Source organism: Ornithorhynchus anatinus, chromosome X2 (assembly GCF_004115215.2).
Source record: "Ornithorhynchus anatinus isolate Pmale09 chromosome X2, mOrnAna1.pri.v4, whole genome shotgun sequence".
NCBI lineage: Eukaryota > Metazoa > Chordata > Mammalia > Monotremata > Ornithorhynchidae > Ornithorhynchus > Ornithorhynchus anatinus.
In genome coordinates this window covers 1,126,878-1,185,356 of record NC_041750.1, presented here as the reverse complement: position 1 = coordinate 1,185,356, position 58,479 = coordinate 1,126,878, and the positions used below count along the sequence as shown (strand labels likewise).

Below are 58,479 nucleotides of genomic sequence, written 5' to 3'. Positions count from 1 at the left end.
ATTTTTGGATGCTTTTCAGCCTGGATTTTCTGCACTGATCCCCCTCACGACGACCTCAGCATCGATGCTACCTATGAGCCTCACCTCCTTCCCCGTCCCATCCCTCTCCCCAAAAAAGCATCCTTTCTCCCTGCGTCTCTGGGACCTGCGAGAGATTCTGGTCTAATAAGCAAGAGCACAAGTTTGGGCGTCAGAGGACGTGCGTTCTAACTCCGGCTCTGTCACTTCTCAGCTGTGTGACTTTGGACAAGTCACTTAACTTCTCTGTGCCTCAGTAACCTCATCTATAAAATGGGGATTAAGACTGTGAGCCCCACGTGGGCCAACCTGACTACTTTGTATCTACCCTCGGTGCTTAGAACAGTGCTTGGCACATAGTAAGCGCTTAACAAATACCGTCATCGTTATTATTATTCTTCTGGGTTCTTTGTTTTTCACAGATAGAAATCATACTGTTTCGAACAAAGACAGGGGCTGGACCACTGGAAGATGTGCGGGGGGGTTAGGGGGAGCTGGAACAGAGGGTCTGTCATCCACAGGGGTCGACATAATAATAATAATGGTATTTGTTAAGCACTTACTATATGCCAAGCACTGTTCTAAAGCTGGGGTAGATACAAGATAATGTCATGATTGCCCATATGAGGCTCACAGTCTGAATCCCCATTTTACAGAGGAGGTCACTGAGGCACAGAGAAGTTAAGTGGCTTGTCCAAGGTCACATAGCAGACAAGTTGCGGAGGCGGCGGGATTAGAACCCATGTCCTCTGACTCCAAGCCACTAGGCTACGCTGCTTCCCTAATAATAAGTACAGTGTGGGGCAAATAATAAGCACTTAACAAATACCGTTGTTATTATCTCAATTGTAATAATAAATGTGGTGTTGATTAAGCACTTACTATATGCCAAGGACTATGAGTCCCGTGTGAGAAAGTACTGGGTCCAACCTGATAAATTTGTATCTACTCCAGCGTTTAGCACAGTGCTTGACGCATAGAAAGCACTTAACTACCATCAAAAGATACAACTAAGCGCTTTAGGGGGGAATTACAATACAGTCAGATCAGACCCAATCATCTATACCACCGGGGATTCTCATTCCAAAGGGGAGATGAGATATTAAATCCTCCGTTTTATAGCTGAGGAAACTGAGGCCCAGAGAGATTTAATCGATTTGCTCTACGACACACAGCAGATAACTGGAGTTGGGATTAGAGCTCAGATCCTCTGACTCCCAGGCCCGGGCTCTTTCCGTTAGGCCACGCTGCTTCTCCACGGGAAGGGCCTGGGGGGAAGGGGAGGAAAGGAAGAGTGTCCAAGCCCTAAAAAATTCCCAGATCTCTGAACCGGACCGAGGATGGACCATCATCCGCGGGCCCTGGGGATGGACCGGACCCGGGGGTGGAGGGTGGGAGGCCTGGGGTCTGAGGCGGAATTCTGGGGAAGGGGTTTCCACCCAGCCTCCCCACGCCGGTGCCAGCCGGCCGCAGGGCCGTTCCCGAGGAAGGGGGCGGGGGGCTCTGGGCGTCACTTCCCCAGAGCGGGGAGAGAGATAACAGCCGCATTGTGCGGGGCCGAACAAGGAGCGTTTTACACGGCCCCGCAGCGAGGAGAGAAAATATGGGCGGGGGGGGCGGGGGGCGGGGAACGGGGAGGGGCCGAGAGCCCGGATACCTTCTGGGAGCCGGCTCGGGTCCAGCGTGAGATGTGGCATTGGAGGTCCAAAGGAGACGAGCCCTTCGGGTCCCCGAGGTGCCTTTGTGGGGATAAAGAGAAGCGGTGTGGCCTCATAGTTTGCGCTCTGGGCTGGGAGTCTGGACGCCCGGGTTCCGATCCCAGCTCTGCCCCTGACCCGCTATGTGATCTCAGGCAAGTCACTTCACCTCTCCAGGCGCCAATTCCTCAGCTGTAAACTGCAGATAAACTATACTGTGAGGTCCATGTTGGGCGAGGACTGTGTTCGATCTGATTACCTCGTCCCGACCAACCAATCAATAGCGGATATTGAGCCTACTGTAGGTCCTTATTTCTCTACATCCTTCCCCCTGTGAACTAGTAACAGTTCCCTTTAAGCATTTACTATTCACCCCACTCTCAGACCCACAACTCTTATGTTCATATCCGTACACTTTCCCATTTCCCCTGATTTATATTTCATTTTAATGTCTGCCTTTCCTTCTAGACTGTAAAACCTTTGTGGGCAGGGATCCTGCCTACTATTACTAATCCTGACGATTATTCTCCCCCACTTTCAAAGCCTTATTGAAGGCACGTCTCCTCCAAGAGGCCTTCCCTGACTAGCCCCTCCTTTCCTCTTCTCCCACTCCTTTCTGCATTGCCCTGACTTGCTCCCTTTATTCTTCCCCCCTCCCAGCCCCACAGCAATTATGTATATATCTGTAATTTGAGCTCATTGTGGGCAGTGAATGCATCTGTTTATTGTAACATTGTACTCTCCCGTGTGTTTAGTGTTCTGCACACAGTAAGCGCTCAATAAATGCAATTGAATGGATACTACTACTACTACTATTTATTAAGAGGTTACTATTTGTCAAGTACTTTACTAAGCATTGTGGTAGAATACGAAATAATCAGGTTGGACATAATCCCTTCCCCTCACGAAGAAATAGGATCCCCCCCCCATTTTACAGATGAAGAAACTGAGGCAAAGAGAAGTTAAATGACTTGCCCAAAGTCACACAGCAGAAATAAGGCTGAACTGGGATTAGAACCCAGGTCTCTTGATTCCCAGGCCAGATTACCCTGCCTTTATTGTACTGTGCTATCCTAAATTCTTAGTACTGTTTTCTGTACACGGTAAGTGCTCAATAAATATCATCAATTGACTGATTGTAGTCTCTTCGAGGTCAGCGATTTGTCTATTAATCCTATTTTGCTCTCCTAATTACTTAATACGGGGTTCTGACTAGAGTAAGTGCTCAATAACCATCATTGATTGATTGTCTACTTGGTGCAGAGCACTGTGCTGGGTGCATCCTGTGTGTGGAGTACTGTGCTGAGCTCCTACTGGGCATACAGTACTGCTCTGAAAGTCTACTGAATGTAGAGTGCAGTGTTGGGTGCCTAGCACTGTCCTGGGTGTAAAGTACTGTGCTACGTGTCTTCTGAGAAGCAGCACGGCCTAGTGGCAAGAGGGCTTGGGAGTCAGAGGACATGGGTTCAAATCCTGGTGCACATTTGTCTGCTGTGTGACCTTGAGCAAGCCACTTCACTTCTCTGTGCCTCAGTTACCTCATCTGTAAAATGGGGATGAAGACTGTGAGCCCCACGTGGGGCAACCTGATTGCCTTGTGTCATCTCCAGCGCTTAGAACAGTTCTTGGCACATAGTTCGCGCTTGGCAAATGCCATCATTATTATTACCAAGTTCTATGAGGTGCTACGTAGTTCTTGGCCTGGAAGAGTTGCCGTGCAAAAGGGGTGAATAGATGGGTGGGGGTGGCGGTATGGGGGAAGCAACTGTGGGACTCAAGGTCCTGCGGTAGGACCTGCCCATTCTGGCCATACAGTAGCCACCATTTAATAATAACGATGGTATTTGTTCAGCGTTTACTATGTGCCAAACCCTGTTCCAAGCGCTGGGGTAGATACAAGGTAATCGGGTTGCCCCACGTGGGGGTCACAGCCTTAATCCTTCTTTTATAAAGGAGGTAACTGAAGCACGCAGAAGTTACGTGCCTTGCCCTAAATCACACAGCTGATCAGTGGCGGAGCGGGGATTAAAACCCACGACCTCTGGCTCCCAAACCCGTGCTCTTTCCATTAAGACAAGCTGCTTCTCATTTGTCCTTTAAGCTCCTAGGTCTCGGGGGGCTTGGAGGAGCCCGGGGTCCCACAGACCCTTCGGTTTCACCCGCGATCTTTCCTTTCGGTCACTTCTAGCCAACCCACGGTCCCGTGTGGTGGGGGGGTCGGAGATGCGGGACCCTTCCCCCCATTTTACAGACGAAGGGGCCGAGGCCCGGAGGGGTTCCGGGGCTGGGCCTAGACCCCCCCCCAGACGACCGTCGGATGAGGTGGGGCTAGAGCCCGGGTCCCCCGGCTCCCAGCCCGCTGGGGGGAGGAGGCGGGGGCGGGGGCGCGGGCGCTAAGACCCGGCTTCAGCCGGTCCGGAGGAAGCGACGAGGAAGTTACGCCCGGGAGCCTCGCTGCAAGGTGGAAGGAGCCCAGCGGCCGGACACCCTCGCCCCCCGCGACCCCCGACCATGGACAGGTCGAGCGGTGAGTCCTGGACCCGGGGACCCCGGGGGGAGGGTCCCCCGCCACCCCGGTCTTCTCCACCTCCCTCTCCAAACAAGCCCTTGCCATCTCAGGGGGTCTCCTCCTCCCCACGGCCTCTCGCTGGGCAGGAGGCGTCTCCCCCCGCAGCCCCCCAAAGTGTCAGCCGGGCCGGAACCCTGGAAAGGGCTGTTTAGGGGGTCCCACTCCGAGGGAGGGTGGGGGGGGGTCTTTGAACCGCGGGAGGTTGTGGCTTCCCTCGAGGTCCCCAGAACTGGACGTCGGGGTCCGCGAAGTGTCCCGGAGCTCGGACCCCCCCTCCCCACTTTCCCCACCGAAGCGGATGGCAACCCCGCCCCCCTACGAGCTGGGGGCGAGGACGCCAGAGTCCCGGACCAGGTCCAGCTGTAATCCTTTGAGTGTGGAGGGGTCACAGCCTTGTGACTTTCTCCGTGGAAGTTTCCCGCACGGAGCCGGGCTCCGCTAGCTCTCCGTGACCCCCAGGAGCAAGGGGGGAGGGGTCCCCCCACCCCCCGGACACGGTTTCTGCAGGGGTCTATGAGGCGTTCGGGTCGGGGGGGGGGGTCTCCGCCTGGATGGAGGGGGGACGGGACCCAGAAAAGAAGGGCAGGCGGGAGTGGGGGTCAGAAGTCAGAGCTGGGGCTCTTTGAGGAGAAATCTGGGCTGGGAGGAAGGTTGGGATTCGCGTGTTTAGGGGGGTGGGATGGGAGAGGCATGGAAGAGAGAGTGAATAAGTGAGGTGTTTGGATAGCAAAGGTCATTATCTATGCAGGTATCTCTGCCCTTACACCTTTCCCTCTCCATCAGGTCTCTTCCCACCCACACCTAGTCTCTCGTCCCCCTCCCATCCTCACCCTCCCTTCTGCCGCCTCCAACTTCTGCCTGGAACTCCCTCCCCCTTCATGTCCGATAGGCCAACGCTCTCCCCAGTTTCAAAGTCTTTGGAAAAGCCCATCTCCCCCAGGAAGCCTTCCAAGACTGATCTTTCATCGCCCCATCTTATCTCCCCCCAACTGCCACTTCAGTACTTTGGCTTTAAGCCCTTGGATACTCATTCCACCAACCCTGTAGCACTCCTCTCCATATCTTTCAGCGTGGCTTAGTGGAAAGAGCACCGGTTTGGGAGTCAGAGGATGTGGGTTGTAATCCCAACTCTGCCACTTGTCTGCTGTGTGACCTTGGGCAAACCACCTAACTTCTCTGTGCCTCAGTGACCTCACCTGTAAAATGGGGATTAAGACTGTGAGCCCCATGAGGGACCACCTGATTACCTTGTATCAACCCCAGTGCTTAGAACAGTGTCTGGCACACAGTAAATACTTAACAAATATCATCATTATCATTATTATTAATTTCCATGTCTGCCCCACTGGACTGGAAGCTCTCTGGGGGCAGGGGTCATGTCCAAATCTATAACAGTGGTAATAATAATAACCATTTATTAAGTGCTTACTAAGTGTCAAGTGCAGCTCTAAGTGTTAGGAAGATACAAGTTATTAGTATTATTACATTTATTAAGTGCTTACTATCTGTCAAGCCCTGTTCTAAGGGCTATGGTAGATACAAATTAATCAGGTTGGTCACAATCCCTGTCCCACATGGGGTTCACAGTGTATTATGCTCTTCCAAGCTTTTAGTGGAGTGTTCTACACTCAATAGTTACTCAGTACCGTTAATTGATCTAATGTAAGTTCCTCGAGGTCAGGAATCATATGTACTTGCTCTAGTCAATGCTCAGTACAGTGCTCTGTACACAGTTGATGCTCAGTAGATATGGTTGGTTGATGGGTCTGCCTGGACTGTGGCTTGAGAGAGCCAGGGCTGGCTCTCTCAAGCTGTCCTGGGGCCTCCTGGTCTCCCTGCCTCCCTCCTAATCCTGTCCTTCTCCACTTCCCTTCCATCAATCTTTCCAGCCAGTTCCCACCCTGGAGCTCTCTTTGAGCCAGTCAGAATGTGTGGTTGGGGGGGGACAGTTGACCTAGTCAGAGATGGCTGGCTTAGCATAGGGCATCTCTGGCCACGAAGGCAGGGTCTTGACCCAGCCACTTGGTCTGGGGCTGCCCGGACACCAGTCTGGCCGGAAGCTCATGGTTGGGGGGCCGCAGTGTCCCCTCCTCCCCCCTGCCTCCGTCCGGACTCCGGGAATTCCCGGAAGGGGCGGCGCTTCCTCTGTCCTCCGCAGCCCGGTTAGGGGCCAGCATCTGCTCCTCCCGGGAGAGGCCTGGCTCCCAGCCATCAAAGGCCTTGTTCTCAGTAGGAGCGGAGAGGGGGTTTCCCAGGAAACCCCCCCACCCCACCCCAGAGAGGCAGCAGCCCACTGAGAGTCCGAGGGGATGTGGCTTGACTTGCGGAGTGACCGGGGCAGACACAACCGATTCCCATCTCTCTGGCCAAGCTCAGATGTTCTCAGATCTGGATGGATTCCTGGTGGGAGCAAGGATGGGATCAGTCAATCGTTAGTCACAGCTGTGGGGAAGTCACTGGCCCCTTCGTCCCTAGAACTGGGATCCGGGGACACCGTCGCCCCCACAACCAGAACCTCGGGCCACTGGCCTCATCACCCCCACAGCAGGGCCTCAGTGACACTTCTCCCCCCCCCCACGCACTTGTTCTTCTGCAGGGAGACTGAGCGAAAGCCCAGTTCCCTGTTGCTGGCATCAATGAAGACTTCTTGAGTTGCATGATTAAGAGGGCAAAGTGGTGATCACTTTTAGACTATAAACTCACTGTGGGCAGGGAATGTGTCCGCCAGCTCTATTGCATTTGTACTCTCCCAAGTGATTATAACAGTGCTAAGCTCTTAGGACAGTTCTCTACACACACTAAGTGCTCAGTAAATATGATTAAATGAATGATTCCAGTCATCGCGAGACAGGCCTTCAACATTCCCAGTGTTTTCTGCAATCGAGCCAGCTGTGGTGTTTACTGAGAGTTGACTTTTTGCATAGCACTGTAAAATTAGTAGATATGATCCCTGCTCTCGAGGAGTTTATAATGATAATGATGGCATTTGTTAAGCACTTGCTATGTATCAAGCACTGTTCTAAGCGTTGGGGTAGATACAAGGTAATCAGGTTGTCCCACGTGGGGCTCACAGTCTCCATCTCCATTTTACAGATGGAGTCACAGAGAAGTGAAGTGACTTTCATTCATTCATTCAATAGTATTTATTGAGCACTTACTATGTGCAGAGCACTGTACTAAGCGTTGGAATGAACCAGTCGGCAACAGAGACGGTCCCTGCCGTTTGACGGGCTTACAGTCTAATCGGGGGAGACGGACAGACAAGAACGATGGCGATAAATAGAGACAAGGGGAAGAACATCTCGTAAAAACAATGGCAACTAAATAGAATCAAGGCAATGTACAATTCATTAACAAAATAAATAGGGTAATGGAAATATATACAGTTGAGCGGACGAGTACAGTGCTGAGGGGATGGGAAGGGAGAGGGGGAGGAGCAGAGGGAAAGGGGGAAAAGCGGGTTTAGCTGCGGAGAGGTGAAGGGGAGTGGTAGAGGGAGTAGAGCTCAGTCTGGGAAGGCCTCTTGGAGGAGGTGAGTTTTAAGTAGGGTTGCCCAAAGTCATACAGTAGCAGAGTGGGGATTAGAACCTGCGACCTCTGACTTCCAAGCCCGGGCTCTTTCCACTAAACTATGCTGCTTCTCTAGATGGGGTGAGATAGATGCTCAAAAACATCATGGATAGCGGGGATGAGGGGCTTTTCCCCTCTCTCGGTCGTCCCCTCCTGAACCCCTCTGCTTCCTGTCCTGCAACTAGAAGAGTTTTGGGGGCACAGGGGAGGGAGGGGTCACCTCCACGTCACTTCCATTTCCACCCAAGCAGTCACGGTGCCCCCTCACCAGTGGGCTACGGTGGGGTCTGGGATTGAGTCAGCGGGTGGGCTTCCCCCCACCCACCCTAGCCAAGCAGAGGAGGCTTTGAGCCCGGGCCTGGGAGTCAGAAGGTCGTGGGTTCTAACCCCCACTCCGCCGCTTGTCCGCTGTGTGACCGTGGGCAAGTCGCTTCACTTCTCTTCAGTTACCTCGTCTATAAAAGGGGGATTGAGACTGTGACGTGGGACAGGGACTGCGTCCAACCCGATTTGCTGGTGCCCCCCCCAGCGCTTAGTGCAGTGCATACGCATAGCAAGCGCTTAACAAATGCCAGAATTATTCTCAAAGCCCCGGTGAGGCGAGGGAGCGATCGAGGGCCTGCCTGGCCGGGGCTGACACGGTTAACCCTTGCTGCACCCACCCACCCGGCCCCGCCTCGCCCCCGCCGCGCCCCGACCGCATCGTGCTGGGACCTGCCGCCAGGCGTGCGGCTGCTGGGAAAACGGCCTGGTCTGGACGCCAGCCATTTCCTTCTCGGAGAGGCGCGCCCCCGGCCCACCCCCAACCCTCCCCCAGCCCCTCAGCGAGAGCATACGAGGGCACTGAGGGGCTGATGATGACAATAATAATAAAGGTACATATTAAGCGCTTCTGAGGTGCCAGGCACTGTACCAAGCGCTGGGGTGGTTACAAGCAAATCGGGTTAGACACAGTCCCCATCCCCAGTTTACAGATGAGGGAACTGAGGCCCAGAGAGGTAAAATGATTTGCCCAAGGCCACATAGCAGACAAGCGATGGAGTCGGGATTAGAGCCCAGGACCTTCGGACTCCCAGGCCCGGGCTCTCTGCTGTTGCCGGTCCCAGCCCCACTCCGTGGGGTGAGGGGGCAGGGGGAGAGAGGGGAGCGCCCCGTCCCCTCCCTGCTCCGCCCCCCCAAAGGAATGTCAGGTCCTTCCTGCCTCCTGGGGCGTCGAGGGCGAGGTGTCAAAGCGCGGACCGCGGGGGCGGGAGGGCGATGGTTAGGGGGTTCGGAAAGATGTTTGGGGATCCTGACCGGACTCCCCGCCCAGACCGTACACCCCTCAGCCGCCTCTTCCTAGCCAGGGCCAGCGGGAGTTTGGCGCAGTGTCCGGCGCAGGGTAAACCCTTCCTAAATCCCAGGAAGGATTGTTGTTTGAGAGGTTTTCTCGGCTCCCTTCGCCCCCGCAGGGGCCGAGGTCGCTGCCGCCTCGCATTCCCGGCCCCTCCCCAGGGCGGTGGCGACGGGCGGGGGTGGGGAAGGGAGGGGAGGGGGCTCAGCTGTCGGACCCCTGCCCGGACCGGCCGGTTGGGCGGGTGGGACAAAGCATGACAAGCATTCCTGCTGGAATGGATAGTCGCTCGGGGCTTTTTATAGCCCAGGCTGGGCTGGACAGGGAGCTGGTCTTGGAGGCCGGCTGGGGGGCGAGGGGGGAAGACAGGAGGGGGAGGTTCCACCCCTTTGACCACACCTCGATGTGCAGCTGAAGACAGCCCCTCAGACCCAGCAGGATCGGGGGGCGAGGCTGTGGGGGTCCAGCAGGGAGGGGCCAGTCCAGCTGCAGAGAGCCCGGTAAGGCCGGAGACCCTCAGGACGAAACCCCAGCTGGGCGACTTTAGCTCCCTCCCCTCCAGCTCCCCGCAACCAAAGTAACAATAACAATGTTGGTATTTGTTGAATCTTTTATTAAATGCTAAGCACTGTACTAAGAGCTTAGTCAGATGCAATATCAGCAATATCATCATCATCCCTGAGCCACCTGGAGCTCACTAAGTGAGAAGAACAGGTATTCAATCTCCATTTTACAGACAAGGAAACTGAGGCCCAGAGAATAATAATAATAATAATAATGGGATTTAAGCGTTTCCTACGTGCCAACCATTGTTCTAAGCGCTGGGGTACATAAAAGGCAATCAGGTTGTCCCACGTGGGGCTCACAGTCTTAATCCCCATTTTACAGAGAGGCAGCTGAGACACAGAGAAGTTAAGTGACTTACCCAAGGTCACACAGAAGACAAATGGCAGAGTCGGGATTGGAACCCGTGTCCTCTGCCCCCCAAGCCCGTGATTTTGCCACTAGGCCATGCTGCTTCCACTGACTGGACCAAGGTCACACAGCAGTCATGTGACAGAGCCAGGATTAGAACCCAGGTCCTCTGACTCCCAGTCCCGTGCTCTTTCCACTAGACAACGCTGTAAAGTTTTCCCTCTGAGCCTTCCCTCACTCACAGGGTTCAATTAATCAATCAATCAATGGTATTTATTGCGTACTTACTGTGTGTAGTACACTGTACCAAAAGCTTGGGAGAATACAATAAATCAATCAGAAGTATTTATCAATCACTTACTATGTGTAGAGCACTGTACTAAGTGCTTGGGAGAGTAGAATGCATCAGAGATAGCAGACACATTCCCTGCCCACAATGAATTTACAGTCTAGAGGGGGAGACATGTTCATATAAATAATTTATAATATATAATTTAAAGATATGTACCTAAGTGTTGTGGGATTGAGGTTGGGGCGAATATCAAATACCCAAAAGTCACAGATCCAAGTGCATAGAAGATGGAGAAGGGAGAGGGAGCCAGGGAAAGGACCCCAGTACTTAGAACAGTGGTTGGCACATAGTAAGCCCTTTATAAATACCGTTATTATTATTAGTATTAGTAGTAATAATATTAATAAAAGAGGGCTTATTCCGGGAAGGCCTCTTGGAGGAGATGTGGCCCTCAGGATCCCTACCTTTAAAGAGTTTATAATCTAGGTGGAGGTTGTGCGGGAAAGTGGCAAGACAGACACAAAAATAAACTACATATGGGGGAAGTAATAGTGTATAGATGGGCATAAGAGCTTGTCCGAGTTGAAGACTCACCTGCTTAGGTGGTGTGGAACCTGGGGTGCTGGTTGGAGGACTCAAATAAGGAAGGGGAGATAAAAGGTTAATCAGGGAAGGCTTCCCGGAAAAGGTATAATTCCAGAAAGGATTTGAGGATGGGGAAGGTAGTGGTCCTCTGGTTGTGAAAGGGGAGGGAGTTCCAGGGAAGAAGGAGGGTTGGCCACAGAAACCCGGATCTTATAGAACAGTGCTTGGCATATGTCATCACTTAATATATGCTATCATAATAATAAATCTCTTCTTCATATCCCACTGACCACCACCCTTCTCCCCTTCAAAGCCCTACTAAAATCACATCTCCTCACAGAAGCCTTCCCTGACTAACCCCTCATTTCCCCACCCTATTCACCCTCCCTTATCCACTCCCCTGCTTTCTCTCCCCCTTCTCTTCCTCTCACGCCCCTTCCGCTCTTCACCCCATCACTCTGCTCCCCCCCTCCCAGGCTGCCTAATTGGACAAGCGGGTCGGGCTAGTCTGCCCCGGAACTTGGGGGGTTGCGGGGAGGTCCTCGACGGGGAGGGTGATGGAGCTGCAGCTGTGCTATCCTGGGCAGGGTGGGGTCTGGAACTGTCCCCGATACTGGGACCTTATGTGCCTCGGGTAAAGGGGGTAGGACTGGGCATAATGGAGAGGCAGTAAGGGGGGAAGGGCAATAGGGATCACCCCCTTCCTTATCCTGTAAACTCTAGCACTGCCTCATCCTGGCAGCAAGGCCCTGAGCCTTCCCGTCTCCCCCTGACCGAAAGCTGCTCCCTCCTTTGAGCTTCCTGGTGCCCTCCCCACTCTGCCCTGTCCTACCCTGCTCAGCTAGGCCCGCTGGAGGCAGCAAGGGCAGTTCTAGGAGGACCCAAACCTCCCCCCGGGCCCTGTGGGTGGGGTCAGTACCACCTGTGCCCTGGGCCCACAGTATCCACACCACCCCATTTCTACTCCCCCCACAGTCAACTTCTCCCTTCCCAACTGCTTCCTTCCCACGGCTGCTTCTCCACAGCTGGTCTCCCTCCCCCCCCGGCTGGCTCCTCTGCTCCCCTTTCTGGTTCCTCTCCCTCCACAACTCTCCCTCCCTGCCCTCAGCTCCCTCGCCTGTGCCCACGTCTTCTAGCCCTCGGTGTGCCAGCCCCCAAGAAGCCACCAGGACTAAAAATATTTTTGTTTACGGCCCCCTCCCCCCACCTTTCCCATTCTTCCGTGTCCCTAGCCACTGTGGCAGGAAGAGGCTATTTTGGCCATAAACAATGACCTCCATCTCCCCCGACCCCCACGCCCACCAGGCTTCCATCTTCTACCCCAGAGACAGGCTGGGGAAGGAAGTGGAGGGGGGAGTTGCTCCGGGGGCTGCAGGTGGTAGTCTTGTGGTGGAAGGGGATGCGGGCGATGGTGGCTTTGCATTTGGAGAGCTTGGGGTAGGAAGAGGTTAGTAATCACAACCCTGTCTGGGGTCCCACCCATCGCTGATTGGGAGATGAGGATCCCAGGGAGTCTGGAATGTAATTATCAGGGATAAAGCAATAATGTCAAGTGACCACTAAAATGCCTGTTGGCTCGGGCCTGGAGGTGCTGGCAGACTGGACAGGACAGAGGGGAAAAAGGGGGACATAAGTGCTGGAGTGACTGGCCTTAATACACTGGAGATAAGATGCACAGTTACTGCAGCAGTCCTACCAAAACCAACGGTCAGTCAGTCGTATTTATTGAGCACTTACTGTGTGCAGAACACTGCACTAAACACTTGGGAGAGTACAGACACATTCCCTGCCCACAATGAGCTTGCAGTCTACGGTCTATAAATTTAAGGTCCCTGAATGAAGCAGTGTTTCCATTTGAGTTTAGCTTAATAAGCTAGAATGTTGTCATTTTTATCACCTCTGACAACTTTGAACTGGGTATCTTCAGAGCAAGAAGTTGTTACCCAGACCAATCAGACAACACTTTCAGGGGCCTACCTTAAAATAGGAATTGTACACATACTCATATTTGCTGGCAGATAGAGCAATCAATAAGCATACAGCCCTCTAGACGGTAAGCTTGTTGTGGGCAGGGAATGTGTCTGCCGAGTCTGCTGTATTGTACTCTCCCAAGCACGAAGTACAGTGCTCTTCACACAGTAAACACTCAGTAAAGACCACTGACTGATTGATTAAACACTAGAGGGGCAGGATGGTGTGAGTGAGAAAGGGAGGGTCAGTCAGGGAAGATCTTCTGGGGAAGATGGCTCTTAGGAGGCTTTGGTTTGGGGAACTGTGAGTGTCCTGAGATGGGGGCCCCCAGGAAGAGTTTCAAGAAAATCTCCTGTCCAGCGGGGGTCAGGTGCCTACGTGCAGAGCGCTGTGCTGGGGACCTGGTGTGTGCAGTGCACCGTACTGAGCCCTTCCGCATGCAGAGTGTTGTAGGGAAATAGCACGGCCTAGTGGATAGAGCACAGTGCTGGGAGTCGGAAGGACCTGGGTTCTAAACCTGGCTCTGACACTTGTTTGCTGTGTTACCTTGGGCAAGCCATTTAACTTTTCTGTGCTTCAGTGACTTCAACTGTAAAATGGGGATTAAGACTGTGAGCCCCTTGTGGGTCATGGACTGTGTCCAACCCAGTTTCCTTACATTTGCTCCAGTGCTCAGTACAGTGCCTGGAACCTAGTAAGAGTTTAACGAATACTATAATTATTATTATTATTGTTGTTGGGCTCCTGACAGGTGCAGGGCATGGTGCTTGTCACCTGGTGTCTGCAGAGTTCTGTGGTCGGCATCCGGTGCCTGCAGGGAAGTGTACTGGATACCTGGTACACGCAAGGTGCTGTGTTGGGTACCCAGTGTGTGCAAGACACTCTGCAGGGTGCTTGGGAGAGCCTCATGGGAGGTGGGGAGCTGTCTTCACTCACTAGTCCAGCCTGCATTGTCCCCCCATCCTTGTACCCTATGGCAGAGATCACCCTTGCTCCCCTGGGGCAGGTGAACTCCCACCTTGGGTACCCAAAGGCCCCCTCGGTCCTGTCCCCTGCACTGGGCCTTAGGCCCTGCCTTGGGTCAGTCCATGGGGATCTTGTCTCCCCCGAGGGACACTTGGGGCTTCCATCCGGGGTCAGAAAAGTTCAGCCTCCTCCCCTCCTTCCTCTCCCGTTCCCCTCTGTTCACACACAACACTGGCTTTGTGGCTCCGAGCCCCTCCCCAGCTGCCTGTGCCCGCTGGGCATCAAGGCGGAAGTGGGAGGGAGTGTCCTACACACCAGAAGGTCCACTGCCCTGAGTCCAGACCTCCAGCCTCAGCCTGTGCCCGGGTGGCCGTGCCCCGACCATGGGGCCAGGCAGTCAGGGAGGGAGAAGACCCTATCTCTCCCCCGGCCCCCAGCCCTGCCCTATCATAGTGGGGGAATCATCATCTACTGGGGGAGGACTGGACCGGACAGTATTAGCAGTATTGGTATGTACCGAGTACCTACAGAGCACTGTACTAAGCAAATTAGAGACTTAGAAGAGCTTGCCCTCTAATAGGGAAGACAGAGAGGGGAGTGGGAGGAAGCAGGGAGTGAGGGGGTAAGGGTCACAGCAAAGAGGTTGAGGGAGCACAATAGTCTCTCCCGCCAAATTAAAAGATCCTCAAGGCCAGGGGTCGGGTCGTCTCTCTCTGTTGCTCTCTCCTCAGCGTTCCGTGCAGTGCTCTGCACAAGGCAGACATTCCATCGGTAAGAGTGACTGATAGGAGGCCCCGGTCCCGGCCTGCCGGGTGGCCCTGGGCAAGTCACTCAACTCCCCCGGACCTCATTCGCTTCATCTGTACGATGGAGAGAATGCACCCCAGAGATGTGGGTAAGACCCCTGGACCTCCCCCCCGATCCGTGAGTACTTGAGTAAGCTTGCCCCCCCCCCATCCCAAAAGCCCGAACGTGATTTGTTCCTCGGTAGCCAACGAGCCTGCTGCTGGGAAGGCATTCCCCCAGTGGTCGAATTCTGTTTCTGGTGTCCTCTGCTAGGCAGACGAGGCACGGTGTAGATGCTGAGGCCTCTGACCAAAGTCTCAACCGAGGTGTGCTGGCGCCCCCTGTGAGCCCAGAGAGGCCATGGCGACATATTCTATTTATCGCGATTATGTTGTCTTGTTTTAGTCTGTCTCCCCCGATTCGACTGTGAGCCCCTCATTGGGCAGGGGATGTCTCTATCTGTTGCCGAATTGTATACTCCAAGCGCTTAGTACAGTGCTCTGCACCTAGTAAGCGCTCAATAAATACTATTGAACGAATATCCCTTTCCCGCCTCTGCAGCTGATGTCGTCGCCCCCGCGTGGCGCAGAGGTGGCTCCGGGTTCTTCCCTGCTGCCTTTTCCGCGGGGAAAAGAGCCTTCGCTGGGGAGACGGGGGCGAGGTAGGTCCCCGGGACCCCTATGAGACCCTCCCCCTTCGTGGGGGTCCTCCATTCATTCATTCAATAGTATTTATTGAGCGCTTACTGTGTGCAGAGCACTGTACTGAGCGCTTGGAATGGACAATTCGGCAGCAGATAGAGACAATCCCTGCCCAGTGACGGGGCTCACAGTCTATTCGGGGGAGACGGACAAAAAGGAGACATAATCAGGATAAACCCCCCGCACCCGGGAAAAAAGAATCAGGAGGCTCAGTGGGAGGAAGTTCGGCTTCCCGGCGAGGAGAGGCTGCAGGCCGGACAGACACAGGCTGAGAGGGGGCAGGGCTGGAGTTGGCAGAACCAGCAAGGGGGTGGACCGGACCGACCTGGAATTGTTGTTCCCCAAATCCCACCCCACCAGGCCGAGGGACCCCACCGGGGCGGGTTTAGAGCAAACAAAAGGAAACTTCAATCACCTAGTCAAAGATGTTTCTTGAGTGCTGTCTGCAAAGCACTAAACTAAGCGCTAACGGGGGTGGGGAGGGTGGAACGGTAGGATAGAATACATCACTTCTTCCTCTGGCCCGAGGTGAGCACAGGGAATCCGTTCCTAAAGAGAACTGTGCAGCGGGGAATCCCAGCAGGTCCAGAGGAGTTTGGACAGATCCATGGACGAGCGTCTAAGCTGGATCACCGGAGGAGGGTCAGGGATGGAGAGGGGAGAGTTAGGGGTGTTGATGGTCCGTGCTGGGTCACTGGCGAAGAGTCAGGAGTGTTGACGGCCTATCTTGAGTCATGAAGGTTGATGTCCAGGAGGGTGACCAGCAAGAGATCCTCCAAACGCCACTTTGGGAGTCCAAGTCTTGGTCTAGAGTGGACAAGGGCCGCCCCGAGGTGACCAAGGCCCCGGGCCGAGTGGAGGGCTGACCAGCACAGTGGGGGTTAACAGTGGCCGGGGAGGAGGACGAGGAGGAAGAGGGGAGGAGGAGGAGGAGGAAACAGGAGGTCCCACCGATAGCGGGACGTCCGCTGGGAAGCAGGGCCGGCTCACATCCTGTCCGCGTCCCGGAGTCCGGGCTGGGCGGCGCCTGCTGCCGCAGCGGGAGGAAGGAAGAAGCAGCGTCGGGGGGTGCGGAGCGGGGGGCCCGGTTCTACCCCAGGATGGGGGTCTTTCCCCCAGGGTCACACGTCCCCGGTCGTTCCCCGTCTCCGGCTGCTTCTCACGGCTCTGCAAATCTTTGGTGTCCAAGGATCCCTCGGACGGTCTTGCTTCTTCCTCCTCCTCCTCCCCAGCCCAGGCCCCTCCACCTCCCTCCCACCCCATACCCATCCCTTCTCAGCTTTTCCAGACCCTATCCCCTCCCTTCTTCAAAGCCTCCCGAAGGGATTCCTTCACTCGATTCTAAGCACTTATCTATTCAGCAACTCATTCACGTGATCGTTGTTATTGAGCGCTTACTGTGTGCAGAGCACTGTGCTAAGCGCTTGGAAAGTACAGTTCGGCAGTAGACACTCGGCACAGCGCTGTGCCCGCATCAGGCACCTAGTATAGCGCTCTGCGCACAGCAGGCTCTCAACACAGGGCTCTGTCCACAGTGGGTACCCAGCACAATGCTTTGCTCGCCACAAGCACCCAGTACAGATCCCTGCACGTAGTAGGCGCTCAGAGAGGCGCTGGAGGGGCTGCTTCTCCAGCCAGAATAGTAATAACAATTGTAATTATAGTTCTTGTTAAATGCTTACAGTGTCCCAGACACTGTACTAAGCGCTGGGGTGAATACAAGCAAATCGGGTTGGACAGAGTCCCTGTCCCACGTGGGGCACAGAGTTTCAATCCCCATTTTACAGATGAGATGACTGAGGCCTAGAGAAGCGACGTGACTCACCCAGGGTAACACGGCAGACAGGCGATAGAGCCGGGATTAGAACCCAGGACCTTTTGACTCCCAGGCCCGCACTCTATCCACTACGCCATGCTGGGCATGGTTTTCAGGGGGGAGGTCCAGGTGAAAGGGTCCCCGTGCAGTTGGGGGTGAGGGACGGTGACCCCGGCGGTGACCCCACCGCTCTGCCATCTCCCTTGCAGTGCTGGAGCACCTCCTCCCGGAACTCGGACTACTGCTCAAGCTGCTGGACGGCGAGGACCTGAGCCCTGCGGCCCTGGAGAAGAAGGCCGCGGTGTCCGCCATTCTGCAGAGGGCACAGCCTCTACCTGGTTGGTGCTCCCTCCCCTAGATTCCCCTTTCCCTGTGGGAAGCCCCCCACCCTTCCCACACCGATCTGGAGCAACCTGAGGGTGGGGTCCACTGGTCCTGGGGAATCTGTCGCTCCATAGCTACCCCCTCCTCCCTCTTCCCTTCCCTCCCACCCTTCCACTGGCCAGGAAATAGCGGCCCTGGGCCCAGGATGGACGAGCAGAATCCAGGAGGAGAGACCGGATTTCCTTAGAGGAACTGGGCTCACACCTGTTCAAGCCCTCGGGAAACTGAGTCTCCCCGGGGATCCGCCGAGACCTCTGTACTCCCACATCTCTGGCCTCACTTGCCCTTGCCCCCCAACCCTTCCATGGGCAGCAGGCTAGCCTGGCCCTCTCCCTCTTCACCCCCAAGGACGCCGAACCCAGAGAGGCTCCGCGACTGGCCCAAGGTCACACAGCGGACCTGGCACTGGAGCCCTGGTGTCTGGCGGCTCTGCGCCCTGTCTCCCCAGTCCCCCAGGGCCAATGGGGATAGTGTGGTCACTGGGGGCTAGAGCTGGCCCAGCGTCTGACCAACAATAATCATGATGATATTTGCCGAGGGCTTACTCTGTGCCAAGCACTGTTCTAAGCACTGGGGTAGATACAAGGTAATCAAGTTGTCCCCCGTGAGGCTCACAGTCTTAATCTTCATTTTCCAGATGAGGTAATTGAGGCCTAGAGAAATTAAGTGGCCCAAGGTCACGCAGGAGACCAAGTGGTGGAGCAGGGATTAGAACCCACGTCCTCTGCCTCCCAAGCCCGTGCTGTTTCCATTAAGCCACGCTGCTTCTCGAGGGGGGTGTCTTGAGAAGGGGGTACCTTCCCGAGGGGGGAAGCCCTCCCCGCTGTGGCCCGGGGTCGCCTCTGTGGCCAGCGTCCTCTGCCCTTTCCCAGGACTTGCCTGTGCAGACAGCTGCTTCCGCTCCCCTGGGGCCTGGATTGGGCTAATGGGGGGAGGGAGGGTCGGGGGGGAGCGGGCCCCTCTCCTCTTCCTGCCTTCCTCTGGCCTCCCGCCCTCTCCCTCGGCCTCTACTTCCCCTGCCGGCCACCCTCCCCGGCTGCCCAGCTCCCGGGGGTCAACAGTCCTCCAGCCACCGACCCCGGGGAGAGGAAGCCAAAGCGAGGGTCAGCCAGGGTGAGGGGCCATGGGGCCTGGGGGAGGATGGGAGGATGCACCAGCTCGGCAGTGACGACGCCCCTCTCCCCCCGCCTGGTCTCAGGAAAGGAGAGCACTCATCTGTACCTGAACACTGCAGACCTGCACAACGGCCCCAGCTTCGTGGAATCCCTGTTCGACGAGTTTGGTAATGGACCCCCGAGAACAGCGTCGAGCATTAAACCACCGATCAGAGCTATGGCGACCATAGTGCTTGACCGTGATAAACTATTAATAGCCCCCCACATGCACGTTGGGACTCTGTGGGAAGACCAGGGCTACGTCCCTGGCCGGTTGCCCCATCTCAACTCGCACATCCTAGAGGATGCTGGGACATTTCACTGCCCGGCCCACCCAGCTCCTACAACAGGTGGGCACGCCCCTGACATGCCCAGTTGAAGCCCTGGCTTGTCAACCTTACAGAACCTGAGACCCGAGACTTAGAGCGAGAGCCGGTCACCCCTGTTTGGCTCTAACCTCCTTGAGGGCAGAGTCTTCTACATCGACTGTACTCTCCCAAGTGCTTAGTATAGCACTCACACGCAGCAAGCGTCCAGTACAGCACTCTGCCCACAGTGCTGCTTCTGTGATTTATTCGATCTCAGGAGCAGGGGTGAGGAAGTGAAGAAGGGAGAGAAGGGAGGTGGGAAATAGGGGGCCCTTTCCTCGTCCCCAGCATCATCATTAGAGATACTTACTGAGCGCCTGTTGAGTGCAGGGCACTGTACTGAGTGCTTGGGAGTGTACAGTATGAGAGAGGTGGTAGACATGTTCCAAGTACTCTGGGAGCTGAATCCACTTTGATCCACTGGAGACAGGTGATAGTAGCAGTGACCCGGGTGGGAAAGAGGCAGGAGAAGGATCTGGGCCTTGCATGTGTGAAGTCTCGACTCCTTCCAGACTGTGACCTGGGAGATCTCCGAGACACGCCCGAGGATGACAGCGAGGAAACGAACTCCGAGTCAGCGAAGAGCCACGAGCTCAGAAATGTAAGTTTGACGCTGGACTGGCTACCACTACCCGTCGGCCCACCTCCCTGTCCTCCTAGGCTGACTGTCCCCAGGTAGGGTTAGCTGGAAGACAGCCCGTGCTGAATAACGTTCCAGGAATGCCCCTGGCCTGGAAGTGCCCCGTGTCCATAATTCCAAGTCCACAGAGGCATCACGATTATGGGTGATCATTACCAGGCAACCTCATGGTGGTCACCAATGGGGGGTTGAGCTTGGTCTGGAAGGGGACTTGGGGTGGGCTTTGGAATGCACTTTACAGTGATAATGATAACTGCTCTGTCCATCAGACCACACTGCTTAACCCCAAACTACTGCCTAGAGCTCTACCCTGGTGCAGGCTTTGTAATGGGGTAATAATGATGATGATGATGATGATGGTATTTGTTAAGTACTTTCTATGTGCAAAGCACTGTTCTAAGCGCTGGGGGGGATACAAGGTGATCAGGTTGTCCCACGTGGGACTCACAGCTTTAATCCCCATTTACAGATGAGGTAACTGAGGCACTGAGAAGTGAAGTGACTTGCCCAGAGTCACACAGCAGGCAAGTGGCGGAGCCGGGATTAGAACCCACGACCTCTGACTCCCAAACCCGGGCTCTTTCCACTGAGCCACTCCCTGCTTTTCTGATCTTATCATTATGAGCTGAGCCGTCTCCTCCTCCGCAAATCCCTTCGGAGAGGCTACTCGGGGTCCCTGAGTGGAGACTGTGGGTGCTGGATCTCAAGCCCCGACCCATGTGAGGAGCTGGGCTTGTCGACCCCACTGCCCCCCATGTCCCTTGGGTCAGCCGGGGACCTCTGACTTGCCTCGGGAGACTTCCAAACCCCTCTCCTTCCTCGTAGGTGTCCCGGGAGCCCCCACCACCCCTCCCCACAACGCCCCCGCCTGAAGACTACTACGAGGAAGCCCTCCCCCTGGGCCCTGGCAAAGCTCCCGAATACATCACTGCCCAGAGTAAGTGGGGAGCCCCATCCCCATTTTACAAAGCGGGTCGACTGGGGCCCAGAGATGGAGAGCCTCGGTGGCAGAGAACATGTCTACCAACTCTGTTGTATTATACTCTCCCAAGCCCTTAGCACAGTCCTCTGCACGCAGTAAGTGCTCAGTAAATACCACTGATTGATTGACTTGTCCCAGGCTGCCCAGCATGCTGGGAGTGGAGGTGAAGATGAGAATCGCAGCCTCCTTCCTAAGTCCCACTCTGTTTCCCAGCTCTGTTTCCCTCTGTGTCCCCGCTCTGGGACCCCACTCTGCATCCCTTTCTGGGTCCCACTCTGAATCCCCCCGCTGTGTCCCCAATCTGGGGTCCCCCCACCACCACCCCGTGTCCCTCTCTGGGTTCTTGCCCTGCATCCCCTCTGGGTTTTGCTGACTTAGGACTTCTCTGCAGATGGCATGAGCCCCCCCAACTCGCTCGAGGATGGATACTACGAAGATGCAGACAGCAATTACCCGGGGACCCAGATGAATGGGGAGCCGAAAAGCTCGTGTAAGTTCCGGGAGAGACAACAACGAGGAGGAGGACAATAATAATTGTGCTGTTTATTAAGTGCTTACTGTGTGCCTAGCACTGTACTAAGCCCTGGGGTTGATACACAATAATCAGGTTAGACACAATCCCTGTCCAACATGAGGCTCACAGTCGAAAGGGGAGGGAAAGCAGGTTTAGAATTCCCATTTTGCCGATGAGGAAACTGAGGCCCAGAGATGTTAAGTGACTTGTCCAAAGGCACACACAGCAGGCAAGTGGCAGAGCTGGGTTAAGAAGTCAGGTCCTCTGATTCCCAGATCCGGGCTCTTTCCACTAGGCCATGCTGCTTTTCTAGTAGAGAGAGCACTGGACTGGGAGGCTAGAGATGAGGGTTCTAGACCCAGCTCTGCCCCTCACCTGCTGGGAGATGAGGAGTGGGGGATTTAACCTCTCTGGGCCTCAGCTTCCTTATCTGTACAAAGGACAGAAGGCCAGAGATGATTGAGACCAGGGTCTGGGGGGTTAGAACGATTGGAAACACCAGACAGACAAAGCGCCTGTCACTGAGTGTCTGTCCCCTGCAGACAATGACTCGGACGCTATGAGCAGCTCCTACGAATCGTACGACGATGAGGAGGAGGAGGACAAGGGTCGGCAGCCAGCCCACCAGTGGCCGTCAGAGGAGGCCTCCCTGCACCTGGTGAAGGATAGCAGGATATGTGCCTTCCTGCTGCGGAAAAAGCGCTTTGGGCAGTGGGCCAGGCAGCTGGCCGTCATCAGGGAAGACAAGCTGATGGTAAGCGGGGAGGAGGGAGGAGCCCTGGGGTGGGGGTCTAGGATGGAGAGACGGGGGGAGTCAGGAATGGAGAAGGGAGAGTCAGGGGTGTTGGCTGGTCCATGCTGGGTCACTGGGGAAGAGTTAGGGGTGTGGGATGGTCCGTGCTGGGTCACTGGGGGAGTCAGCTGTGTTATATGGTCCATGCTAAGTCACTGGGGGAGAGTCAGGGATGGAGAGGTGAAAGTTAGGGGTGTTTGGGGGGGGGGTCTGTTTAGAGGGAATCAGGGCTGTGGGATGGTCCAGTCCTAACCCCGAAGGCAGGTGTCCAAGAGGACAACCAGCACACAATTCCTCCCAGTCTGCTGGTCCCACTGAATCAGAATCTGGCAGGCGTCCTGTTCTGATCTTCTCACTGGGAAGCCTTTGCCCCTCTGAGACCACCTGACCGGCCCTGTTGGGCGCTTTTTCTCTCCACCCAGTGTTACAAGAGCTCCAAGGACCGCCGGCCACACCTGGAGCTGGCCCTAGGCACCTGCAATGTCCTCTATGTCCCCAAGGACGGGCGCCGCAAAAAGCATGAACTTCGCTTTTCCCCGCCGGGCGCTGAGGCCCTGGTCCTCGCTGTGCAGAGCAAGGAGCAGGCCGACGAGTGGCTCAAGGTACCATCTGCTCCGGAGCCTCGGGCCTGGGTGTCCATGGCCGTAGCGGAGCCACCAAAGATGGTCTTGATTGGCAGCTCCTTGAGGCTGCGGGTGACATCTTTGAAATCCAGTGTTTGTTCCCAAATGCCCAATCCAGCACTCTGTGCACGGTGGGCACCCACTCTAGTGATCTTCCCATGCTGGGTACCCAGTCCAGTGCTCCTCCACCCATGGTGGGCGCTCAGTCCAGCACTCTGTCCACATTGGATGCCCACTCCAGCTCTCTGCCCATGGTGGGTCCTTGCTCCAGTGCTCTGCCCAAGGCGGATGCCCAATCCAGTGCTCTGGGCCTGTGATGGGCACCCAGTCTAGTGATCTGCCCATGGTGGGTGCCCACTCTAGCACTCTGCCAACAGCGGGCATCCAGAACAGTATTAGTGATGCGATCTGATCTTCCCACTTCACCTTTCCACCCCCAGATCTTTCTGGGGAAGGCAAATCCCGGGGCAGTCTCTGTCCCCGACTTGAGCAAAGGAGGATGAGGAGGAGAAATACTGCCACGGACTGAACGGGAAAGATAGAACATCTTGCCCCCCAGCATGGCTGCTCCCCAAACTCCTTTCTGCCCTGTGCCCCCATCCAGCTCCTGGGAAAGAGGTGGGGGCATCTCTTCTCTGACCCAAAGCCCCCTGCCCTGTTCCCTGCAGGTGATCAGGGAGGTAAGCAGCCCTGGAGGAGCGGGAGTGTCCGAGTCGCCCTCGTCCCCGCTGCTGCCCTGTAGGCTGGACGTAGACAAGGTACAACTGTGCCCCCCTCCAGGCCCTACCAGCCACCACCACCCCCAGCCCCCAAATGCGGGATCCCCAAGTCAATCACAGCTGATCGGGAGTACGGGGTGGCTTTGGGAAGCAGGAGGGGCGGGAACTGCAGCCTAGCAGTGTGGGGAGGGTCGGGAACAGCAAAGCTCCTGGTCTGGTCAGTTCTACTCTAATTTCGTCCAGCTGGGCACCGTGGCGTTGACCAGGAGAAGGGTATGCACCGGTCCCTGAGCCAGGCATGAAGCCAGAGAGGGCAGGGAGGGTCAGGGGGTGTGGGAGAGGGAAGGTAAGGGCAGGGTGGTCAAGGGGATGGGAGGTGTGGACTCATGGGGGTGGAGGATTCATTCATTCAATCAATAGTATTTATTGAGCGCTTACTATGTGCAGAGCACTGTACTAAGCGCTTGGAATGAACAAGTCGGCAACAGATACAGACAGTCCCTGCCGTTTGACGGGCTTACAGTCTAATCGGGGGAGACAGACCAGAACAATGGCAATAAATAAATTGGAGTGGAGTGAGGAGTGGTCAAGAGTGTTTGGGTCAGAGGTGGTGGGGGCAGAATGGTCGAGAATGAGGGGGTGGGAGGTGTGGGGGTCAGAGGCCATGGGGATGGGGTGGTCAAAGGTGTGGGGGTCAGGTCGTGCGTTGGGGTCATTGGGTTCAGAGGGAAGGAGGAGGGAGGGGAGATGGGCTGGATCTGTGTCTCCCTCATGGCAGCGGCTCTCCCAGGAGAGACAGACCTCGGATTCGGACAGTGTCGGTGTAGGGGACGGCTGTTCCCCGGTCAGCTGGAAAGAGGCGGGGGAGCACGGTGAGACCCCAGATCACCCAGGGCCCTCTAGGGACCCTATGGGAGTTTAGGCTCTTCAGCCGCCGCGGGGCTGCTCCTACAACCCAGGAGTCCAGAGAGCCTGGTGTGAAGTTGCCAGGACGGTCCTGGTCCCCCACCCCCACTTCCCCAGGTCCAGCTCCCATCTGGTCCAGATGTACTGGGCGCCTCTGTGTCCAGAGTCCGGCTTCCCTCCACTGCCTAGGCCCGAAGCTTGGACGCAGCACCAGTGTGGGATGGGGGTGTCGTGGGGGGGGACACAAAGGCTCTGGAGCGAGGGAGTGACACTGGGGGCCCCCGGAGACACACTGTGTGGCTTACTGGAAAGAGCACGGGCTTGGGAGTCAGAGGTCGTGGCTTCTAATTCCGACTCCACCACTTGTCAGCTGGGCAGGTCATTTAACTTCTCTAAGCCTCAATTACCTCATTTGTAAAATGGGGATTAAGAGTGTGACAACCAGATTACCTTATACCTACCCCAGGCTTGGAACAGTGCTTGGCACACAGAAAGCACTTAAATACCATAATTATTATTATTGCATCAGGTGGGCTCGGTCCGACCTGTCAATTTTTAAAACTGTTGGGGGCGGCTCCTGGCCGGGAGGGGTAATGGGGCGGGGGGGGGGGTCCTTCATCCTCTCTCCCTGCCCCCCGCACCGACCCTCCTCTCACTCTCGTGTCCCCCTCCCGGCCCATTCCCGCAGCCAGAGGGAAGAAGAGCGGTCTGGCGGAGCTGAAGGGGTCGGTGAGTCGAGCTGCCGGAAGGAAGATCAACCGCATCATCAGTTTCTCCAAGAAGAAGTCGCCGGCGGAAGGCGCGCACCCCTCGGAGGAGGACCTGCTGGGCTGCGGTGCGTCCGGGGGACCCGGCTGCGGGGAAGGGGAATTGGGGAAGGGGGCTGGGGGAGGGGGAGTCGGGAAAGCACGGGGAAAATCTAGGAAGGGGAGTCTGGAGGGCTAGAAAAGACAAGGGGGAGACCCTGGTGGGGCAAGGAACTGGGCAAGAGGATGCCCGGGGGAAGGGTGACTGGACCAGACCGGAGGAAGGTGGAGGGAGACCGAGAGCGAGGATGGAGTTACCCTCTCTGCGTCTCTGTTTCCCCCTCAGCGGCTCAATCTCCCCTTCAGTGCCTCAGTTTCTCTCTCTGGTCCTCAGGCTTCAGCACTTCAGGCTCTCCTTTAGCGCCCCAATCTCCCTCTCTGCGCCTCGGCCTCCCCCTCTGCGCCTCTGTGTCCCCCTGTGGCCCTCAGTTCTCCCATCTGCGCCTCTTTCCCCTCTATGCCTCTGTGTCCCCTTCCGTGCCTCAGTTTCCCCTCTGTACAAGGAGGACCAGATCCTTAGCCCGCCTCCCTCTTAGCCTGTGAGCCCGGCGTGGGCCAGGACCCGATGATCCAGCCTGTCCCCCAGCTCCGAGCGCAGCGCTTGGCGCAGCGTGGGCGGGCGGGGGCTGACCGGGCGGCGGCCCCTCCCCGCAGGCTCCCTGCGTGTGCTGTCCCGTCAGTGCTGGCGGGAGCGCTGGTGCCGTGTGCAAGCTCACACCCTCTTCGTGCACAAGGACCGGGCGGACCTGAGGAACCCTCTGGACGCCGTGGAGCTGCGGGGCTGCCGGCTCGTCCCCGGCTTCGGTCACCAGCATCCGTTGGCTTTCCGCATCCTCCGCGGCCAGCGGGAGCTCGCCGTGCTGGAGGTGGGAGGACCGGGGCTGGGGTCGGGACGAGCTGGGCCCTGGCAGCCGGTGGGAGGGGGTGGAGATGGCCGTGGGTTGGGAGGACCCTCGGGTGGGGGCTGTTGGGGGGACGGGACGGCTGGGAAGGGTTACCCTAGCCCTAGGAGCCTGTGGAGCCGCAGCAGCGGTGATGGGTGTCATCGCATCATCCACACCCCCTCCCTCGCCACCCCCCAAATCCGCTGGCCATCAACCTATGTGGTTGACTGTTTGAGAAAGGGTCTCCTCCCCCTCTTTCAATTTACTGAGCCCTTCCGGGTGTGGAAAACACTGCGTGCGAGATCACCACTTCTCTGGGCCTCAGTTCCCTCATTTGTAAAATGGGGATTAAGAATGTGAGCCCTACGTATCCAAACCGATTATCTTGTACCTACCCCAGTGCTTAGAACAGTGCCTGGCACATAGTAAGCGCCGAACGAATGCCACGATGATCATGTTGATGATTATTCTGAACCAGGCAAGCAGCTCGGAGGACATGGGCCGCTGGCTGGGGCTGCTGCTGGTAGAGACGGGCTCCCCGGAGACACCCGAGGCCCTGCACTACGACTACGTGGATGTGGAGACCCTAGCCAGCATCGTCACCGCCGGCCGCCAGTCCTTCCTGTGAGGACCCCTCCCCTGGGGATCCGGGGTGGGAAGAAGGGGGGTGGTGTCCCGTTCGGGCCAAGTTTGGAGGGGTGGGAGAATGTGAGAGGCTCATGTGATGGGATGCCCTAAGCATAGAAGCCCCCAAAGGGGCCTGGCCAGAGGCGTGCTTAGAAGCAGGATGGGGACAGATGGGTGAGGAGGAGGAGGAAATGGGGTCTCTACAGGTTACTGATAATCGTGATAATTAAGTGCTTACTATGTGCCTGGCACTGTACTTAGCACTGGAGAAGATACAAGATAATCGGGTTGGACATATAATGATAATTGACTAATTTGGTCAATTGTATTTGAGTGCTTACTGTGTACAATTGTATTTATTGTACTAAGTGCTTGGGAGAGTACAATATGACAACAAACAGACACATTCCTGCCCTCAACATAATCATGGTATTTGTTAAGGGCTTACAATGCGTCAGGCAGTGTACTAAGCGCAGAGGCAGATACAAACAAATTGGGTTGGACACAGTCCCTGTCCCACATGAAGCTCACAGCCTCGATCCCCATTCTACAGATGAGGGAACTGAGGCCCAGAGAAGTTAAGTGACTTGCCCAGGGTCATACAGCAGACAAATGGTGGAGTCAGAATTAGAAGCCATGACCTTCTGACACCCGGGCCTTTGCTCTCTCTACTATGCCATGATATGGGGCACCCAATCTAAGAAGGAGGGAGAAGAGTCATTGAGTCCCCATTTTACACATCAGGAAACTGAGGCCCAGAGAAGTTAAGTGACTTGCCCATGCTCACACGATGTGCCCTTCATCCTCGTACATTCTCTCCCCCAGGTTTGCCAGCTCCTGCCCGGACAGGTGGACTGAACCCCGAGTCTATGATGAAGTTCCCTATGAGAAGCTGCAGGTTTGTGGCCAGCCCGCACCTCTTCCTCCTGAGCCCCTTCCTTGTCCCCCTCCTCCCCACTCCTCCACCCGGAGATTCCCTCCCCAGAGGATGTCCCCAACGCTGCATCTTGGTCCCTAGCTCGGCTCTCCCAGCAACTAGAGGTCCTGTTGCCGAGCGATGGGCTCCATCCTCAAGGCCCCGGGCCCGTTCTGGAGGGAAGAGAACCCCCGTTGAGGGGCGGGGGGATTCAGTGTCTGCCCAGGGGCTGAATGGCTGTCCCTCCCGTCCTCGGCACCCCTCCCCCAGCCGGAGGACCCGCAACGCCCGGCAGGGGCCCAGGTGAAGAGACACGCCTCCTCCTGCAGTGAGAAGTCGCGCCGGGTGGATCCCCAGGTCAAGGTCAAACGTCACGCTTCCAGTACGTTGCCGGGACCCGGCCGGGTGGCCCCCTCACACCAAGAAACCCTCAAGCCCTTCCCAGCCCAGTGGCCCCAAAGTTCTCCGCCCCAACCCGAGGGGATGGCTGGGCCATATATACCACCTGTGAGTGACCCAGCCCAGACCATCAACACCCCTGACTCGCCTCTCTCCATCCCTGACTCTCCCCCTCCCCCTTTCTGACTCTCCCCTCTCCACTCCATCTCTCCCCTCTCCATTCCTTTCCCCCACTGACCCAGCACAGACCAACCCACAACCCCAACTGTTCCCTCTCCATTCCTCACTCTCCCTGGTGACTAAGCACAGGCCATCCTACACCCTTGACTCTCTTCTTTCCATCTCTGACTCCCCCAGTAACCCAACATGGATGCTCATCCCTGCATCTATTTTACCTTAGATTTATCTGGTGCTGTTATTTTCCCAAAGAGGCTTCGTTCATTTCTCATGATCTCATTTTTGTCCTCCCATCATCCCTGTGAACTAGGGAGGCCTGGGGACTGTTATCCCTATTTTACAGAGGAGTAAACAGAAGCCAGAGAGGCTTTGTGATTCCCCCAAGGCCTCTCAGCAGGCCGGGGGCAGAGGAAAGACCTGAACCCTGGTCTTCTGAGTCCAGGCCCTGACTGTCTCCCCCGGGCATGCCAGTTTTGATCTTGGCCCCGTGCCATCCTGTGACGTTTCCGGGCCCTTGTGTCAGGCGCTCAGCAGTATCGCTACGGCAAGAACCGGGCCGAGGAGGACGCTCGCCGCTTCCTGGTGGAGAAGGAGAAGCTGGAGGGGGAGAAGCAGTCGATCCGGGATGAACTGGGGTCGCTGCGGAGGGAGAAGCGGGAGGTGAAGGAAGCCATGAAGACCAGCTCAGGTACCCCCTCCCATCCTGATTTCTGGTGCTGAGCTCCCGGTAATTGCCTGCAGTCCCATCCCCTTGCTCGGTGACCTCGCCGAGGTGGACTGAGCGCATTCAGGGTGATGAGCTTTGTAGCGCAGTCCTGCTTGGTGCAGAGTGCTGCACTGGGTGCCTCCCGTGGGCAGAATGTTGTCCTGGAGACCTGCTCGGTGCAGAGAACTGTAGTCTGTATAAAGCACTGTACTCCGGATCTGGAGGGTGCAGAGATCTATATGCGCTCATATAATTGTATTCACTGAGTGCTTACTGTGTGCAGAGCACTGTACTAAGCACTTGGAAAATACAATTCAGGTGCCACCTGGGTGCAGAGCACCATACTGGGCCCGTTGGGTACAGAGCACTGCACTGGACATCCCTTGGGTGCAGAGGGCTATATTGTGTGGCCCCTGTGTGCAGAACATTGTGTTGGGCGCCCCTGTGTACAGAGCGCTGTACTGGGAACCTGCTGGGTGCTGAGCACTGTGCTGGGCTGCTCAGAGGCCACCCCCGCCCCCTACCACCGGTTGGGACACTGAGCTCACCCCCCACCCTACAGGGAAGCGGCTGGAGACGTTGGAACAGCGGGCAGCGGCGCTGGAGGCCGAATGTCGGGAGCGGGAGGAGAGGCGCATCGACCTGGAACTGCGGCTGACCGCCGTCAAGGAAAGCCTCAAGCAGAGCCTGGCCGGGGGCCCCGCCCTGGGCCTGGCAGTGACTGGGCAGGCCAAGAATTCGGTATGAGACCCCCCCCCACCCTGCAGTCCCTCCCCAACCCCTCTCTGCACTCTACAGTGGCAGAGTAGACAGCGCGTGCCCCTGCATTTATTAATGTTTTAATGGTATTTGGTAAACACTATGTGCCAGGCACTGTACTATGCCCCGGGTGGTAGATACAAGATAATCGAGTTAAGCACAGGTCTGTTCTACCTAGGGCTCACAACCTTTAATCCCATTTTACAGATGAGGTAATTGAGGCACAGAGAAACCAAGAGACTTGCCCAAGGTCACACAGCTGGACAAGGGGAGGACCCGGGATTAGAAGCCAGGTCCTCTGACTCCCAGGCCTGGACTTTTTCCACTAGGCCACTCTGCTTCTCATCTGAGCTGACTCAGTTCTCAGGGGTCCATGTTGAGGGACAGGGGATTGAGGTCTCCCAGATAACTGGTAGCAGGATGCCGGTTGGCTTCCCTTGATGTTTGAGTAGGGCGGCACTAATCTATGTCCCCTAATGGTCTGACACTGGGCTAATAATAATGATAATTTTGGTATTTGTTAAGCACTTACTATGTGTCAGGCACTATACTGAGCACTGAGGTGGATACAAGCAAATCAGGTCGGACATAGTCCCTGTCCCACATGGGGCTCACATTCTTAATCCCCATTTTCCAGATGAGGGAACTGAGGCACAGAGAAGTTAGTGACCTAGCACACATTGCTTTGCACGCAGTAAACGCTCAATAAATACGATTGAAAGAATGACTTGCCCAAGGTCACACAGCAGGTGCGTGGCGGACCCGGGATTAGAACCCTGATTGTGTCCAGTCAGATTTGCTTGTATCCATCCCAGTGCTTAGTACTTTGTCTGGCGCATAGTAAGCACTTAATAAATACCACAATTATTATTATTGTTATTAACACCCACTGATAGTGGAGAAGAGCAACACTTATCAGAGTCTTCCCGTGTACTGGCCCAGGGGCCCTGGTTAGCAACTCGCAGTGGACTGACAGAGGTCAGGGGTTCCGTGGCCCGGCTCTGGATCTCATGAGGGTTCTGAAGCCGGGAGAGGCAGAGTCGCCGGCTGAGTGAGTTTTCCCTCCCCAGGACGCCGGGAGCAAGCCCAGCGGCGGTTCCGCAGTCCCGGTCAACTGTGCCTCCGAGCTGAGGAAGAGGAGGCCATCCGTCGCAGCCACCAGCAAAGGGAAAGTCTTGCAGAGGGCAAAGGTACTTCCCGCTCAGTCCCCCAACATGGGGCTCCATCGCTCTTCTATCATGGCTGGGTTTGGGATGGTTAGCCGGGATCGTTCACGAGCATAGCGGTCAATCCATCAACAGTATTTTGTGAGCACTTACTGTGTGTGGAGCACTGTACTGAGCACTTGGGTGAGTGCAATACAAGAGAGTTAGTAGACATTTTACCCTCCTTCAAAGTGTATTAAAGGCACATTTCCTCCAAGACGCCTTCCCTGATTAGTCCCTCTTTTCCTTTTCTTCCACTCCCTTCTGTGTCTTGCTTCCTTTATTCACGCCCCTCCCTGGGCCCAGCCCCACAGTACTTACGCACATATTTGTAATTTATTCATTTATATTAATGTCTGTCTCCCCTCTAGTCTGTAAGGTTGTTGTGGGCAGGGAATGTCTATTGTACTGTTATATCGTACTCTTCCAGACACTTAGTACAGTGTTCTGCACACAGTAGGCACTCAGAGAATGCATTTGATTGATTAAATGATTGATGATCTCCGCCCTTAAGGGGTTTAGTCTGTGTGGAAAGCACTGTACTAAACACTTGGAAAAGTGCAGTGCCATATAGTTAATAGGCATGTTCTCTGCCCTCTCGTTGGTTAGACTACTGTATGTAGACCACTATACTGAGTGCTTGGGTGAGTATAATAGTTAGTAGAAACGGTCCCTAACCTCAAGGAGTTTACAGTCTACCTTGTGCAGAGCGCTTTTCTGAGCACTTGTGGGAGTATTCATTCATTCGATCATATTTACTGAGAGCTTACTGTGGGCAGAGCACTGTACTAAGCGCTTGGGACAGTACAATATAACAAACAGACACATTCCCTGCCCACACCAAGTTTACAGTCTAGAGGGGGAGACAGACATGAATATAAATTACAGTTTTATGGGATTATGAGAGTGCCATAGAGTGTTCATAACAATTAACTGTTGAGCTCGCCATTCGTCACCATTAATAATTCAGCTAGCAATCGCCGACCGTCTTGATCAGTAAGATGAATCCATCATAATTGTGTTTGACCACGACACCGATGACTCGGGATGGTGACAGCAGTGACTGCTACTCATAGACCCTCTCTTTCTGTCCCACAGGAGTGGGAGATGAAGAAAACCTAATTCAATGCTTACCAGCACTTGCCCTCCGAAGAGACCCCACTCCATCGCCTCCCCCCCCCGCTCGGAGATGTTGGAGGGACTGGACTCCCCCTGGAGATGGGGCAGAGCACAGACCTCAACTCCACTCACATGCATACATACACACACGCACACACACACATGCACACGTGCTCCTCCAACACCCCCTCTCAGGGACTACGAGGGCCTATCCAGGGGCTGTCGGGGTGTGGTCTGGGGGAGACAGGCTTGGGGAAGGAGGGAGCTTACAGTGGGGGATCCAGGAGGAGACTCAGAGCTCTGGGGAGGTGGGGGTCGAGGGGGACGGGGGAGGGGAAAAAGGGCGGACTCTAGGGTTCTTCTCATCTTCTGTCTGGACCTCCACCTCCAAGTGGGATTTGGAGAGGAGAGAAATAGGGGCATGGGGGTAGTTGAGGTAGAATGTCACTGGAGAAATAAGGCTGTGCTGTGGTTTGTGCATCATCTCACGTGGGGATACAAGGATGCAGGGTGCTCCGTGCAATTTTTCACAAGGAGCTATAAGGCAGAGGGATGGTTTGAGCAGCACTTCACTTGGAGACATAAGGCAGCAGGGTGGTTTGAAAATCTTTTCACTTGGAGCTATAAGGAAGCGGAGTGGTCTGTTCATCCTTTCAGCTGGGGAAAGATGACGGCAGAGTGGTTTGTACATTTCAACTGGAGAATGAAGGGCTGGGGGAAGAGTGGTGATTTTTCCACGGGAGAAACCGGGACACGGGATGGTTTGTCGGTGCTAAACCTGCTGAAAAGTATTGTTGGGGAAGGGGGGGAGGGCAACCCACTTACTGGGCGTGGATGGGCTGTTGGGCCTCTTGACCGGTCTTTGCCATTTCCCCTCCAATAAAGATAAAACTGTCATCCCTCCGAGGGCTGTGATTTCTCCCCCTACCCCCACCCCCCAACCCGTGGTGGTGGCAACAGGGTGGGGAAACAGGCATCAGACACAAGGCTTACACAGGATCCCCACCCTGCCCACCCTCTCGGAGAGCCCAGGCCTCCAAGGACCTGTGCCTGAAATGGGTGCCCTATCCCCTGGTCAAGGGGCGGGAGGGCATACGACCCCTTCTCCCCCAGGCTCGCTTGTCTGGGGATTTTGACCAGACCTAGAAGTTTCCATTCAGAGTTGCAGAGATCCAAGATGACGGCTTCCGGGGCTCTTCAGAATAACTGCGGCCTCTGTTGAGCACTTACTATATGCCAATCATGAGGTAGGTACAGAATTAGCTCCTTGAAGCCTTTTGACTCCTGCCCTGACAGTGAGAAGCTGGCGCCTGTGTACGCAGAGACCCCGTTTATAGCCATGACCGCGGCCTCCTCGATGTTGGCTGGAGGCAGTGAGGGTCGTTGGATGGGGCTTAACCAGTGGCCTCCGGTACTCAGGGAGAAGGCCTGTCTTTTCTGCTCCCCTGGTCCTGACGGCCCCGCAGAGGGGACTCATGTGGGGGGGGGGGTGGTCTCCTGATCACATAATTCACTCCAAAGTGGGGAAGATGGATCATGTGGGGGCAAGGAAATGTACCCTTCAGAGGTTAGCCTTCTGCTTTGTTAGATGTCGTTGCAGTGTGTGATGAGTGCTGTATCGGGCACCTATTGTGTGCAGAACAATGTTCTGGGAATCTGTTGGTTCAGAATGCTAATTTACATGCCCTACTGTGTGCAGGGCACTGTACTGGACACCCGTCTGTGTGCGGAGTGCTGGATTAAGTTTAAACTATGTGTAGAGCGCTATGCTGGGCATCCTACTCTGAGCAGAACACTGTACTGAAATCTCTACTATGGGCAGAGCCCTGTATGAGGCATGTAATGGGTGCAGAGTGCTGGAGTGGGCACCATATTGTGTGCAGGGCACTGTAATGAATACCCCACTGCATACAGGGTGTTGAACCAAGAGTCTATTGTGTGCAGAACACTTTACTGAGCAACTACTGTTGCAGAGTACTGTAATGAATACCCCACTGTGTACAGAATGCTGAACTAAGCACCTACCTTATGCAGAGCGCTGTACTGAGCAACTACTGTGTGCAGTCTACTGTACTGGGCACCAAAGCCCTGAATGTCCAGTTTTCCTAGAATGTAGCTTGTGTAATTTCAATTTCAGGAAAACCTGTGCTCCCACACACACACTTTCCCATACACACGTGATATCTTAGACACTACAGCAGTCCGAGCCTAGAGCAGCTTCACGCGGTCGTACTAAAGCTCCTTCCACTGCACCGGCACGCTAAGTGGAACCTATGGAGCCGACCTGTGCTTGTCTAGGGAAACATGACTTCCTTGTCCTGCAACAAGGAGGACTCAGGTTCTGGCTCCTGTCTTGGCCCCATGGCCTCATGTCAAACTCCCAGGGTCGGGGTGGTCTAGGATGGAGACACGCCCAGATGCAGTAATACACACACAAGCACGGATCTGATGCAATTCTGTATTTGAGTCAGAGACACAATTGCGGAGGGTCAAGGATAAGGAGCAAGGTGGAGTTTTCAGAGGGGATGGGAACTCAGAGAGACGCCTCATGAGGTCCTTTAGCAGCAAAGCTTGTAGGTGCGGTTTGATAAACGGCAAGTCCCGGAACTCTTCTCCCAAAGGTAGCAAGATAATCTGCAGTAACAGGTGATGGTGCCTCGCTTGGGATCTGTGGAAAAAGGAAACACTCTGATTATCTGTTTTTGTCCCTGCTCTTTTAGTAGGGAAGGGTTTGTCTTCTATTTGCTCTCATGTGGTTTTGCCTGCTGTCACCTCTTCCCTCCAGGGGCCCAGGGCTGGCCGTCTCTGACTGGGCAAGGGGTGAATTGGGCAGCCGTCCCATGGGCAATCCTGACTCTTCTAAACCTGCCCCCTCCGCTGTTCTCCACTCTCTTGGTTTTCCTCCAAGAGCTCTGACTGCTTCAGGGGATTGAGCACCTCCATGCCTTCTGATCTCCCACCTCCCCCACCTTTGCACCTTTCCCTTTCTGGACCCTTGCCCCCTGCCTCTCCCACGGCTGTTCCCTTTACATGGCTCATTCTGGCCACCCCCAACCTTCCTGCCCCCATTGCCCTCTCCCTCCTGTCTCTGTCCAGGTCCCAAGCCCTGGGTGGACTGGTTCCCTGTCTCCCTGTCCAGGCTCCAGCCTCAGCAGTCAGGGCTGGATCATCTCCGGGCATTGGATGCCAGCTTTCAGACCTCAGGGTTTCCCCCCCCCCCAACCCCTACCTGTAGAGTCACCATCTATGCCTCTCTCAATCAACATGATGGTGGTTGGATCCTGGGTCTCTGTGATCTCTGGTTCCTCGGTTATGACCTCTTCTGCCCCCTCGTCTATGGGCTGGGCCAGGGTCTGGGCAGCCAGGAAGAGGAGGGCCAGGAGCAGGCTGAGGGTCCGCATGGTGGCTGTTGAGCAGTGATCTCAGGTTCCTGAGAGAGGCAAGGGGGAGTTGGATGCTCTGGAGGAGAGGACGGGGAGACTCAGAATTTATGCTAGGGTAGAGGGGTGGGGCTGGAGGGGGCGGGGAGAGGTGGTGACTGCCACAGTCGGGGGCCACTCTGAGGACGTCCCAAAGGCCCCCGCCCTCTTTGATGTCCCATTTGATGTCTCTCACTGGGTCAGCACCCCCTCCAGCAGTGGGCCCTCCTTATTTACCCTGGGTTATCTAGTTCAGTAGCAATAACCCTCCCTGACTCCCAGCTGCCGGCCAGCCAATCTAACGTGGGGATGGCTGAGGGACCGGAAACCCCATTCAGAGAAGCAGTGTGGCCTAGGAGATAGAGCCAGGGCTTGAGAGTCTGAAGGTCATGAGTTCTAATGCCAGGTCTGCCACTTCTCTGCTGTGTGACTTTGGGCAAATCACTTCACTTCTCAGTGTCTTGGTTACCTCATCTGGAAAGTGGGGATTAAGACTGTGAGCCCCATGTGGAACAGGGACTGAGACCAACCCACTTGACTTGAATCCACTCAAGCGCCTAGAACAGTGCCTGGCACATAGTATCATTATTTTCAAGTGCCGTCGACTCGTTTTCTATTCATAGCAACTCTATGGATATATTTTCTACAGAAAGTGCGGTCTTTGCCATAATCTGTAAACTTTCTAACGGTTCTTCCATTATAGTTGCTATGGTCTCTATCCATCTAGCTTCTGGTCTGCTTCTTCCATGTTTTCCCTAGACTTTTCCTAGTGTCTTCTCCAGAGAGCTAGTCCTCCTGATTGTGTGTCCAAAATATGCTAATCTAAATCGAGTCATGTGAACTTCCAAAGATCACTTCAGCTTAATTTGCTCCAAAATCCGTTGTTTTTCGGGCAGTCCATGGTATTCACAAAAGCCTTCTCCAGCCCCACATTTTTAAAGAATTGAAGCTCTTTCTCTCCTGCTTTTTCACTATCCAGCTTTCAGATCCATACACTGTTACTGGAAACACCATAGAATTGAAAATTTGTATTTTTGTGGCAATTGTTACATCAGCGTATTTCATGACTTTTTCTAGGTTCTTCAAAGCAAGTCTTCCTAGTATTAATCTTTGGCTAATTTCTTGACTACTAATTCCTTTATTATTGATGATTGATCCCAGAAGAGAAAAATCGTTGTAGCGGTAATTGTAACAAAGGAAATTAAGACAGTTACTGGATATAATGCCGCCAGTGACCAATTGATATCTGTTAGATTCAGAGGAAAACCATTTAGTACGACAATACTTTAGGTATACACCCCAGCAACAGTTGCAGAGCCAGAAGAAATAGGTTTTATAATGAAGTGCAGAGAGATTGATAAAAACTGCAAGAAAGATAGGTTGTTTATCACTGGAGATTGGAATGCAAAAGTTGGTAATGGAATGGAAATGAATGTTGTTGGAAATTATGGCCTTGGAAATTGGAATCAAGCTGAAGACCGACTTATTGGTTGACTCAAATGACTTTTATTGCCAACACCTTCTTTACCTAACCTTAACAGTGACTGTACACATGGACTTCACCAGATGGACAATATAGAAATCAAATAGATTGTTATTTGTAGAAAGAGATGGAGAAGTTATATTCTGGCAGCAAAAACATGGCCCAGAGCTAATTGGGAAGCAGATCATGAGCTGTTAATGTGCAAATCAGGCTAAAACTTAGAAAGATCAATTATGCCTTACAGCAGCCCAAATATGACCTGATGAATATTCCCCCTGTATTTAAGGATCATGTAAAATATAGATTTGAGGTGCTCAATCTCACAGGCAAGGGAGCGGAGAAAATGTGGATGGAGATTACAAATGTCATCAAGGAAGAAAATGACCCAGTATTGCCAAAGGCCAGGGACATAGTAAGCCCTTAGCCAATACCACAGGTATTATTATAATTATTATTATTATTACTATTAGTCTACCTATCATGCCAGGACTAACTCAAACAATAAGCCCTGCTGGATCAGGCAGTGAAAGCTCCCTCCTCCTCATTCTCTAAGCCGGGATCTCTCTCCCACAACCCAGTATACACATTAAACTGCTCCAGTGGAACAGGGGTGGGGGGGTAGCAGTGGGGGGGAGGGAGGAGAGATCCTACCCCCTTCTCCCTCACCCTCCCTAGCCTGGGCCCCACCCAGAGAGATCCCCGCACCTTTGAATGGGGGAGACCCCTGCTCACCTCCCACTCTTCTGTCACCCCACTGCTTGGCCAGGAGGCCCAAATGTGTGCATACACAGAACACCCTACAAGTCAGAACCACCAGACCCAAGGCCCAACGGGCCTTGTGGGGGTCAAGAAGCCCCAGCCCCTGCAGCCGGTCAAGCCTGTTTCCAAATGTCCTGAGAACCCAGCCCGTCAACCGAGATCAGACAGGAACGGGTTGGGCCAGGACTCCTTGGGTAACCCGAGGTCAACAACGAGTGACCCACACCACCTTCTCTTGGAGCAGATGGCAGCCGTACGATCATCTGCAGTTGCCGCTATCAGCCCTCTTGCTGGCCGGGCTGGGCGAGCAGGGGCTGGTGCAGTGGGAACCAAGTTTGCCACAACTGCTGAGACAGACCTACAGCGACAAAGTCCCCTCTACCCTCCCTCCATTAAAACCTCTCCCAGCACCAAGGCCCAGTATCCTGTTTTCCTTTCCCCAAAAGTGAGCGGACCTCGGGCCCCTAAGCCCGGTCAGATAGTCCCACGACAATCCAGACCCAGATAGCCTAAAGTTCCAGAAGATGCCCTTCCCCTCCCCGCCCCCCACCCCCAGAACCTGGCCCTCTTAACAGAAACCTAATTCTGACCTCTATCCCCTCCCACCTTGGGCCGACAAATTGACTGAGCTCCTGTCCTGAGCGCTTGGGAGGTCCTGCCCTCGGGGGAGTGCTGACACTCTAAAGGGGACAGACCAAAAGAGGGACCAGTCATTGACAAAAAGGAAAGGTAAAGGAAAGAGGAAGGCTAAGCCTAGATGTTGTCCCGATAGGTTAGGATTAGAAATGGCTGAACAGAGACCTGAATGGACAAATTGATGTGCAAATCAACAGATGAATAAATAAGAAAATGCCTCCATTCAGAAGTCCCAAGGAGAGAGAGGAAATTGGTAGGATTTTGAGGTGGTGCTTGGGATGATGTGGTGGAGTTGGGATTAGAACACAGATCCTTCTGACTCCCAAGCCCGTGCTTTATCCACTAGACCACACTGCTTGACTCTTATACGTCGATGTGTTTATGTGTGTGTACTTATAAACAGATAATGCTTGGCATGTCAGGTTGGCCTGGGTATATGAAGATATAAGAGATCAGCAGGCTTCAGGCAGGAGAGGGTGTCACTGACCTGTCCAGATCACATACGGTGCCGCCCCAGCAGGCGGATCACAGCGGCATCAGAGGGAAGTCGGGGCTGCTTCCATCACCAGACCTGGCTCTGCTTCCATGCCCCTCCACTCTGCACCAGGAATCATCAAGACCCCCTCTGTCCTCCTGGTCCATAGATCATCAGCCTCCTGCCACCTCTCTGATGTCCGAGAGAACCCTGCCCAGGTGCCAACCTGAGGACCCTCTGCCTTTTCTTCGTCGTCCTCTACCTCCAGACCCAGGCCCAGGGGACTGAGGTCAAGTAAGAGCTTCCGGCCCAAGATAGGTGGACACGGCCAGGCCCATGGACCTGACCAGCTGATGCTCAGTGCTGATGCCCTCCAGAGCCTCATGCTCAAGACAATTTCTCTAGGTAAGAATGGGCCAAGTCCTGGGGGAAGGGAAGCTGGGCGCCAGGGGAATGTGAACCTGAGTGATTGGGGGCAGAGGTTCTGGGAAGCCCCTTGTGAGTCCTGGGGAAGGGCGGAATGCAGTCATTCTGCAGTTGCTAGTGACCCTCTCCTGTCTCTTGAGACCCTGCTTCCCGGTTCCCCCTTCCTATATCCAAGACCCTTCCCCACCTTCTTTGGCTACTGCTGAAAAGGCAGATTTCTCTCTGGGGCTGACCAGGCCTCAGAGAGAAGCAGCATTGCCTAGTGGATAGAGCACGGACCTGGAAGTCAGAAGAAATTGGGTTCTAATCCTGGCTCCACCATGCTGTTTGGAGAAGCAGATGGCTTCTCTGGGGTCTGGCCCCACGGGATAGTCAGACCTCTAAACAGGTCATCTAATCCATCCCCCTGCTTTTTGAGGGCATCAACCTTGTTCTTCAAAATCTTCTAGGAAGGAGGTAGCACGGTTTTCCACTGTAAGGAATGGGAAGAGTAGGCACAGTAATGGTATTTACTGAGCACTCACTGGGGCAGGGCACTGTACCGAGTGCTAGAGAATGCACAACTGAAGATGGAAATACGTTCCCTGCCTACCCAGATTGGGACACAGGTAGGACCTTTTTGGATTGACCTTCCTGTGACCCCTCAATGGATAATTTAGAGCCTTCAAGAAAGTGTTCGCAAACATCTTCTCTCATGCAGTTTGAGCCAGGAAATGCCAATGTGTTTTGTAAAGGAGACTGTGCAAGTCCAGGGAAAGGGTGGCCGGAATGTGGGCTGGAGGACTCATCTGCTGTGGATGCTGAGGGTCGGGAAGAGACAAAGTGGAAATCTGGTCCTTGACAACTGTGTCTTCGTGACCTAGTGCCTTGTTTCCAATACAACCCGGGTGTCGAGATACCTGTGTCCTTATTCACGTCGCTTCCAGGATGTACCTGCCTCCTCTTAGACATATTGGGTCCGTGAATGTTCCCGGTCTAAACCCCCCTTTTCCGCTGCTCCTCCTCCCCTCCCCATCACCCCAACTTGCTCCCTCTGCTCTACCCCCATCTCTGCCCCACAGCACTTGTGTATGTATATATATTTATTCTATTTAGTTTATTAATGATGTGCATATATCTATAATTCTATTTATTCATATTGATGCTATTGATGCCTTTTTACTTGTTTTGATGTCTGCCTTCCCCCTTCTGGACTGTGAGCCCGTCGTTGGGCAGGGACTGTCTCTGTTGCTGAATTGTACTTTCCAAGCACTTGGTACTGTGTATGATTAAATGAATTGAATGAATGAATGCGTGTGCCCTTGAGTGTGAGCGTCGGTGGGAGAGAATTCCTTGCACACATTCCTGCTATGTCTGAGTGTGTCCACTAATGTTAGCACTGGTGAGAGAGAATCCCTCACACGCATGCATATTGTGTTTAGGAGTGTATCCATGAGTATGAGCACTGGTGAGAGTGAATCCCTCGCCCACATAGACGCTGTGTCTGTTCATGTACGAGTGTGAATGTAGGCAAGAGAATCCTTGGCCCACGTGCACGCTGTGCCCGTGAGTGTGTCCAAATAATCAATCCATCAGTGGCATTTAGTGAGTGCTTTCTTAGTTGCAGAGCACTGTACTAAGTGCTTGGGAGAGTACAATGCAACAGAATTAACAGTCACATTCTCTGCCCGTACGGAGCTTACCGTATCGAGTGAGGGGAAGGGGTTAGGATTAGTGTTAGCATCAGTGAGAGAGAATCCCTCCCACACATGTACGCTGTCTTTGAGTGTGCCCGCGAGTGTGAGCCAGAACTTCACTCCCGGATCAGGAAGAAGGTCTGGGGTTCCCTAGCTCTGGAAGGAAGGTGAGTTACTAGAGAAGCAGCGTGGCTCAGTGGAAAGAGCCCGGGCTTGGGAGTCAGAGGTCATGGGTTCGATGTCAGCTGTGTGACTGTGGGCAAGTCACTTAACTTCTCTGTGCCTCAGTTACCTCATCTGTAAAATGGGGATTAACTGTGAGCCTCACGTGGGACAACCTGATTACCCTGTATCTACTCCCAGCGCATAGAACAGTGTTCTGCACATAGTAAGAGCTTAACAAATACCAATATTATTATTATTATGACTATTAATGTCCGGCTCACGACAGAAAACAGCAGCACTAAATGCTATTTATTGAGCACCCGCTGGCCGCAACGCTCTAGGAAAGCAGTAGGGGGAGTGCTGACTCTTAAAACGAAACAACTTGTTCCATTAATAATAATAATAATAATGTTGGTATTTGTTAAGCGCTTACTATGTGCACAGCACTGTTCTAAGCGCTGGGGGAGATACAGGGTCATCAGGTTGTCCCACGTGAGGTTCACAGTTAATCCCCATTTTACAGATGAGGTCACTGAGGCACAGAGAAGTTAAGTGACTTGCCCACAGTCACACAGCTGACAAGTGGCAGATCCGGAAGTCGAATCCATGTCCTCTGACTCCCAAGCCCGGGCTCTTTCCACTGAGCCACGCTGCATTAATGAACAGGTGGGTTTTTTGAGCTCTTAGTATATGCAGAGCACTGTACTGTAAGCACTTGATGTCCACATTCCCAGTAGGAGGGTACAACCCTGGACTAGAGAAGGAGATGGGAGGGCAAAAGGTTTGAAGCACTGCCATGCTCCAACCCCTAACCCAAACCCAGGTCTTAGCTAAAAGATGTGTAGACACCCTCAACCCCATTCCCAAGACCAGGATTCTGTCTCCAAAGGGGGCACAGGGACACTGGGGGGAGATGGTTAGAGATGGACCATCCCACACCCCTAACTCTCCCATCACCATAACTGACTCTCCCTTAGTGACCCAACACAAACCATCCCACATCCCTAACGCTCCCCTCTCCATCACCGGCTCTCCCCCACTGCCCCAGTGTGGACCATTCCACACTCCTGACTCTCCCTTCTCCACCTTTTGCTCTCCCAGTGACCAGCATGAACAATCCCAAGCCCCTGATTCTTCCCTCTCTATCTCCATTCCAGGCTGCACAGCTTTCTGTGGGAACAGACACCCAGTCTTTGGGGGAAAAAGGGTCTCCTGCTGTTCATTCTGAACCTGCTGCTCTTCAGCTTCACTGGGGCTTCTCCTTCATCCCATCAGGGTGAGATTTAGGAAACAACAATTTGCATTTACCCTGTCCTTCCACTTTACGGTTTATAAGCTTCAATCCTGTCTGTCCGTCAGGCTGGAGGTAATAGGACTCATTCTTGCCAACCCTTGCCGTAAATGAAGCCCAGGAATTTACTTGTATCCACCCCATAGTTTAGTACAGTGCCTAGCACATAGTAAGTGTTTAACAAATACCATTATAATTATCGTTATTACTAATCAGTCAATCAAATTTATTGAGTTTGTACTATGTGCAGAGCAGTGTTTATAGTACAACAGAATTAGTGGACACATCCCCCTCTCAGGAACTCATGTTTCCTCTATTTTAGCTTGCTGCATACTTCTTTTTTATATATAGTATTTGTTAAGCACTTACTATGTGCCAGGCACAGTACTAAGCCCTGCGGTGGATACAAGATAATCAGGTGGGACACAGTCCCTGTCCCACAGAGGTCTCACAGACTTAAACCCCATTTTACAGATGAGGTAACTGAGGCTCAGAGAAGTTAAGTATTTTGCCCGAGGTCACAAAGACAAGTGGCGGAGCCAGAATTACAACCCAGGTCCTTCTGACTTCCAGGATGGTGTGTTATACACTAGCCCATGTTGCTTCTCAACTTGCTTTCAAACTGCTGCAAATGCATTTGTATTTGTACAGAATGCTAGGTTGTAATCTGTAAACTTCTTGAAGGCGGTGATCATGTACTCTCCCAAATGTTATGCCTAGAATAAGAGCTCACTTAACCTATCTGCGCCTCAGTTTCCTCATCTGCAAAAATGACAATTCAGTGCCTGTTCTTCTCTCCACAGATGGTGAGTCCTGTGTGGGATAAGGACTGTGTCCAATCTGATGAGTCTGTATCTACCCCAGTATTTAGCACAGTTCTTAGCACATAGGAAGCAGTTAGCAATTTTTAAGCTATTTGTTAAGCACTTACTGTGTTCCAGCTGCTGTACTAAGCGCGGAGAAGGATAATCAGGTTGGACACAGTCCATGTCCCAGGTGGGGCTCACAGTCCACAGTCTTAATCCCCATTTTACAGATGAGATAACTGAGAGACAGAGAAGCTAAATGATGTGCCCAAAGTCACGCAGCGTACAAGAATGCTGGAGCCAGCATCGGAACCCAGGTCTTTTTGACACCTAATGACACTGTCCATTAGACAACACTGCTTCTCAACTACCACAGTTATTATTATTATCGTTTTTATTAAGTGACAGATTGACAGAGGTGGGTGGGAACAGAGTAGAGGAGGATCTTAGACCCCCAGGAAAGAACATAATTCTTCTGGGACTCCGAGAGGGTGAAGATCTGTCTTTTGCAATTCCAGGGCTTGAGGTGAGATGTGTCTCATAGTAGAAGTACAGCAGGGAAAGGTGGGTGATTCCACTGGAGGTCCGGAAGTGGCCGTTGGCTGATGTAACAGGCTCAGCACCTACAGCAGAGGCGTCTGTTACTGTTGCAGGTCCCCATCTGGGCTTCTGGACCCAAGCAGTTTGGCTTACAGCGACAGAAACAGCTCCTCGCCTCATGGACACCTGCCAAAAGGAGAATCCACGGGTCCCGGTTGGCTGCTCAGCAAGCCCTCAACCCGTGGATCCCAACCCAGCTGGGGCCCTGGCTGGAGAAGCCAGCCGCTGACTGCCCACCCGTCCAACTGGCACAGAGGGGTGAGTGTCGAAACTGTGCAATGGGGACTAGGGGTGGGGGCTCTCAAATCAAATACAGACAGTACTGCACCACCCCTCCCCTCCACCCCTAGATCATGGGGGAGAGGAGGAGGCGAGAAACAGCAGGAAGAAGACCAGGTGGAGGTGACAAAGAGGAGGAAAAGGCAGGTGGGAGGAGGAAGAGGAGGAAGAAAAGGAAGAAGAGGAGGAGGAGCAAGAGGGGACAGTGGTCTAGAGAGTGTTAATCAGAGGTTGGAATGGTATTAGGGCAGCTCCCCATTCCCCCTCCCTGGCCTCCAACTTCCCCACCCCCGGGACTTGATCTGCTCTTACCTAGATAGGGGGTCTTGAGCACGAAGCTCTGAGGAGCATCGGTGTTCAGCGACAACTGGTCAGCCCCAGGGACTCTGGCCATGTCCACTTGTCCATTCTGGACCAGGAACTCTTCCCTGACCTCAGCCCCCTGGACCAGGGTCCAGGAGACCAGGCAGAGGACAGAGCTGAGCAGGTAGAGGATCTTCATGTTGGTAGCTTCGGGGGGGCTCTCCTGGTCACCAGAGGAAGCTGATGGCAGGAAGCCGATGATCTCTGGAACGGGGTCTGAGCTGGCCCAGATTTATACTGGGGTGGCCTAGAGGGGCTCAGAGGCGGAGTCTGGGTGGGCGGGGTCAGGGGACCCGGAAGTGTCCCAGACATCCCTCTTATGTCGTTGTGATGACCAGGTCTGATCTGGACTGGTCAGTGATGACCTCTCCCACCTTCCATATGATGACCCTTTATCTCCAGAGATCACCAGCCCTACTGACTTCCCATCATCTCCCTGAGGGGGGAAGACATCCAGAAACGTGACCTGTCTGTCCATGTGTGACTAGGGATTTAGGGATCTTTTCCATTCTGCAGCCCAGAATGGAGATGAAGAGGGAAGAATCAGGGGTGTAGGATTGTTAGATGTTGAAAGGTGAAATGGACCTCGGAGGAACCGCCCCCTCCAGAACCGTGAAAGATGTTCAGAGGGATGAGAAACTCTGGGTGGGGTTGAGCTTACTACTCCTTGAAACATGAGGAGGAGGTGGAGGACGAAGAGGAAGAGGAGGATCCTTAAAGAAGGTGGTGGGGGAGGAGGAAGGGGAGGATTAGGAAGAGATGGTGGAGGAGGAGAAAGAGGAGGAGAAGGAGGTGAAGGGAAAACCATGACTGCAACTGCTCTGGGGTTCAGACAGTCAGTCATTCAGTCGTATTTATTGAGTGCTTTCTGTGTTCTGAGCACTGTACTAAATGCTTGGGAGAGTACAGTACAACAATACACAGACACATTACCTGCCCAAAGTGAGTTTACAGTCTAGCCTCATATTTGGCCACTTCCCCGGTCACCCTCGAGGGGAGACAGAGAGAATGATCTAGATTGGGTGAGGGCCATGATCACCCAATATCCCACTGTCCATCTTCCCCGATCTGGCCCCTCTTCTCTGGCTGGAGACTAACCAGGTTTAAAGGCCTCAGATGGGCAATCACTGGAGGTTCTTGAGGAGTGGGGAGATGTGGATTGAAGGGTTATTTTGAAAAATAATCCGGGCACAAGAGTGAAGTATGGATTGGAGGAGGGAGAGACCGGAGGCAGGGAGGTCAGTGAGGAGGCTGATACAGTACAGTAGTAAAAGTGGGAAATGATAAGTGCTTGGATCAGTGTGATAGTTTGGAAGGAGAGCAAAGGACAGATTCTTGAGATGTTCTGAAGGAACGATAAGGAGATGGTGGAGGTGGATGAGAAGAGGAGGAGGGGAAGGTGGGGAAGAGGAGGAACAGTGCTCTGCACATAGTAAGCACTCAATAAATAGGATTGAATGAATGAATGAAAAGAGGACGATAGGGAGGGGAAGGGTTAACCGGGGGTTAGCATGGCATTTAGAAAACAGTGCACTGCAGAGTGCCTTTCCTGAACTCTACTGGAAGGCAACCAGAATCTGTCCCCACAACAGCAGCTCTATATTCCACCCCCACTTCCAGCCCCTACCTCTCCTAGCCCCCACCTCCCCCAACCCCAGGACTTGGCCCTCTTTCATCTAGAGAGTGGGTCTCGAGCACGAAGCTCTAGGGAGGCATCAGTGTTTCGCATCAGCTAGTCGGCCCCAGGGCTCCGGTCATGTCCACCTGTCCATCCTGGTCTGGTAGCTCTTTTCTGACCTCAGCCCCCTGGGCAGCCAGGCAAAGGACAGAGAAGAGCAGGCAGAGGGTCCTCATGTTGGTAGTTGTACAGAGGTCTCCTGGGCACCGGAGGGGTGGCAGGAGGCTGACGATCTGTGGAACAGGAGTCTGGAGTGGGCCAGGACTTATCCCGGCGTGGCCCGCAGAGGCCCAGAGGCGGGGCCTGAGCAGGCACTGTCCTCGGGGACCGGGAAGTGGCCCCAACATCTCTCTGTTGCCTCTGTGATCCTCCTGCTGGGGCGGCACCAGGTGTGACTGGGACAAGTCTGTGACGACCTCTTTCGCCTGCCATCTGCCAACCGCTTATCTCCAGAGGTCACTGGCCCTGCTCACCTCCCATCATCCTTCTGGGTGGGGCAGACTTTCAGGCCTTGACCTGTCTGTCCATGTGTGATGCCCTCCTTCTTCATATCCAGCAGACAACAACTCTCCCCCTCTTCAAAGCCTCACTGAAGTCACATCTCCTCCAACAGACCTTCCCAGACTAAGCCCTCTTTTCTATTCTCCCACTCCCTTCTGCATCCCCCCCACCCCACATCACTCAAGTATAATTTATTTATATTGATGTCTGTCTCTCCTCTAATTAGAATAATAATGGTACTCATTAAGCACTCACTATGTGCCGATCACTGTTCTAAGCGCTGGGGTAGGTACAAATTTATCAGGTTGGACACAGTCCCTGTCTCACATGAGGCTCACACTGTTAACCCCCACTTTTTACAGATGAGATAACTGAGGCTCAGAGATGTTAAGTGATTTCCCCAAGATTATAGATCCGACACAAGGCAGAGCTGGGATTATAATAATAATAATAATGGTACTTTTAGTTGCTTACTATGTGCCAAGCACTTTTCTAAGCACTAGGGTAAATACAAGGTAATCAGGTTGTCCCAGGTGGGGCTCACAGACTTAATCCCCATTTTACAGAAGAGGGAACTGAGGCACAGAGACGGTGACTTGCCAAGGTCATATAGCTGCTAAGTGGCGGAGCCGGAAATAGAGCCCGTGACCTCTGACTCCCAAGCCCGGGCTCTTCCCACCAAGCCTGTGCTTTTTCCACTAAGCCGAGCTGCTTCTCTAATCTGTGAGCACAGAATGCATCTGTTCATTGTTATACTGTATTCACCCAAGTGCTTAGTGTAGTGCTCTACACACAGCAAGTGCTCAATAAATATGATTGACTGACCAAGAATCTAGGATCTCTTTCTTTGGGGTCAGAGGGTTAAAGGTGAATTGGATTTAAGGGAAACACCCCCCCCCCCAAAAAAAAAACTATGGAAGATCCTCAGAGAGATAGGAAACACCAGGTGTAGAATTTCCCTGCCCAAGCCTGTCATCCGGAACTTTTTAAAGGCGAAGATGAGGAGGGCTGGGAGAACAGGAAGTCAAAAAAAGACACATGTATTAAGGCAGGCAAAGGGGATTCATCACGGGGCTTTAGCCTCCTAGGTATCGAGACATACAGATGTTGTTTTCTTTTATTACTTGCTTTTCTTCTTGGCTGCTGCTGCTCCTTAAGAAGGTGAGGGTTTCTGGGGTGTACATTCTGTTATACTGTACACTCCCAAGCGCTTAGTACAGTGCTCTGCATACAGTAAACCCTCAATAAATACAACTGACTGGTAGATATTGTACTCTCCCAAATGCTTGCTCATAGTAAGTGTGCAATAAACTCCAGTGATAGATTGATTTCAAAGTCTATCTCCCCCTTTGGAGCAGAAGTGTCTTGATCCCAATAACCCAGTGTTTTTTATTCCTGTCTGAAAGGATATTCATAAAAACAATTCCATGATCAAGTAGCAAAGTAAATATGTACTGATAATAGAAAGGTTTTGAAGTAGATTCTTCTGTCTGCATATTTAATCTTCAAAGTCTTATGTTTCGCGGTTTGTTCAGAATTGACAGCTTGTGCAAATGGAATACAGATCTAGCCTCGGTTAAAGGTCAAACAGCTGAGAAATGGGTTTTTAAAACTCTCCATTCAAGTAGGTTTCAAAGGCAGAGGGTGTGCGGCAGGGAGATGCATCTACCAGCTCTGTTATATTATACTCCCCCAAATGCTTAGTACAGTGCTTTGCATTCAGCAATTGCTCAGTAAATATGATTTACTGAGTGGTCCACCCAGTTGGCCTCTGGACTGTCCTAAACTGTACTGGCTGAGCACAGCTCTTTTCTCTGGAACACTCAGTATTGCTTTTCTTGTGGTGCTGGTTTTCTTGTGTTATCTTGCCAACTTTGTCCTTTCAAACTCCCCTTATGTGTCCATTGCAATCCCCCTTTTCCTCGTCCCCAACTTGCTCTCAGATCGTGAGCTTCCTGGAGAACATCCTGGTGTTCTTCCCCAGCACTTAGCACGGTGCCATACACAGAGGAGGCTTCCAGTACAGCACCATGCACACACTTGACACCCAGTACAATGCTCTGCCCAGAGTCAGCATCCAGTGCAACACCCTGCACACAATAAGTACCATTTTACTCATGTTGGTGCCCAGTATAGTGCTCTATATACAAAGTGGGAGCTCACTATATACAGTAGGAGCTCAGTAAGTACTTTTGAATAAATGAATGAGTGAAAAAGGAATCAGGATCTCAATGAAGGAAACAATGGGAGTTCCCACAATGACAGCCACTGATAAATCTCAGAATTTACTGTGTGCAAAGCACTGTACAGAGCACTTGGGTGAGTACCATAAAATTAGTAGAAATAACTTCTAGGTAAGTGGAATAATTGCTCAACTAGTAGAGTGTGGAAATCAGTTTGTACAAAAGCAAGATGAGAGGTTGTGAGTCCCTAGGTGCTGAGTTGATAGAAGGGAGGAGGTACTGGGGAGAAGACGGATTAATTGAAGAAAGCCCACTGGAGGAGGACATTTCAGGAGGGCTTTAGGGGTGATCTGTCACATTTTAAGTGGGAGGAAGTTCCAGGCAAGAGGAAAGGAGTGAGCCTGGGATGGTAGTGGGGAGACTTGAGAAGGAGGTGCAGAGAGAAGGTAGGATGTGAAGGAATGACGAGTACAAGCTGGGGTGCTTTTGGAGAAGAGAGTGGAGAGGTGGGAGGGAAAGAGCCGACAGTGTTTTAAAGCCAGTGATCAGGAATTTCTGCTCTATGCCGAGGTGAACGGATAACCATTAGAGGTTTTTGAGGAGTGGAAAGATTGCCCAAAACTCTATTTGGGGGAAATTAGATGTGCAGAAGAGTGAATTATGGATTGGAGAGGGTAGAGTCTGGAGCCAGGGAGGTCAGTGAAGAGAAAGTTGTCAAGGTGGGATATAAAAAGCTCCTGGGTCATGGTGGTGACTGGGATGGAGAAGAAGGGGACAGACCTGGGAAATGCTGAGGTCATACTGACCAGTGGGAAATCTCAAGAGGTAGTCGACACATGACATATATCCAGAGGTGGGAGGGCGTGGAGATCAGAATTATGTCTCCATTTGGAAGAACCAGGTTTTCAGAGAGCCTTGAATTTAGTTAGGGTGGGTTGGACCAACAAGGAACTTATTCAACATGCCCAGAACGCGCTAAGAAGTGGAGGTTTAGAAGAACGAGTCTGAGGTTTCTATGCTGGTAGAGGATTTATTTTAGGCACTCAATTAGTAGCCACTGATTTATGGTTGCAACTCTTAAGAACTGTTTCTCTGCCTTCTCGCCTCTGCGGCCTCAGTAGAGGCAGCAGATCCGTCGACGTCTGCTGCAACGCCCCTTACGGACTTGCCGAGCTGCGCAAATCCGCCTGCAAACACAGGAATGACGCTTCACCCTGGGATGACCTGCGGGGAGGGAAGACTTTCAGAGTCATGTACTCATTCTCCCCTACTTATTTAATGAGGGCCAAGGAGTGAATGGACTCCAGATCGGACAGGAGACTTGCCCTGCTGAAGATACTCTTCTGTCTGGCCATCGGACCCAGGCCCAGGGGGCTGAGGTCAAGGAAGAGCTCCCAGCCCAGGATAGTAATAATAGTAATAATTATTATAATAATAGTGATATTTGTTAAGTGATTACTATGTGTCAGGCACTGTACTAAGCACTGGGGTGGATACATGCAAATCGGGTTGGACTAATCCCTGTCGAGCATGGGGCTCACAGTCTTAATGCCCATTTTACAGATGAGGAAACTGAGGCACGGTGAAGTGACTTGCCCAAGACCACCCAGCAGATAAGTGGTGGGCTCGGGATGATCTTCTGACTCCCAGGCCCGTGCTCTATCCACTACACCATGCTGCCTCCCAGGATGGACAGGTGGGTGCCTTCAGGGACCTTGGAGCTGACCAGCTGGGGAGTAGCATGGCCTTGTGAAAAGATGACAGGCCCGGGAGTCAGAAGACCTGGGTTCTAATCCCACCTCTGCCACTTATGTGCTGTGTGACCTTGGAGAAGTCTCTTCAGTTTTCCAGGCCTCAGTTCCCTCATGTGTAAAATGGGGATTCAATACCCGTTCTCCCTCCTACTTAGACCATGAGTCCTTTATAGGACCTGATTTTGTACCCACCCCAGGGATTAGTACAGTGCTTGGCATGTAGCAAGCACTTAACAAATATCATTATTTGTTGATTATTAATTAATGATGATGGTAATAATAATAAGACCTGCAGTGGTATATGTGTGGCTCTGATTGGAGGCAAGGGCACGGCCTGGATGACTGCTTTGTTGCTGGTGTCTCCGATCTTTGCCATAGAATCTCCCAGGAACAGCCAAACCACCATCATCACCTCCAACCACTTCTCTGGACTTTGGCTGTTGCCTTGGTTTCAGACATCACAGTTCTCTGCCTCTGTCCTGACTTGGCACAGGCACTCAAAGAGCATTTGTGTATGTGAGTGTGTGTGTGTATGTGTAGGGGTATTGTTCCTTCTCCATGGGAAGCATCTAATCCCCTCCACCGTCCAGCTTCTCCTTCAGCACTGGGGAGACCAAGGAGACTCAGGCCCAGGGAAGCAGGTTTTTTAAGGAGATGCCTCCCTCTCCTGAGTCCCTAATTTCCCCTGGGCCATTGATGAGCCCGGGCAGGGCGGGGCAGATGAGAATCCCCAGGGTCTGAATCTCTGCCTACGCAGAAGGGGTTGGACAGGTCCAAGGCTATCTGTTCCGGGCAGTAGGGGGTGACAAGAGTGGGGATGGGGAGCAGGGGTGTCCTCCATTCACAGTTAAGGAGGTCTATCTTGATGGGGAGGTAAGGGAGGAGGGCTGCGTGGATGGCTCTGGTCCCGTCCCTCCCCCTGCTCCATTGCCCACCACCTCTCTGGAGCAGTTCAATATGCATTCTGGGTAGGGGGCAAGAGGTCCCAGCCAGGGGAGGAGGGGCGGGGCATGAGGGGGCTCTCGCTTCCTAGTCCAGGAGAACCCCTTGTTTGAGTTGGTCCAGGTGTGGTGGGGAGACTCACGATCAGCTGGACCAGCAGAGCGTTTGGGGGATTCAGACTGGGAGCTGGAGAGATGCACAGGTGCCAGAGAGATGGGTGGTGCACACAGCCTTCCCCCACTGCCACCTGCTCCCTGGACTCGAGGGCTGCCTAGACCCCTGCACTCCCATCACTGAGCTCCAGTGTCTCCCACACCCCAGCCTTCAGCTCCCTTTCCGACTCATTCTTACCTAGAGTGAGGGTCTTGAGCGTGAAGGACTCGAAGTCATCAGTGTTGAGCGTCAGCTGGACATCCCCATTGTCCCCAGCAATGTCTACCTCTCCATCCTGGGCCGTGAGGTTTTCCTCGACCTCAGCCCCCCGGGCCTGGGTCCAGGTGACCAGGCAGAGGACGGCAAAGAGCAGGCAGAGGGTCTTCATTTTGGCGGCTCAAGGGGCTCTCCCGGGCACTGGAGAGGAGGCAGAAGGCTGATGATCTATGAAGTGGGAGGATGGAGTGCACCAGTATCTATCCCGGTGTGACATGGAGAAGGCAGGAGGTGGGGCCTGGGTGGGCGGTGTCCCTGAAAGGCACAAGGTCTCACCTGGACTGGTCAGCGATGACCTGTCCGGCCCACTGTCTGTCAACCCTTCATCTCCAGAGATAGAGGGTCCCACTGACCTCCCATCTTCCCTCTGGGTGGGATAGACTTCCAGATACATGGCCTGGCCTGAAAGCGGTTTCAGAGGATTTAGCAGAACCTTCTTCCGGGACCAGGTGGCTGATAGGTTAATTGTCCCAGGGGAAACTTTCCAGAATATTTTCCCCACAGAATAAATGAGTGCTCACTGGGTGTGGTGCACCAAACATTTGGAAAAGTACAAAACAAACAAGTGACACATTTCCTGCCGGCAATCTAATGGGGAGACAGATATAAAAGTCATTCCAAACATTGAAATAAAAATAAATAATGGAACGTACAATTGAATAAATGCATATTCATAAGTGCTGCAGGAGACTAAGAGTAGGTATATATAAGTGCTTGATAAGGATGATGTGTTGATGTGACTTGGATTTAATCAATCGTATTTATTGAACACTTACTGTGTGCAGAGCAATGTACTAAGCATTTGGGAGAGTACAGTATAACAGTGTAAGAGACACATTCTCTGCTCACAACAAACTTACAATCTAGAGGGACAGACATTAATATAAATAAATAAATTACTGATATAATAAGATGCTGGGAATTAATCGGGGAAGGGACATAGGAGGGGGTGGGTTTTCAGGAAGCCTTTGATCCGAGGGATTTGGAGGTGGGTGTTGAAAGCTGGGGGAACCTCTGTGTGATTCTCTGGAGACCAGGCGGAAGGGGTCAATATGGCAACATGGTGTCCTAAAGGCCCCCAGTTTTCTCCCCAGTACCACTGGTAGATATTGGAGGGAAAATGCTGGGGGAATTTCTCCCTTCCCTGAACCTTGCAGAGAAGACTTGGGTTTGTGGGTCATGTCTGCCTGGGGCGGTGGGGAGCTGTTTTTCTCTCTCTCTGGCCTCTCTGAATGAGGTGGCCGGTCCATCAGCTATCCCCACTTTGAACGGGCCAGCCAACTGCCAGCCAGCTGCTGGGTTGCAGGGAGAGGAATCCCCCTGAAAGAGATAACCAAGAGCAAACAGGGAGGGTCCCCTGCTGAAGGGGGAGTTGGCCCGGCGCGGGGGGGGGGGGGGGGACATCTAAGAAGACATCAAAGAGGGTGGGGCCCTGCCTCGCCACCCAGCTATAAATCCCAAGTCTCCCTGTCCTGCCCACCAGAGCACCCAGCTCCCTCCTTCCTTTCCTGAGACCCTGAGACTTCCACTCACCTGCCACCATGCAGACCCTCAGCTTCCTCCTGGCCCTCCTCTTTCTGGTTGCCCAGACCCCGGCCCAGCCCACTGGGGAGGGAGAGAAAGGGGGCACAATCCAGGAACCAGAGGCCACGGAGGCCCAGGATACTGCCGCCGTCCTGATGGCTGCTGGAGCAGCAGACGGCGATGACTCGGGTGAGGGGTAGGGGGGACTTCGAGGTCTGCAACCCAGAGCCCACGGTCCGGGGATGAGCCGGTCCTGTCCGCTGGGGCTGGATCCCGGACAGGGAGCCGGGGAACCAGTCCTCCCGGGGCCGGGAGTGAGGACAGGGACAGGAAAGTGAGGTCGCTGGCGCAGAAGGGTTGGGGTGGCCGGGCTGGGCCGTAGACGGGGAACTACCATGGCAGGGGGCGAGGGGCCAGAAAGAGACAGGGATAGTGCTCAGCGCTCCTTAAGGAAGACCAAGAGAATGTGGGGCAGCAGCAGAGGATCCAAAACTAGGAGCGTCTGGCTGTCGGTTGGATGGCTGCCCAATTCCCCCCTTGCCCGGTCAGAGGCATCAGGCTCCGGGCCCCTGGAAGGGAGAGATGATGGCAGAGAAACCCAAATGGGAGAAAATAGAAGGGAAACCCTTCTCTACTCAAAGAGCAGGGGCAAAATGGATAATCTGGGCACCTTCTTTTTCCACAGATACCAAACAGCTGGACACCACCTTCTGCAGATGCAGGGTATCTTGCAACATTTTGGAGAAGTATTCTGGGAAATGCGAGCTATCGGGCCGGACCGCCAGGATTTGCTGCCGTAAGATCAAGTGAGGAGTCTTTCTGAGTCCCTGTTCCCCATGGAACCTCCATGTTTCTCCCTGTCTTTGACCCCCATGACTGTGTAAAAGAGTTTGTTGTCATATTGTACGGTTTGTTGTTATATTGTACTCTCCCAAGCCCTTAGCACAGTGCTTTACACACAGTAAACACTCAATAAAAGACTGAATGAATAAAAAGAGCTTGGGATGGACGATGGAATTTATACTATAATGGCATTTGTTAAATGCTTACTATGTACTGGACACTGTACTAAGCACAGGAGGAGATGCAAGATAACCAAGTAGAACAGCGTCCCTGTCCCACATGGGGTTCCTGGTCTAAAGGGAAAGGACACAGAAGAGAGAAACAGAGTAGTCTAAGGGAAAAAGCCTGGGCCTGGGAGTCAGAGGACATGGGTTCTAATTCTGCTCCGCCACTTGCCTGCTGTGTGATCATGGGTAAGTCACTTACAGTCTGTGTGCCTCGGTTCCCTCACCTGCAAAATGGGGATTCAGTACCTGTGCTCCCTCCTATTTAGACTGTGAGCCTCATATGGGATCTGATTAACTTGAATTTACTCCAAACCATAGAACGGTGCTTGGCAAGTAGTAAGAGCTTAACCTATACCAGTATTAGTATTATTATTAGAAAGGAGAACAGAAGCCCAAGGCAAATTCTTTGCCCAAAAGGATCTTCCACTCCCGGGAGGGGTGGGGATGATCTACAAAGATTACTGAAGCCAGTTCTAGGATCAATCTATTAATCCTCATGGAAATTTTTGCAAAATCCCCAAACACCACTTTCCAGATTGAAGTGAAGACCGGGATCATGTCTCCCCAGAGGATTTAGTGGGATGCCGGTTGAAGCCCTACTATCTCTGAGTTGTAAATGGTGGCGGATGGGGATTGGTAATGGCCATCCTCATTTCCTGGACGGTTGGGAGGGCGACCAACTGTCACAGCAACGCTAGGTAGGGACCGGAGCCGGCCACAGGCTCTGGATTAGGAAAGTAGCAGCGATGGCAGAAACCAGGGGAGTTGGGACATAACTCCCCATGGAACACCCCGTCCCAGGCCGAGCACCAAACCGAGGATGACAGCCGAGTTGGGACATAACTGTAGCTAGCTTACTTCTGGAGAAAGAATTGGAAATCTGGGTTTCAAGAATTTGGGGCTCCTTGAAACTACCCTTCCCCAAAGCCACTAGAGGGAAGGTTGGGAGAATTATCTGAATCAATGGCGGGCTTTCCCAGAAAGACCTGAGAATCTGTGTGGGGAGCTGCTTGACTCTCTGTCAATCTGAGCAAGATGGCCAATCCCTCCATCAGTCAATCCATCAATAATCCATTCGCCGATGGTATTTACTGAGCACCTCCTGCAGGAAGAGCATGGGAAGGTGCAGTTGCATTCCCTGTCCTCACAAGCCTTACGATCAAATGGGTGGACACAAACTGTTCACAGACACTACGGCTGATGGGAGCAGTTGTGAGGAAGGATCAACACATCATCCTAATTAATGATATTTATTGAGAGCTTACTGCGCAGGGTAGTGCATTAAGCGCTTGGGAGAGTACAATAAGATAGGTCGGTAGACACGTTCCCTGCCCACGATGAGCATACAATCTAGCGGGGAACATAAGAATATAAATTAACCGAGGTCAGCTGGGCAGCACAGGTCACACCGGATGGATGGGTGTGATGTGGGTTCGAATCCTGGCTCTACCACCTGACAGCTGTGTGACCGTGGGCAAGTCACTTAACTTCTCTGTGCCTCAGTTACCTCATCTGTAAAATGGGGATTAACTGTGAGCCTCATGTGGGACAGTCTGATGACTCTGTATCTACCCCAGCGCTTAGAACAGTGCTCGGCACACAGTAAGCGTTTAACAAATACCAACATTATCATTATTATTATGTGGGAAGGGGGAATTGAATCCCCCAAATTGAGATGGGTAAAGGTGTCATCAACACCGTCAATGCTGCTGCACGTGGTAGCTGAGAGGAAACTGGGAAGACCTGCTGCTGGTTGGGCCTGGCCCACAGAACAGATGGCATTCATTCATTCAGTCATATTTATTGAGTGCTTACTGTGTGCCGAGCACTGTATTAAGCTCTTGGAAAGTACAATTCGGCAACAGACAATCCCTACCCAACAACGGGCTCACAGTCTAGAAGGGGGAGACAGACAACAAAACAAGTAGACAGGCATCACTACTATCAAAAGAGATAAACAGAATCATAGATAAATGTACAGCATTAATAAAATTAATAGAGCAATAAATATGTACAAATATTTACAAGTGTTGTGGAGAGGGGAAGGGGCTAGAGCAGAGGGAGGGAATAGGGGCAATGGGGAGGCGAGGAGGAGCAGAGGGAAAGGGAGGGCTCAGTCTGGGAAGACCTCCTGGAGGAGGTGAGCTCTCAGTAGGGCTTTGAAGAGGGGAAGAGAGTGAGTTTGGCAGATGTGAGGAAGGGGGGCATTCCAGGTCAGAGGTAGGACGTGGGCCAGGGTTCGACGGGGGGACAGAAGGGAACGAAGCACAGTGAGGAGGTGAGCGGCAGAGGAGCAGACTGTGCATGGTGGGCTGTAGACAGAGAGAAGGGAGGTGAGGTAGGAGGGGGCAAGGTGATTGAGACCTTTGAAGCCAAAATGTCAGAAGGGCTGGGACCAGCCAGACTCCACGGAGTCCCCCCGATGGCAGTCATCACACCTCCTGCCCCACCCCTCCATCCCTTCCCCTCTTTCCTGCCTGATCTCCCCTCAGCCATGTCCCAATCTCCTCCAGCCCTACACCCTTCAACTCCTCCCCCCTCAGCCCTGCCCCCACCATCTCAATATAAGTCCTGTGGCCCCCCATCCCCCCACCAGAGCACCCAGCTGCCCCCCTACCCTCCCTGGTAACCTCAGGGCCCCCGATCACCAGCCGGCATGCGGACCCTTGGCCTTCTGCTGGCCCTCCTCTTCCTGGCCGCCCAGACCCCAGCCCAACTCATGGGGGAGGAGGCAGAAGAGGCCACGGGCCGACCAGAGGCCACAGAGGCCCAGGAGGCAGCAGCCGCCCTGATGGCTGCCAGAGCCGCAGACCGCCATGTCACAGGTGAGGAGAAGATGAGAGAGCCGGCGCCCGTGGTCTGGAAATGAGTCAGCCCCTGACCGCTGGGGCCAGAGCCCAGACAGGGAGCTAGGGAACCAGTCTACCCAGGGCCTGGAGCGTGGACAGAGACAGGAGGGTGGAGACAAAGGAGGCAGGAGGGTCGGGGCAGCCGGGCTGGGTCATGTACGAGGAACGGCCATGGGAGGGGCCGGAAAGAGACAGGGAAGGGCACGGTGTGGGGAGGGGAGAGGCCAGAGCGCAAAGAAGGGCTCAATCCATGGAAGCAGCATGGTCTGGGAGAAAGAGCATGGGCCCGAGAGTCAGAACACCTGGGTTCTAGTTCCAGCTCCAGCTGTGTGACCTTGGGCAAGTCACTTCACTTCTCTGTGCTTCAGTTATCTCATCTGTAAATTGGGGATTAAGACCATGAGCCCCATGTGGGACATGGACTGGGTCCAACCTGATTAAGTTGTATCTACTCCAGCGCTTAATACAGTGTCTGGCACATAGTAAACATTTAACAACTGCCACTAATATTTAAAAGAATCCCCTGAGGCAGTCAGAACACTTGAAGGAAGCAGTTAAGCAGTGTGCCCTAGTGGATAAAGCCTGGGCCTGGAAGCTGGAAGACCTGGGTTCTAATCCTAACTCCACACTTGCCCTTGGGCAAGTCACTTCACTTCTCTGTGCCTCAGTTTCCTCAACTGCAAAATGGGGGTTCAGTGCCTGTTCTCCCTCCTGCTTAGACTGTGAGCCCCATGTGGGACAGGGATTGGGTCTGACCTAACTTGTGTCTAACTCAGCACTAGAACAGTGCTTGGCCCACGGTGATAGCACCCCGATCCCATAAATAAAAGGAAGACCAAGAGAGTTGGGGCAGTGGAGGGGTCAGGGTTAGGACAGTCAGGATTGCCTGATGGATGGCTGCCCAATTCCCTCACTTGCCCAGCCGTAGGTTACCGGCCCTGGGTCCCCAGAAGGGAGACAGTGGCGGCGAAAGCCACAGGAGAAGCAGCCTGCTCTAGTGGAATCAGAAGGATGAGGATTCTAATCCTGACTCCACCACTTGTCTCCTGTATGACCTTGGGCAAGTCACTTGACTTCTCTGGGCCTCAGTTACCTGACCTGAAAATGGGAATTTAGCCTGTAAGCCCCACTCTGGACATGGACTTTGTCCAACCTTGTTCCTACCCCAGAACTTAGTACAGTGCCTGGCACACAGTAAGCACTTAACCAACTCTATTTAAAAAAAAAAAGGAGAAAAAGGAAAAGAGACCTTTCCCAACTAAAGAGTGGGG

At 53.5% G+C, this 58,479-nt stretch overlaps 4 protein-coding genes across 7 annotated transcripts in view; 2 read left to right on the top strand and 2 right to left on the bottom strand.

Moving 5' to 3' along the window:
• Nucleotides 1-4,124: 4,124 nt before the first annotated feature.
• AFAP1L1 (actin filament associated protein 1 like 1) lies at nucleotides 4,125-32,217 on the top strand. Of its 3 annotated transcripts, none has more exons than XM_039910548.1 (20): nucleotides 4,125-4,242; nucleotides 14,648-14,811; nucleotides 17,429-17,557; nucleotides 18,802-18,885; nucleotides 19,638-19,726; nucleotides 20,591-20,702; nucleotides 21,139-21,237; nucleotides 21,804-22,015; nucleotides 22,477-22,656; nucleotides 23,346-23,435; nucleotides 24,187-24,268; nucleotides 24,991-25,137; nucleotides 25,763-25,974; nucleotides 26,471-26,616; nucleotides 27,445-27,517; nucleotides 27,806-27,917; nucleotides 28,635-28,799; nucleotides 29,380-29,558; nucleotides 30,647-30,766; nucleotides 31,880-32,217. In XM_039910548.1, the coding sequence occupies exons 2-20, from the start codon at nucleotides 14,784-14,786 to the stop codon at nucleotides 31,901-31,903; spliced, it is 2,283 nt and encodes a 760-aa protein (XP_039766482.1). In that variant the 5' UTR covers nucleotides 4,125-4,242; nucleotides 14,648-14,783; the 3' UTR covers nucleotides 31,904-32,217. The 3 variants fall into 3 exon arrangements, with proteins under 3 accessions (XP_039766482.1, XP_028908198.1, XP_028908199.1); XM_029052365.2 differs by having other exon boundaries at nucleotides 24,175-24,268; nucleotides 31,880-32,216; XM_029052366.2 differs by lacking the exon at nucleotides 14,648-14,811 and having other exon boundaries at nucleotides 24,175-24,268; nucleotides 31,880-32,215.
• A 2,127-nt stretch (nucleotides 32,218-34,344) lies between these two features.
• Nucleotides 34,345-35,336, bottom strand: LOC114807316 (defensin-A2-like). Its single transcript, XM_029052449.1, has 2 exons — nucleotides 35,130-35,336; nucleotides 34,345-34,568 (listed from the first exon to the last, which is right to left on the bottom strand). Exons 1-2 carry the CDS (start codon nucleotides 35,299-35,301, stop codon nucleotides 34,459-34,461), a joined length of 282 nt encoding a protein of 93 aa, XP_028908282.1. The 5' UTR covers nucleotides 35,302-35,336; the 3' UTR covers nucleotides 34,345-34,458.
• An 8,076-nt stretch (nucleotides 35,337-43,412) lies between these two features.
• On the bottom strand, nucleotides 43,413-44,505 carry LOC114807392 (defensin-A4-like). Its single transcript, XM_029053112.2, has 2 exons — nucleotides 44,228-44,505; nucleotides 43,413-43,762 (listed from the first exon to the last, which is right to left on the bottom strand). The coding sequence occupies exons 1-2, from the start codon at nucleotides 44,415-44,417 to the stop codon at nucleotides 43,653-43,655; spliced, it is 300 nt and encodes a 99-aa protein (XP_028908945.1). The 5' UTR covers nucleotides 44,418-44,505; the 3' UTR covers nucleotides 43,413-43,652.
• Nucleotides 44,506-53,278: 8,773 nt separating this feature from the next.
• LOC103168722 (defensin-A3) overlaps nucleotides 53,279-58,479 on the top strand; it is a 5,467-nt gene continuing 266 nt past the window's right edge. Inside the window, exons 1-2 of one of the 2 annotated variants that reach the window (XM_029053113.1) lie at nucleotides 53,279-53,478; nucleotides 53,975-54,095. In XM_029053113.1, the coding sequence (XP_028908946.1) occupies nucleotides 53,307-53,478; nucleotides 53,975-54,095 (293 nt within the window). In that variant the 5' untranslated portion in view covers nucleotides 53,279-53,306. Of the gene's footprint in view, nucleotides 53,479-53,974; nucleotides 54,096-56,956; nucleotides 57,185-58,479 lie in introns of those variants that run through there. The other variant, XM_007663378.3, reaches the window with a different exon arrangement.

Excerpts from the sequence above, each read along its gene's own strand:
- AFAP1L1 (XM_029052365.2), top strand. The coding sequence starts at position 14,784 with ATGGAGAGAATGCACCCCAGAGATGTGG. Across the intron at positions 23,436-24,174 it reads GTAGGCTGGACGTAGACAAG|CGGCTCTCCCAGGAGAGACA; the intron begins GTACAACTGTGC and ends CCCTCATGGCAG. Across the intron at positions 26,617-27,444 it reads GCCGGCCGCCAGTCCTTCCT|GTTTGCCAGCTCCTGCCCGG; the intron begins GTGAGGACCCCT and ends TCTCTCCCCCAG.
- LOC114807316 (XM_029052449.1), bottom strand. The coding sequence starts at position 35,301 with ATGCGGACCCTCAGCCTGCTCCTGGCCCTCCTCTTCCTGGCTGCCCAG. Across the intron at positions 34,569-35,129 it reads CATAGATGGTGACTCTACAG|ATCCCAAGCGAGGCACCATC; the intron begins GTAGGGGTTGGG and ends CTTTTTCCACAG.
- LOC114807392 (XM_029053112.2), bottom strand. The coding sequence starts at position 44,417 with ATGAAGATCCTCTACCTGCTCAGCTCTGTCCTCTGCCTGGTCTCCTGG. Across the intron at positions 43,763-44,227 it reads GCTCAAGACCCCCTATCTAG|GTGTCCATGAGGCGAGGAGC; the intron begins GTAAGAGCAGAT and ends TCCTTTTGGCAG.